Here is a 60,948-nt window from a genome sequence, read left to right as displayed (position 1 = left end):
ATATATGCATATACCTTTTTACTTTAATAGTTTTATAGATGCTTTACAATTAACGTAATTCATTTAACTTTTTTTCTCGGCGATATATGACCTCCTTTTTTGTGTCGATTCGCCGTAAAACCCAACTCATTCATTCATTTTTTTCCATATCTACTAGTTCCTTCCCAGACAAATTAAAACAGGCCCAGCTAGGTCAAAAAGCTAGGTTAAGAAAATGATGCTCTATTAAAAACAAACTATAGACCAGTAAGTATTTTACCTATTCCATCAAAGATTTTTGAAAAAGTATTATTTGAACAGCTCACTCTCCATTTTGAACATATTTTTGATTATTTTTTGTGTGCTTTCAGAAAAGGTTAGAAAAAAATGGTAAATACTATGTTATATGGAGGATCGGAGGCAGGCTCTAGATAATAATGAATACGTTGCAGCAATTTTAATGAATCTTTCAAAAGCTTTCGATGGTCTGCCAAACGAAATTTTATTATCAAAATTGACTGAATATGAATTATCGTAGCCCGCCTCGAACCTTCTTCAGTCTTACTTTTCAAATCGTAAACAGCAAATTAAAGTTGGAAATATTGTTAGTTCATGGGCAAGTATAAGTAAAGGGTGCCACAAGGCTCCATCCTTGTTCCCCTTCTATTTAATGTTTTTATAAATGATATTTTTTATTTTATTTATAACAACACTCTCTATAATTAGCTGACGACAATACTCTGTCATTCCATTCCTCAAATTTCAGTTAAGTTATTCAAGTCCTACAAAATGAAAGTAATGTCCTCATTGATTGGTTTAGAGTGAACAAAACTCAGGCTAATCCAGACAAATTTCATATTCACGACAAACATACAAATTTTCTTTTTATTTTATGCTCAATTACGTTGAGATGTGCATTTTCAACAATTGTAATTTCAGCGCAGGAATCAGACGCGCGTAAACAGACATGACGTCAGGCGTAATGTAACGTTAGAAAGACGCACACAACATAAAGTTCCATTTTATTTCATTTTTGCTGCATAACGTTATGAAATTCTCATTAAGTAAAATAATTTGAATCGAGAGATAAACTATTAAGAACAAAGTGCGACTACAATTTTCATCCTGTTTGAAGCAAATTATTTAAAATTAATACACAATGTAGGCCTATGAGGTGGCGGAGCTATATCTCTCACAGTGTGAAAATATAGATTTCACATTTTCACAGTGTGGGTGGTGCGATATAAAAATATTTAACTGATAGAGTACAGTATTTCATTAGTTAGCATAAAATAAAATGTGGTTATTATAATAGTAGCTCGATCTGTGGTGGTGTATTCGGCTCGAGTGAATTTTGCCTGATAGAATCTCACGAGACGCGCAAGCACCGAGGGTGATCCGTCCTTGCAAAATCCACGAGTCTCATTGTCATGATCCTTTTAATATATACCTCCACCTTTATGTCTGTTGTTTTGTTATCGCACAAAATCTAATAATTTTGTCGATGTTAAAATGAAAACGTGTAAAGATTTTTATGTGCGCTATTTATAGAAGTGTGTCATGTTATGCAAATTGAATGAACATAGAAAGTGGTACGACACGGAACTTTTGTTTGGCTGTCCATATTTACTTGAGAAATATACGCTGCATTTTTGACATTAATTACATAAGCATAATAACAAAATTGCATATCCCATGTATTCGAGTTCTGGATGTAGTTATAGATTATAGATTAGAGTCCCATGTATTCTAGTTCTCGCTGTAGTTGGCACATGACACAAGGTTGACAGCATTCTGTAGCCATATAATCTTTACAGACTGATCCCTGAAAATAAATAATCGTCTTATTGTCACTTACAAGCAACTTGTATTTAAAAATAACAGCCCTTCATCAACAGACTTGTTCAAATTTTGCAAGGAGACGCACAGTGAACAGTATATTACTTATAAATAAAAATTTCTTCATTTTTACGAACATAGTTTCAGTACATTTTTCACAGTGCTTTGAAGAAAACTTGTACATAAGCTATGTTCTGTGACTAATGGTATTGAATATGTTTGGAATAATCGAAATTAAACCGACTGCATTTCGTTAGCTATTGTGTGAATGCAACTTTTCTCAATAACCTAGAGTGGCGATTAAATAACGTTCTACAAACCCTGATACCACCAAGAGTTCGAACACGTGTACGGATAGTAGCGATACCTCCGGGAACACAACATGTCACGAAAGCACATTCTCCAAGCCTAGCGGAAATATCAGCTAGTACGCAGTTCGGGCAAAACAATGTCCACATACCTGAAAATGTGTCAAAGTGAATATAAACTAGGATGTATCTCGGAAAGTACAAAAGGTATGTTGAACGGTATGTTTCTGAAATATCCCGCATTCCAGAAAGTATGTCAAAGTAAATATAAGCTTCAACACAACTCGGAAATTGCACTGACCATATATACGACAGTATATTCATCTAGCATATCTGCCAGCATATTACCCACATCCCAGTAGGTATATTAAGCATTGTCACACCTCGGACAGAACATTGGTCACATACATCAAAGCATGCCAACGCCTATTATAAGCTAGTACTCAGCTCTAATTGCACATTGTTAACATATATGAAAGTATGCAAAAAAAAAAATGGTAACTACTTTTGACGACCGTGCTACGCACCTGGATCGGATGACGTCATTGCACGCGAGTGGTTAATTGCAGAGTAACCAGAGACAGATTTTTCTCTGCAAGTATGTTAGTTATTAGCTGGTCGTGTAAGAATAAATTATACGTTAAATCATTTCCTTTTTCACACTTGTACCTACATTTTTCAACATCATCGCAACAAGAGAAAAGACCACTGCTCCAATCTCTATGTCCGTCTTTAGGTCCAAGGATACGGTCATTTTGAACGGTTGTCGGTTGCTGGACAATCACTGTGGTATTTGTTTGATGTTGGGAATGCGTCATCATTGGTTGTGGATGTTGGCCGTATTGTTGCTGGGGATTCATTTGAACTGGATCATATGGTTGACTGAGAGCCATATGTTCATATGGTTGTGGCCCTCCTTGTCCATACTGCTGTGGCTGCGGACCTCTTTGTCCATACGGTTGAGGTCTACCTTTTTCATCGTAGTCCGGCGGCGGATCGCTCATATTGAAATATATTCAAGGGCGGTCACTCCTGAAAACTAATATACCGTTATTTATATATATGATGTAATATCCCAATAGCTACGCGTCAATGTATATAAAACAGAGAAAAGTGGAAATTTCACAGGTCGCCCAACACGACAAAAACGAAAATGTTGCAGCCTCGGTTTGATTGAGTCTGTTCATGGACGGTAGTGGAAATGCATGCTACCGTCCACGCCCTCCAGCCCCGGGTTGAGCAGAACTCAACATTTACACATGCTAAAAGTACAAAAAGCAATTTAGAGACATTCGCAGATGTATTCAAACGGCGGTGAACATGGAACCTTCAATGATGCACGTGTTGAGGCGTGTAATTCCATGAAGAGCGGGTTTGGTCCCCAGATAAAATAATGGGTTTGCCCCAAACGAGAAAACAATGGGCAGAACTAAACAAACTGGAATTTAGGAAGGGGATCTGAGGTTATGGAGCCTGCGTATCACAAGAACTGTCAAAAGACAAAATTAAAAAGCAGGCACCATATCCAAGGGGTGATTATACAATACCCAAGGCTATGAAAGCGGGAGTATAGGAACATAAAGTCTCACTAATTACGGGTCGAGCGATATGATGTACTACCAAATACGAGTCCAACGAAATAATATCTCATGACTTACGAGTCGAGCGATGTAAAATCTCACGAGTCAAGTATCGAGCGACGTAAGAATTCACGAGTTATGTGTCGATCAATGTAAGATCTCACAAGTTACCAGTCGGGCATTTTAAGATCTTACGAGTTACGAGTCGATCAATATTAGATCTCACAACTTACATGTCGATCTATGTAAGATCTCACAAGTAACCCATCGAACAATGTAAGTTTTTACGAGTTACGAATCGATCGATGTTGGATCTAACGCACTTAAACAAATTGCTTGCAGGGTTATATTTGACGCACCAAGTACTACAAATAAAACGCCATGGTTTGTTTGCTCAATCAGGCGCTATAGATTAGATTTACTTTGCAGTCACATTCATTAAATGCCATCTTGCGGGTGTACAATGTCCCTCCATAACTGCGAAGGATGAGGTTGGGTGCGCGTGTCATCTGAAAAAAGAAAACGAGCCTGCTATTATTTTGCTACTTCTGCAATGTCTTCTTGTAGATTTCATTTTATTGATACGAAATACGAGTGTTACATCTATACTACGAAAGACCGATGGTGACTTCCGACTTCTGACTTCTAACTTCCGACTTCTGACTTCCGACTTCCGACTTACGACTTCTAACTTCCGACTTCTGACTTCCGAGTTCCGACTTCTGACTTCTGACTTCGGACTTCGGACATCCGACATCCAACTTTCGACTTCTAACTTCTGATTTCCGAGTTCCGACTTCTGACTTCCGAATTAGCACTTCAGACTTTTCATACTATACGCATACAGAAGTACAAATCCTTTGGAAAATGCATTCAAGTTATATGAAGAGATGTCCGTAAGACAGCCAATGCTCGACTAATCGAATTGTTGTTCCAGAAGCAGGAATATTACGACTAGTTTGTTTTATAAAATGGGCAAAAATACATGCCAGAGCTATTTGCACTGTCCCGTGTCTTTGAAACATGGTGGGGTAAGAGTGAGGTTGGATGCGCACCATAAATCGGTGTTTTTGCCACTGACCGTTCCAAGGCGGGGACCCACTGTGTTCCTTTGTTTGTTCGTTTTGTCCTCGAGTTGGCTTTGTGTGTACGTGCGTGTGTGTTTGTGGTGTGCACATCTGCGTGCTGTGGGTTTCGTTTTGGGGAGGCTGCGTTTTTGGCACGTGGCATTCCCTGTTTGATATTTGTCTTTGTTTTTTTTTATAGAACTTGAACCAGTGAGGTAGGTATTCGATCTAAAAAAATATGCAACCGATAACTGAATGGGAGATGAAATAATTTGACCAAAGGGGCATAATTTGACCAAAATAAAAGTTATGGGACTTGACCCAGTGAGGTTTGTAATTGACTTTAAAAAAAAGTAAGTTTCAAAGCTATATGCCTTAAATGATAGCCATATGTACTTGCATGCACAACTTTAACCACGCCGACATCGACGCCAAGGGGAGTAGAATAGCTAGATTATTCTTTGAATAGTCGAGCTAAAAAGTAATTTTCAAAACAATTAACGATGATATATCTATTAACATGCAAAACATTAAAAAATATTTTCTTAGTCCAAAAGGGGGCATAATTTGGCAAAAATGCAAGTCAGAGTTATGGGACTTCATGATATCATCTAGTTTTATAACCCCGAAAACACATGTGAAGTTTCAATTCAATGTCTGCCTTAGTTTTTGGAGATAGTATTCCTACTGTACACAATCATGGAAAGCATACTTCCGACTTCTGACTTCTGACTTCCAAGTTCCGACTTCCGAATTTCGACTTCCGATTTCCAACTTCTGACTTCTGACTTCTGACTTCCGAGTTTTGACTTCTGACTTCTGACTTCCGAGTTTTGACTTCTGACTTCCGAGTTCCTACTTCCGACTTACGAGTTCCAAATTCCGACTTCTGACTTCCGACTTTCAAGTTCCGTCTTCTGACTTCCGACTTCCGAGTTCTGACTTCTGACTTCTGACTTCCGTATGCTATGAAAATTCTGAAGTGCGAAGTCGGAAGCCAGAAGTCGGAACTCGGAAGTCACCACCGGGCTTTCGTACTATACAAATTAAGTTTGGAGTCTCGGAAGGATATTGATTCCAGACATGCTTGTGTAAAATGCATTCAATCTGTTCGAGTGAAGAGAAAATGCTTATCATGCACAACAGCATGATTTGAATAGACCTGTTATGTACCGGTATTTTAAATATTTTCTTTACAATTTACTTTACGTTTTCAAAAGAAGAGATCAATTTTACATTTTTTTCATTTATAATACATTGTATTCTATCTTTTGTTGTAACTGCTTTTCAAATAGACACAGATCATAAACAGTTTTAACATGTCTTAACCGTGATGGTTTAAACCGGTACACGCTAGGTTTTGTATAGTGAAGAAATTTTGAATATTGGCAATAGAGTAATTATGTTCAATAACACTTACTGATATGTCAAATGTTTGGATACATTACATCACACATTCCAAATGCTGGTATAACATACTTGAAAATACCTGATATCACCGATTAATTTTGAATGTTTGATATTATACAAATTCGACAGTCGGTGTGATGTGGGATATTATTAAATCTATATTAATAGCTATTTGCTATACAGTTATTGACTTATGTTGAGGGCTGCATCCTCGGTCAATATCATTTTTACAGGTCCGTAAAACACATATTGAACGAAACATAAGTCTATAATTGTTATATTACATGTACTACTCGAATGCATTCATTTAACTGGCCCATGTTTCATACATATAAAAAAGTGATATCACAAGAGTCATTATCACTTTTTCAGGTCAATATCGCTTTTTGCGGACCCGCGCGTGCACTTATTTCGACCAATCAGATGAGCGCATTTGAGAAGGGTATATAATATATTGTTTTAAACACAGCCACATGATTATTGACTCGTAGGTGGGAACATATTAACCTTGTCCGAAAAATATTTTTCATCGATGTACATGTACGTAACATACTGTATATTATGTTTATCAGCTGTGTGCAGTGTATCCGTTTTGAATAAAATGATAAAGCGCTGAAATTTTTACAATTTTGTTAATCTGTTGGTAAAGCTTTTTAAATGTAAGTCCCAATTAATCATCAATCGAAAATAAAGTAGGTTGTATTTAGTAATAAAACGGTTGTTACCTGTAGATCAGTATCGACCTCGGAAATGGCATAGTCCTCGATCGATATCACTTGTCGAAGGTCAATCAATCCGTTTTAGCCCTCAAAAAGGGAATATGTGTAATTGTATATACTAATTTGCACGTATTTTAGTGCGCAGCTATATATTCTTTACGTATAATTTTACAAGTGTACGTGTATTTACAAGCGAACGTATATATACGTGCATGCCCATATATATGCGTGCTACAGCATATTTACGCGTGTTCGTATAAAAAAAGGCTATATGCATGAACGTATACTATCACGAGTGCATGCATAATTTCATACATGCACGCATATTTTGAATTGAAAGTATGCGCGAAGCACACTTTTGATGTTACATGTTCCGTGCATCTACACATTTATAAGTGCACCGGTCAAAAATATACATTAACGCAAAGTTTTACTAAGTACACTTGCAATTACAAGTGTTATAGCTCTTTATATGCGTACACAGTCATATATCCGTGCACTTTCATACTTGCAAGTATATCTACAAAATGTATATCTATCTATCTATGCATGCATATTTTTACATTTGCACGTTGTTTTTTGTTGTTGCTTGCACGCAAAGTCAGCGTTCGATCAAAATTGTACACCATAATACATAATAGTAGGTATAAAATTCAAGATGTAAAAATCGCACATTGTCAAAATGACTGAGTTCCATCACAGCAGCAGGAATGTAACAATATTAGTAATAGTTCGGCATGTGCCAGAGTCAGCAGCAACTCATCATTATGGTATCAACAATGACTCAAACTGACACTGTGTAAGCGGTAGCTTGACAGGTAACTGTGTTAGTGGTAACTCTGCAAATAACTGTGTTAGCGACAACTCTGCAGGTAACTTCGTTAAACATTACTCGGCATGTATATTTTGGCGTGTAACTATGTCAGTATGTAGCTATGTTAACGTTAGTTCGACAAGAAACAGCAAATGATCTCGGTATGCAACTGCAGTAGCGATGGTTGACACGCATAAACGTTAATGAAAACTCCGGATATACCTGTGCAATGCAACTGTGGTAGCGGTAGAATTTCATGGAACTGTTAATTAAACATGTAAGTAAGTTAGATATATACAGGCACGCAGTTAAGCTAGTGATACTTAAGTATGTATCTATTTTAGAGATAACTAGGCACGTAGGCTGTGTAGGCGAGAGTTAAGAATGTAACTGTGTTACAGAAAACTAAGGACATAGGCACGCAGCAGTTTAAGCGATAGTTAAGTATGTAACTGTGTTATAGATAACTAGGCACGTAGGCACGTGGCAGTTTAAGTGATAGTTAAGCATGTTAGAGATAACTAGGCACGTAGGTATGTAGCTGTTTAAGTGATAGCTAAGCATGCAACTGTATTATAGATAACTAGGCACGTAGGCACGTAGCAGCTTAAGCGATAGTTAAGCATGTTAGAGATAACTAGGCACATAGGCATGTAGCTGTTTAAGTGATAGTTAAGCATGTAACTGTATTATAGATAACTAGGCACGTAGCTGTTTAAGCAATACGTATCTTTGTTAGCGATAATTAAGCATGCAACTGTGTTAGAGAAAACTTGACACGTAGGCATGTAGCTGTGTTAGTGATAATTAAGTATGTAACTATATTAAAGATAACTAGATATGTAGGCGTGTAGCTGTGTTAGCGATAGTTAAGCTGTAACCATCTTAGAGATAACTAGACACGTAGACATGTATCGGTGTTAGCGATAGTTAAGCATGTAACTATGTTAGACATAACTAGGCACGTACCTGTGTTAATGATAGTTAAGTATGTTGCTTTGTTAGAGATAGCTAGGCACGTAGGCACGAAGCTGTGTTAGCAAAAGTTAAGCATGTAACTATGTTAGAAATAACTAGGCACGTAGGCAGATAGCTGTGTGAGCGATAGTTAAGCATGTAACTATGTTTGGCATAACTAGGCACGTTCCTGTGTTAGCGATAGTTAAGCATGTAACTAAGTTTGGCATAACTAGGCACGTACCTGTGTTAGTGAAATTTAAGCATGAAACTATGTTAGAGATAGCTAGACACGTAGCTGTGTGAGCGATAATTAGTCATGTTAGTCATGTACCTATGTTAGAGATAACTAGGCACGTAGGCACTTAGCTGTGTGAGCAATAGTTAAGCATGTAACTTTGTTAGAGGTACCTAGGCACTTGGTCATTTAGCTGTGTTGTTCTTCTGTTTGTTTGTTAAGGTTTAATGTCTTTCGACAGTATTACAGTCATGTAAAGGCGGACAGTCAACTTAACATGTGTTCCTGGATTCTGTACCAGTACAAACCAGTTCTCCGCAAGTAACTGCCAGCTTCCCCACATAAATATCAGAAGTGGAGGACAAATGATTTCAGACTCTGTGTTAGCGATAGTTAAACATATAACTATGTTAGAGATAAATAGGCATGTAGACATGTATCTATGTTAGCGATATTAAAGCATATAAGTATGCAACAAGGCACGTAGGCACATAGCTCTGTTAGCGATAGTTAAGCATGTAACTATGTTTGAGATACATAGACACGTAAGCATTTAGCTGTGTTAGGAAAAGTTAAGCATGTTACTATGTTAGAGATAACTAGGCACGTAGGACGTAGCTGTGCTAGCGATATTTAAAGATATAGCCTTGTTAGAAATAACATGGCACGTAGGCACATAGCTCTGTTAGCGATAACTATGTTAGAGATACAGAGGCAAATAGGCACGTAGCATTGTTAGCGATAGTTACGCATGTTACTATGTTAAAGATAAGTAGGCACTTAAGCACGTAGCTGTCTTAGCGATAGTTATGCATATAAGTATGTTAGAGATAATTAGGCACGTAGGCACGTAGCTGTGTAAGCGATAGTTAAGCATGTAACCATGTTAGAGATAAGTACGCACGTAGCTGTGTTAGCAACAGGTAATTATGTACCTATGTTAGAATTAACTAGACTAGTAGGCACTTAACTGTGATAGCGATGTTTAAGCATGCAGCTATGTTAGAGATAACTAGAATTTGGCAATAGTCCTATTAGCGATAGTGGAGCGTGTTACTATGTTAAAGATAAGTAGGCACGTAGGCATGTAACTGTGTTAGGGATAGTTAAGCATGTAACTATGTAACTAGGTACGTGCGCACACGTAGCTGCGATAATTAAGCATGTAATTATTTTAGAGATAACTAGGCACGTAGGCATTTAGCTGTGTTAGCGATAGTTAAATTGTAACTATGTTAGAGATATCTACGCTCGTAGGCATGCAGTTCTGTTGATGATAGTTAAGCATGTAACTATGTTAGAGATAACAAGGCACGTAGGCATGCATGTTAGAGATAACAGACACATAGACATAAAGCTCTGTTAGCGTTAAGCATGTAACAAAATGAGGGAATATTTGGCACGTACCTTTGTTAGCGATTAGTCTACATGTAACTGTGAAAGCAGTAGGTCAGCACGTAGGTTGACATGTATCTATGTAGCTCAGCTAATGTTGTTAATTTTAATTAACTTTATATTGGAAACGATAAATGAAACAATTTGTTTTAACTTGTGGAAATATATGTATAATTTAGTTACAAACATTAAATAAAAAACTTACCTGCTCTTACAACGACAAGTTCAGCTCAAATGATCTCAAAGACTGCAATCGTTTTATGTAAATTACAAATGATTTACAATTCATCTGAAATATTTTGTTTGCTTAGTGCAAACTGCATGTTTGAACTCATTCAGTAACTATTTGGGTAAAGACCCGCCACAATTTATTCATAAACTTGATTAAAATCATTATAAAACAGGTATTATACAGCGATATTTCAAAAGGACAGACGGAAAATTTAGGTCCTTCCTGAATTAGCACAACTTTATTTGCAAACTTATTCAGTAAGTTTTCTTTTTAGTATAGTTTTAAAGCATAGATAAATAACCATTCTACACTCTAGACATAAAATTAAATATACAAATACAAATATACAAATATCTTTATTTCACTCAGGTCAAGATATTGACAACATGAGGCAAACAATTATTAACAAATTTCAAGGCTCAGAATGTGAAAAGTTTTTCTCTAAGCAAAATTACATACCCATAAAAGAAAGAAAAGAGTAGACACGGGAGAGTACCGAAAAACAAATTCCATTCCAAAAATATAAATAAATAAGATGAAATAGTAGTAATAAGAAGAAACTTCGCACATATACATTCACAGACATACACATATACATACATGCAAATGAATACATGTGCACATGCACACACCAATATTAAGGCATATTATTATTACATAAATGTCTCAATAATGTCTTTAATAAACAAACATAGTTTGTTATACTCTGGGATGGTATGGCAGTTTATGTTCATAACCATATCAATACAATGAATTTTTGGTCGTTTATAATATTTAGCTTTAAGATATTTTTTCCTTTGATTGTCAAAAAACCTACATTCAAAAAGATAGTGAAATTCATCACCTATTGAGGAGTTACATAGTGTACATTTTCTCAGTCTATGGTCTATGCCATGCCAAGATCCAGTTTCTACGGGTAATTTATGGTTTCGTGTTCTAAACTTTATCACATATCTAAATAACTTAGGCTGTGTGTTTATGATATACTTCTCAAACTCGGATTTATGTTTAAATAATTTATAATTTTTACATTTACTAGAAGTTTCTAAACTTGAATACCATTGGTTTAAAAACAGATCTGATAGTTTTGACTGCTGCAATCAGCCATTTTGAATTTGGAAACATATGTGTATTCCAAACATTGTTCATTCCACATTTGAAAAGTATATCCTTAATACATTTTATCCATTGGAATCAACTATTTGGCTGTAACACTGAAAAGTTGCGAAGTACAAAAGTATACATAACATGTGCCAATTTAAACCTCTTAGGTAAAACTAAATTTGACCAAAATGAAATTAACCTTGTTTCAATGTCTAAAGAGAGTGTTTTTACTCCAGTTTCACCATACACCATAGTGTTAGGAGTGGATGATTTTAAACCCAAAATGTATTTCAAAAATTTAAGCTGAACTCTTTCAATTATATCTATGTTTCCATATCCCCAAATTTCACACCCATATAAAAGAATGGGCTTTACAGTTTCATTAAAGAGATCAATTTGCATATCAATGGGTAAATATAAAGACTTCGCCATTTTTATTAAGGTATACATTGCAATAGTTCCTTGTTTGGCTATGTGCTTTTTTGCATTTAAAAAAGAACCACTTCTACTAAAAGTAATACCAAGGTATTTGTATTCATTTACAACTTCCAAATTTTCGTTTTTGAAACTAAAATTATACTCTACATGTATACCTTTTGCAAACACCATTATTTTTTTTTTGTAGAGTTTAATACTAATTTCCATTTATCACAATATGTTCCATATACATTTAAAGCTTCTTGTCAATCTTTGGCAGATTCAGCTAAAATAACAGTATCATCTGCATACAATAAGACAAAAAGTTTTAAAAAGTTCATACAATTTTCGTTCAGATCATCTATGTTATAACTGACGCCTTCTACTAGTCCACTTTTGGAAAAGAAATCATGCAGGTCGTTTAAAAACAATGAAAATAAGATAGGTGATAAATTTTCACCTTGTCTTACCCCGGTTGAACATTGGAAATAAATAGATTTACTACCATTTGTGCTTACACAAGACTTCGCATTTTCATAAATATTTCTTACCACATTCAGGAATTTACCATTTATGTTAAAAGCATATAATTTGCACCAAAGCCCTGAGCGCCAAACGATGTAGAAAGCACTTTTAAGATCAATAAATGCACAAAATAACTTCTTTTTACTTTTTCCTAATAGATCGATCAGTGTATTTAACACAAACATGTTATCAAGAGTAGAATACCCTTTACGGAATCCTGCCTGGTATTCATTGATTAAACTATATTTTTCACTATATGTTTGCAAGCGGTTGTTCAAAATTGCAGTGAATAGTTTCTCCATACAGCTTAATAATGTAATAGGTCTATAATTGGAGGGATCATATACATCACCTTTATTTTTGTAAATTGGATTAAGGATAACATGGTGTAATAGGCCTCAATTTCACCAAAAGCGTACATACAACTTGATAATGTAAGCTTTATAAATGTCAAACGATAGAAATAAGGTGCATATTGACAAGTTATATAGTGACAGAAGTTCTCAAAAATTTCCTTTACATAACCTCCCCTGATAATTTTGGTTTTTCATGAGTTATCTCCCCTGAAAACTAGAAAAAAAGATTTTCTCCTTTTCCATACGGGGAATTTTAGATTTATTTATGATATTTGTATCAGAATCATAAAATGCAGCTTTCTACCGCAAATTTTTCTCGAAACTCAAGTGCAGATTCTCATAATCAAAGAAATTATATATTTCACATAGGCATTAATGTTAACTTCAATACCGATTATCTGCCCCAAAATGATAAAATTTGAAAAATCTCTCGGTGAAAAGTTTTTAATTTTGAATGTCTTTAAAGTGACCAAATTTCATTTAAATATCACCATCCAGTTACAAGATATGAAATATGGCTATTACACCATGTTATCCTTAATTAATCCAATTGTCCAATCCTTTGGTACAATACCAGAAGTAAAAACAATATTAAATAGCTTGACATACACAGTTTTCATATATGGAAATGAGTATTTAATATGTTCATTAATTACTCCATCTATACCACATGACTTGTTATTTTTCAGTGTCTTGACAGCATTTTCAATTTCTGCAATAGTGATAGGCATATTAAGTTCTATATTTTCATCAAAAAGATCTGTATCAACATTAATATCATGCACAATATCATCATTTTTACACATATCCAAATTTTTAAAGTAGTTGTATAAATCGCCCAATTCTGCACGGACTTTGGAATTTTTCTTTCCTTTTAACATCGACCAGTATTGTTTTGGTCTTGTTTTATCTAGTTTCCTCAGTCTAGATATATTATTGCTTTTTAAAATTGTAAAATTATTTTTCATTGTTTTCTTATACACCTTACTTTTGGCATTCATATCATTCTTGTTATCATCATTTTTTCTTAATTTATACATGTATTTCGCTCTGTGAAAGTCACGTCGAGCTTTTTTGCATTCGGAATTAAACCAGCTAGTCACCTTTGGCTTTCTATTGTCAACCTTCATGACTTTAGATACAACGAAACTCTTTAATGAGCTTTCCTTAAATATTTTGTTTACATTTTTAACAATATCATCCAGATTTTCAGGTGAGATTATCATGTTATTTTCTAAAACTGTCAAATCTTCTATAACTTGATTTATTTTTAAGATATCTATATTGTTAACAAATTCTTCAGACTTATCTGTATCCCACAATTTGACAAATTCGTAACTTTCTATGTTTTGTTCCTTCGTATACTCCATAGAATTAAAGGAAAAAATCAACGTAACTGGGTTATGCACATCTGACAATAATGGGCAATAATCTATGACATTAATACTTTGTACATATCTAAATAAATTTGACGTACAAACAAAATAATCAACAGTGCTTGTATTTTTACAAGTTGTACAGCCTTTCATATCACAAAAAGTTCTTCCATTTAAGATAAATACACTATTTCGTTGTAAAAAGTCTATGAATTTATAACCATAACTATTCACATGTTTATCTTGGTTGTCTCTTTGAAAATTAACATTTTGGCATTGAAAATCTTCAAATTGTTGCTGCATTTCGTAAAATAAATCACCTAAACAAAACCTTAAATAATTACATATAGCACCGTGAAATAAAATATTATGACATTAAATCTTTGTCTTTGCTTAATATATGTCACTGTCAAATAGCAAAAAGATACGTGTATATTCCTCAATTTATTTTGAAGAGAATCTCGTTGCTGTCATGTGGGACATCTCATTACTTATATTTCTGATAACTTGTAATCGACTGGAGACCGCAGATTACATGCACATGTTGAATGCAGAACCTGATAAAAATCTTTACTAATACATGAACATGTCACTGAAGCATATGGAAATTAATATAAGATGTATTGTAGGCTCCTTTGATTGTATGTAGTGAAAAATAAGTAGTTGAATTACGATTGTTTTGTTCTGTTCTGCATGGGCTTCTGATAGATATGTGTGCCATACATTAATTTTCTGCATGATAGTTCCGTGAGATGTTTCTGTACCCATTTGAAATATGTGTTATACCAGAGACGTGAAAAATGGTACCAGTGGCTCCCTTGCTTGGCGCTCAGCATTAAAAGGGCAGAAACCGGCCTCTTCTCTCATACCCTCGTGGCGATGGATTCCATCAGGAATGAGGTGTCGAGAGTGATTAATATAAGTTGTAGAACTTCCTTCACAATCGACCTAAAATAAATTATGTATAAACTAAATATGTGTTATGTGGAAAATCCAGTTAATTACTATTCAGTGTAATTGTGTAGAGCCAGTTTAGAGAAAATACAAAAATATCAGAAGTTACAATAATTAAAATTGTTCTCTATGATTCGTTTGTGTTGTTCGGTTGGCCACCCGACCGGGGTTCCCGAGGCGACGGCCTTGCGGGACGGACGACGGGATAGGCGATTCTGGTTTAAAGTGACAGCAACATTTCTCCGAGGAAGAACAACACAATTTTTTTTCAGACGGCCTACCTTTTTAGTATCTCATTGTCAGAGAAGCAAGCACTGTTCAAAATGACTTTTTGACATTTTGTTTTTCTCAGAAAACATTATCATTGTAATAAATATATGGCTTACAGACCTAAACTTTATACTAGGTACGTTACTTCCACATGCGGTTTCGCTCATATCTACGTTCCACAGTTAAGGCTCAAACTTTTAGATGTTAAGGTCAAACCAATCATTCTGTATCATAGTGTATTGTGGGTCAGTTCGCCGAGATTATATAGAAAAATCTAACACTGGTGTTCTAAGCAACTTTGGAAAGTTTCCAGGTCTAAACGCTGTTTAAGATATTGCCTTAAAGTAAACCTTTTTAAAGCTACCAGAAAGCCGTTACAAGTGTGTGCAGTCTTTTTAACTGTTTTTAGTGTTAATCGTTTTTTTTCATGATAAGTAGTATATCAAGTGAATTTCGCTGGTTATTTTTCTGAAAGCATGAAATCATTACAAATTCTATAAGTCTCTAAGAAATCGTATTAAAATCTCTTTAGATGTGCAAATATATACCCTTTTGAAAGATATCAGCTTATCAGAATTATGAGGTTGTATTGTTACTTTAGATCATCTGCTTCGTAAATACTCCTTCGGCTATTTGACATCATTCATTGATATGAAATGATGACACGACTCATACTATTAGAGTCGAGCACCCTCAAACATTTGTTCACTTATACATGAGAGAATAAAGTGTACCGTGTTATCGTTTAATTTGAATGTTATCTTCAACGCAGCGATAATTCAAGTTCCCCCTGTCATCCTCTCACCCATACTATCAAACACATTAAAATAATATTTCATTTTTTTAAATTATTTTTTTATCATTATCTATATTCATAGTTTTGGCGCAGTTCTCATCCAAATGTATTTGCAATATTCACAGAATAATACACAACACTGCAAACTCGAAATGCCTACGTCTCTACCTCTGTTATCATATTTTTTCAAAAATGGTATTTTAAAACCGCTCCCAACTGTGTGTTACATATGTTCTTCGAGTAGTTTTTTAATTTCCTTCTTCCGACGTACATGACGTTTGAGTTATTCTTCTGAACGTAATTGATATTGTGAAATTGACCCCATTCGTTCTTCGTTGGGTTTCTCTCCACCTCTCTTCTTCTCTCCTAAGCGTATTGAGAATGCTGTTTTGAAGAACAGCAGCTCTAGCTTCGAGTTGTTGCAACTCCTCAATCTGCTCGGCATTGAACTCCATTGTAAAGGAATGATGGGATGTAGGTCAATGTACTTGCTTATATGGGGATCGCGCGGACCGGATAGAAAATCAATATATCAGCAAATGAGATTTGATATTATATGGAGGACCAACATCTATATGGCTAAGTTGAAGAAAGACCAAGGCCTCTGGTCCATTTTTGAGGGAGAAGTTTATGGCACCTTTATTACTACCTCTAGATATGGAAAAAACAAGAATATTTTGTGTACACATTTTTTATTGAACAAGTACTGTAAATCTGGTATTATTCGCGTTGTTATAATTTTCGCTATTTTTCGCGAATCGGGTGCATCGCGAAATCATGAATCCGCGTAAATATCCTTCCATAACATACAGACATATTCGAAAAAATGTCCAAAATACGGTCAAGTTCAGCAATCAATACTAGCCGCCTGTACATCGATGTTTGTTGAATGAATTTCAATTCATTTCACATTTCAATATATTATGAATACTTCATGCTAAAGGTTAGATTTACATGCAGCAGGCAGTTTTTAACGGAGTGCATCTCCTTGTGTCAAACAAGCAGAGCGCGTGTTGCCCGAGGGGAAGATCCATATCATCACATATCCTCTAAACAAACCTGGTATTTTTACACGTTTTGTTTACAACAATAGGGATTAGCGGACAATTTATCACACCATTGTATTATATACTTGTGCGTTAATTATTTATGAAATGGCTGTAACAAACTTTGAACATTTTATCAGCTATTACGTGTAATAAGAATATACACCATTAATTTGAATAAAAGATTTTAAAAGCTCAGTTATTTCAATCTTTGTGAATAAAGTAACCGATTGCTAAATCTACAAATTGCTACAAAACAACCGTTACGGACCATGTGTTTAACGAGTCTTTGACATGCATAAATTCGGTACGGTACTGAAAAAAGGGCATTGATATAATCACGACTTCTTAAAATAATTGAAATTTCGCTAGTATAATATAAGAACCTTCGCGAATCTTAATTCCTGACCCTTCCGTCGCGAATTCATAAAACCGCGAAATAATTTAGGGTGCCGGAATTCGCGAAATAAAGATCACGCTGATATAAAGTGATTTACAGTAACTATATTAAAAAGATCATTAAGGATACAAACAATCATGGTCTAACACATACAATATAAACAAAGCTAACGCAAGTTTATCAGTCTGATCTGCTGTACAGTACTGACAATATTCAGGTTTAGCTTGTGATTTAGCTTTTGCATACAAATGTCCACAGAATTGTTCAAACCAAGCTCCTACATCTTTGCCATTGAGATGCCAATATCTTGGCTCTAAACGAAATTCGATAGTCAGCAAAGTCTCTAAATCATATCCTCTGGCTAAAGTGACAGAACGATAGTGTGCGGTTTTCGTATTGTTTCGCCTCTGCTATATGAACAGAACGATAGTGTGCGGTTTTCGTATTTTTTCAACCCTGCCACATGAACGGAATGATAGTGTGTGGATTTCGTATCGTTTTGCCCCTACCACACGGACAGAACGATAGTATGCGGTTTTCGTTTTGTTTCGCCCCTGTCACAAGGACAGAACGATAGTATGCGTTTGTTCCGTATGGTTTCGCCCCTGCCTCATGAACAGATCGGTAGTGTGCGGTTTTCTTATTGTTTCGCTACTGCAACAAGGACAGAACGATATTATGTTGCTATCTCGTTGTTCGCAGTCTCGTAAGCTGTCTCTCCGCCAAACGATAGAACGATCGGCTGTAAACCAGGGAGTGCTAGGTCGAAGTACATACTTTGTATGTGTGCAAAAGTGAAAGATATTTTTCATCTAGCATGATAAACAGTCAATTTGTTATCATGATTTAATCTTACATTAGATTTTACGAATCATAACTTCGTACCGTAAAAATATTTGTTGGAAAAGTTAAATAATTAAGAATTTTAGATCTTCTATATCTAATAGAAGGGACGCTATGTCTGAAAAATATAATCTATGCGTACGGTTAAGTGTTGCTTCGTACATTTAATTTTGTTATCAGATATACCATATCATTCTTAGAAATAGAACAGTTAGAAATTTTTTAAACCAAACTAAATGGATTATAACATGTGTTTACAGACCACCAAACTTTAAAGACAAGCTGTTCTTTGATATCCTAGTGCCTAAAGTAGACAGTATTTTATCCAGATTTGATCATTTTATGCTGATTGGAGATTTAAACTATGATCTTTTACATAGTGTTAAAGCAAAACATTTAGTAGATTGTATTGAACTCTTTGATCTTTGCAACCTGATTACATCAGCTACATGCTTTTTGAAAAATTGTATTCCATCGTTACTTGGTGTTATCATCACTAACAAGAAAAAACTTTGTATGAATACTTAGTGATTGTCACAATATTGTTTATACAGTCATTAATAATTCTACTGAAAAAAAAAACAGAAACAGAAAATTCAGTATAGAAGTTTTAGAAATTTTGATATTGAATCTTTCAACAATGACCTTTCAACTATTATTGTACTAGAACCATCGTATTTACTGGAATCTAATGATAATATGAATACTGTATATAATGATTTTGAATCTAGAGTTACTGAAGTTATTGATAAGCATGCCCCTACCAAACAGATGTACCGTAAATCAAATCAATTACCATATATGAATAGAGAACTTAGGAAAGCTATTTATGATAAAAATGTATTATAATAAGTATTTAAAATGTAGAACTTCCAGAAATTGGGAAAAGTAGAGGAAATGTAGGAACCTTGTAAACAAACTTAAAAAGATAATCTGTTAATAAATATTTTCAAGATAGATGTACAAGTGGTAGCAAGTCTGCTGATTTCTGGAGCACAATCAAACCATGTATGTCCAAAAAATGCTTGTCTGAAAAGCCGAAAATGAAAAAATTGTTTCAGATAATTTGGAAGTTTCAGAAATTTTTAATGATTTTTTTCACAAATGTTTCTGAAGTGATATTGGTAAGAATTATGTATTTGACCCGAAAAAACATCCAAGTTTAAACAAAATCAAAGAAAGAAAATCTAAACCAGATAGCTTTTATTTTGAGCATACCAGTCAAACCAAAGTTGCCAAAATTATAGACAAATTGAACAATATAAAAGCTACTGGAGCTGAAAAAATTTCAGTAATTTTGTTTAAATTTAGCAAAGAAGCTCTTGTTGAACCTATCACAAATTTGGTAAATTTTTCCATATCTACTAGTTCCTTCCCAGACAAATTAAAACAGGCTCAGGTCACTCCTTTATTTAAGAAAATGATCTCTACCGAAAACCAACAATAGACCAGTAAGTATTTTACTTATTTGAAAAAATATTATCTGAACAACTCACTCTCCATTTTGAACATATTTTTGACAATTTCTTGTGTGCTTTCAGAAAAGGTTATGGTTGTCAAACAACTCTTCTAAGACTGCTGGAGGATTGGAGGCAGACTCTAGATAATAATGAATACGTTGCAGTAATTTTAATGGATCTTTCAAAAGCTTTCGATTGTCTGCCCAACGAAATTTTATTATCAAAATTGACTGAATATGAATTATCGGAGTCCGCCTCGAACCTTCTTCAGTCTTACTTTTCAAATCGTATATAGCAAATTAAAGTTGGAAATATTGTTAGTTCATGGGCAAGTATAAGTAAAGGGTACCACAAGGCTCCATCCTTGGTCCCCTTCTATTTAATGTTTTTATAAATGATATTTTTTATTTTATTCATAACAACACTCTCTATAATTATGCTGACAACAGCACTGTGTCATTCCAATCCCCAAATTACAGTGAAGTTATTCAAGTCTTACAAAATGAAAGTAGTGTCCTCATTGACTGGTTTAGAGTGAACAAAATGCAGACTAATCCATACAAATTTCAAGTTATAGCAGTTGGCAAGAAATCCTTTCTTAAAAATCCTGTTTTCCAGACTGGCACTAGCAATATAACCTGTTAAGAAACTGCTAAGCTCCTAGGTATAGATATTGACTATAAACTAAATTTTAAGAGTCACATTGTGTTATGGAACTCTTTCCCATGTGATTATAGATCCTGTACTAACTTTAGGCAGTTTAAAAATCTTATACAGTCATGGAATGTCTCAGTTTGTAAATGTTCCTCCTGTTCCTGGGGGATTTCATAACACAAGCACAGCATATAGTTATGTGTATGCTTTTTGCATATTGTATTCTCAAGCTTAAGTTTGCTTTTGTTTCATTGTCATTCTTTTTTGTTCAGATGCTTTATATATAAGCATTTATATTGATTTGCTTTTGTAAATCTGCTTACTGCTTTTGCTTTTGTTTTATGTAGTCTTTTGTCTTTCAGAATTTGCTTTAGCTTAATTTTTGAGTCAAATTAACTCCTGCTCTCATTTGCATTAGATGTTATACCTTGCTTTAATTCATGTTAAATCTAACTAAATGATTATTTTGATTATATATACCTTTGATAAAACCAGTCTAACATGTTACAGTGTACTACTAGCCGCAATGTGAAGTACCCTTATTCTACAGAACAGAACAGAACATACCTTTATTAACTCAAAACCATTACAGTTATATGAGTATACAATGCGATACATTTATACAGATTCACATGACATGGTGATTGTTGTGTGTACATTGGAAAAAATGGTTTACATATAGCATGGTACAATTTCGGGAAAGAAGATAAGACACATTAAGTAACAATCAATTGCTTAAAGTAACTGAGTGACCATACCTTTTCTGTAGTTAAGTCTTATCAATTTATATGAGTGTGTTTGTATGTCTAAAATTTTTTTAACGTAAATATTTCTAATCGTAATATATAAATCTGTAATCTCTTATTTGCCTTTCATTTGAATGATTATTACAGTACTCTTTAAAAAAGATGCTAATCAGGTCATTTCAAATCTGATTTGAGTATTATTCTGATTTTTAAAGATAGTTTAATATGGCACCTTTGCCTTATATTCCTGGTCAGCTTGTAGCATTTTTTTCATTTAAGCGGTTTTAAACCAAGTTGGTAGGATTAGCATGTTTCTCATATATTTTATGTCTGTAACTTATCCTTTCTTATTTGTAGCCTATTTATTTTTGTTAGCATACGTATGTTATATAGTCGGCTAAAAAGCTCATAAGAGCTTATGTTAAATGTAATTGTCTTCCCGACTCAAAATCAATCTTATCTTATTTTATCTTATCTTATCTTATTTTTTTTATTCCAATATGGAAACTAAAACATACGGAAAAGCAATATTGATGTCAACATATTCTTTGGTGCTATAAAAAGGCTAGAAAAAGTGCTACAGATTTGATCTATCATTTATATAAGAGACGTTTCAGAATAGAAATGTTTTATTGAACTGACTCTGTTACGCTTATGAATGATTATTAACGTGCAGGATAATTCACTAGACTACCTCTAACTTTAACACTTTTAAACATGGTTTTGCGTTTCACGTCGGCCAATTATATTTTGCACCATAAATGAGCCATGAAATATGTTTCACTAATTCAGCAATTGGTTACATTAAAGACATATTAGAATCATAAAAAACATATAACAGCTAGGTCCGTGTTTCAACTTATCTGAACACTCCGAATCAGTATATGCCGCGCGTAATAATTCTGCAGGCGACTAACCACTTCGTAATTTTTCGATATATTAAAACACGGTTCTGCTGTATATTTTTTCTGGAGACACTTAATACTGGAAACAGTGGGTTGATTATGATATAATGTATCACCACTAAAAGGCAACAAGTAACCGACTATATATTTATCTGTCAAGTACAGGTTAAAGTTTTATACATTTATTTTTATTTCTTAAATACAAATTAAAGTCCGTTCTCGCTGTATTAGTAAAATACGATACAGTTATTATAATAGTAGCTCGATCTGGTGTGCCGTATTCGGCTCGAGTCGATTTCGCAATGTCGGATCTCACTAGGCGCCAAAGCACCGAATGTGATCAGTTCTTGCAAAATCCACGGGAGCCGAATATAAATCCCAGATCTACAGATCTAGCTAATGTTGTAATGACCCTTTTGATATATACCTCCACCTTTATGTTTGTTGTTTTGTTTCCGATCAAAATATTAAATCTTTATCGATGTTAGAATAAAAATGACAGAAGTTTTTATGAGCGGCTATTTAGAAGTGTGTCATGTATATTAAATGAAAGTAGTCCGCAACATACAATACAATAGATATAATTCGAAATGTTTTGTCTGCCTGTTCACATTAACTTGTGAAATACAAGCTGCATTTTTGACAAAATTTAATATACGTATATAATGAATATGCATGCCCCATGTATTCAAGTTCTCGATGTAGGTATTATATACAGGTTAGAGTCCCATATATTCTAGTTCTCGCTGTAGCTGGCAAATGGCACAAAAGTAACAGCATTCTGTAGCCAAATAATCTTTGCAGATTGATCCCTGAAAAAAAAATCGTCTAAGCATCACTTTCAAGCAACTCGTATTTCAAAATTAACAGTCCTTTATCATTAGACTGGTTTAAGTTTTTCAAGGAGATGCACAATGAATGGTATATTACTTATAAACAAAGATTTTTTCTTCAATTATACGTACATAGTTTCGGTAAATTTCACAGAGTGCTTTTGGAAAAATGGTAAATTAGATATGATCTATGACAATTGAATATGGTCAGAATAATCGAGATGAACCCGACTGCATTTCGTTAGCTACTGCGTTTCTCAATAACCTAGAGTTGCGACTTCATAAAGATAAAGTTCTACAAACCCTGATACCACCAAGAGTTCGAACACGTGTACGGATAGTAGCAAGTCCCCCGGGAACACAGCATGTCACACAAGAACATTCTCCAAGTCTAGCAGAGATATCAGCCAGTACACAACTCGTGCAGTACCATGCCCAAATACCTGAAAATGTGTCAAAGTGAATATAAAGTAGAACGTATCTCTGACAGTAAATTGAATAGTATGTTTATGAAATAGCCCGCATTCCTGAAAGTATGTCAAAGTGAATATAAGAGAAAGTGCATTAACCATATACCCGAAAGATTATTCATCTAGAATACCTGACAGGATATTACCCACATCCCTGTAGGTATGTCAAACTAAAATACCAGCAACTCGACCAGCACCTTCTCCACATACATGAAAGTATGCCAACGTACATTATAAGCTAGGACTCAGTTCTAATAGCACATTGTCCACACACGTGAAAGTATGCAAACGTACATTATCAACTAGGACTCAGCTCTAATAGCAAATTAACACATACATGAAAGTATGCCAACGTACATTATAAGCTAGGACTCAGCGTCCAAATACATGGATGTACACCAACGTACATTATAAGCTATGACACAGCACAGTGTCCAAAAACATAAAAATATGACAATTCAGCTCTAATAGCACATTGTCCACATACATGAAAAAGTGCCAACGTACATAATAAGCCAAGACACAACTCTAATTGCACATTGTACACTTACCTGATAGCATACCAACGTACATTATAAACTAGGACTCAGCTCTAATAGCAAACTAACACATACATGAAAGTATGCCAACGTACATTATTAGCTAGGTCTCAGCATCCATATACATGAAAGTATGCCAAGTACATTATTAGCTAGGACTCAGCATCCACATACATGAAAGTACGCCAACGTACAGTATAAGCGTCCACATACATAAATGTATGTCAACGTACAAGCTGTTTACAGTTCTAATAGCTCGTTGTCCACATATCTGAAAGTATCCCAACGTACATTATAAGCTAGGTCACAGCTCTAATAGCACATTGTCCACTTATCTGAAAGCATGCCAATGTACATAATAACGTAGGACTCATCTGTAATAGCAGAGCGTCCATATACCTGAAAGTGTGCCAACGTATATTATAATCCAGAATCAGCGTCCACATACATGAATGTATGCCAACGTACATTATAAGCTATGACTCAGCTCTAATAACACTTTGTCCTAATACCTGAAATTATGCAAAACGTACATTATCAGGAAGGAGTCAGATCTAGTAACACCTTGTCCACATATCTGAAAGCACGCCAACGTACATTATAAGCTGGGACTTAGCACTAATAGCACATTGTCCACAGACCTGAAAGTATGCCAACGTATATTATAAGCTAAGTAACAGCTCGAATAGCACGTTGTCCACATACCTGAAAGTATGCAAACGTACTTTATAAGCTCTAAAAGCACTTTATGTATATACCTGAAAGTATGCCAAATTACATTGTAAGCTAGGACTCAGCGTCCACATATATAAATGTATGCCAACGTACATTATAAGCTGTTCACAGCTCTAATAGCTCGTTGTCCACATACCTGAAAGTATTCCAACGTACATTATTAAACTAGAATCAGCGTCCACATACATGAATACATGCCAACGTGCATTATAAGCTAGAACTGAACTTTAATAACACATTGTCCATATACCTGAAAGTATGGCAAACGTATATTATTAGCTAGGATGCAGTTCTAATGGCACATTGTCCACATGCATGAAAGTATGCCAACGTACATTATAAGCCTAGAGTCATCCTCTACATAAATGAATGTATGCGAACGTGCATTATTAGCTAGGACTCACTCAGGTCTAAAAGCACATTGTCAACATATCTGAATGTTTGCCAATGTTCATTATGAGCTAGGACTCAGCATTAATTGCAAAATGTCCACATACCTGAAAGTATGCCAACGTACATACTAGGCTTGGACTCAGCCCTAGTATCAGATTGTTCGCATACCTGCAGTATGCCAACATACATTATAAGCTATGACTCTAATAGCACATTGTCCACATACTTGAATGTATGCCAACATACATTATAAGCTAGCACTCAACTCTAATTGCATATTGTCCTAAGTCCTGAAAGTATGTCAACGGCCAACGTACATTATAAGCTAGGATTATTCTCTAATAGCACATTGTTCACATTCCTGAAAGTATGCCAACGGCCAACGTACATTATAAGCTAGGACTCAGCTCTAATAGCACATTGTCCACATTCCTGAAAGTATGCGAAACGAACATTATAAGCTAGGACTCAGGTGTCATGGCACATTGTCCACATACATGAAAGTGTGCCAAAAGTACATTATAACCTGGGGACTCAGGCTTCTTATTGCACATTTTTCACATACCTTAAAGTATGACAAGCGTACATTGTAAGCTAGGACTCAGGGCTCTCATGGCACGTTTTCCACATACCTGAAAGTATGCCAAACGTAATTTTTAAGCTAGGACTCAGCTCTAATAGCACATTGTCCACTTCCTGAAAGTATGCGAAACGAACATTATAAGCTAGGACTCAGGTGTCATGGCACATTGTCCACATACATGAAAGTGTGCCAAAAGTACATTATAACCTGGGGACTCAGGGTTCTTATTGCACATCATTTCCACTCATCTTAACAGAATATGACAAACGTACATTGTAAGCTAGGACTCAGGCTCTCATGGCACGTTTTCCACATACCTGAAAGTATGCCAAACGTACATTTTAAGCTAGGACGCAGTTCTAATGGCACATTGTCCGCATACATAAAAGTATGCCAACGTACATTATAAGCCTAGAATCAGCGTCTGCATACATGAATCTATACGAACGTGCATTTTAAGCTAGGACTCAGCTCTAATAGCACACTGTCTATATACCTGAAAGTAAGCCAAACGTACATATATTAGCTAAGACTCAGGTCGAATGGCACATTGTCAACATACCTGAATGTATGCCAACGTTCATTATAAGCTAGGACTCAGCTTCAATAGCAAATTGTCCACATACCTTAAATTATGCCAACGTAATACTAGGCTAGGGCTCCGCTATTATAGCAGATTATTCGCATACGTGCAGTATGCCAACATACTTTATAAGCTAGGACTAAGCTCTAATAGCACATTGTCCACATACCTGAATGTATGCCAACATACATTATCAGCTAGCACTCAGCTCTAAATGCATATTGTCCACATTCCTGAAAGTATGCCAACGGCCAACGTACATTATAAGCTAGGACTCAGCTCTAATAGCACATTGTCCACTTCCTGAAAGTATGCGAAACGAACATTATAAGCTAGGACTCAGGTGTCATGGCACATTGTCCACATACATGAAAGTGTGCCAAAAGTACATTATAACCTGGGGACTCAGGGTTCTTATTGCACATTTTCCACATACCTTAAAGTATGACAAACGTACATTGTAAGCTAGGACTCAGGGCTCTCATGGCACGTTTTCCACATACCTAAAAGTATGCCAAAAATACATTTTAAGCTAGGACGCAGTTCTAATGGCACATTGTCCACATACATAAAAGTATGCCAACGTACATTATAAGCCTAGAATCAGCGTCTACATACATGAATCTAAACGAACGTGCATTTTAAGCTAGGACTCAGCTCTAATAGCACATTGTCCATATGCCTGAAAGTAAGCCAAACGTACATTTATTAGCTAGGACTCAGGTCAAATGGCACATTGTCAACATACCTGAATGTATGCCAACGTTCATTATAAGCTAAGACTCAGCTTTAATAGCAAATTGTCCACATACCTGAAATTATGCCAACGTAATACTAGGCTAGGACTCCGCTCTAATAGCTGATTATTCGCATACGTGCAGTATGCCAACATACTTTATAAGCTAGGACTAAGCTCTAATAGCACATTGTCCAAATACCTGAATGTATGCCAACATACATTATCAGCTAGCACTCAGCTCTAATTGCACATTGTCCACCTTCCCGAAAGTATGCCAACGGCCAACGTACATAATAAGCTAGGAAAAAGCTGGTCCACATACATGAAAGTGTGCCAAACAAACATTAAAAGCTAGGACGCAGTTCTAATGGCACATTGTCCACATACCTGAAAGTATGCCAAACGTACATTATAAGCAGTCAGCGCTCTAATTGCACATTACTCCAAGATCCAAGACAGTCAAAATCAAATTTTATTCGCAAGTTGTTATATTAAAAGAGCAGTATGAAGTTATCTTTTAGCGTCTGATAAAAATTGGCGTTCAGTTTAGGAGTTCCTTGGAGATACTATAGTTTACGTACGAGAACATATATCTAATGATGTAAAACGTGACGATGTTCTATATGGAATTTCAATAAAATGGTGGAACCTTCCACGATTGAACAAAAATTTATTATGTCCAGCAGTAGGTTCTTCATTTTATGTGGATAAAATGGAAACAACTTTTCAGTATTTAAAGACAATACTCCTAAATTTTGATATTATTAATAACCGTAACTTATTGAAGTGCGTTGATTTTAATGCCTGGGCTGTACTGTAGAAGTTGAAAATTATGTTGTTTTTGAAAATCTGATGAATATGACCCGAAATAACTGATTTTTCATTCGAATTTAGATTGTTGTGGGTCTTTCATGAACGAGTAGTTTATGTCGCAGATTTTGAATCAATTGCCCCTTACCGATTTGGGTTCGAATAAAATCTGGAAAGTAGATCCATCGGAAGCAACGAAAACAATGCAAACAGTGAAAATTGCAGATTCGGTTTGATTGAGTCTGTTCATGAGCAGTAATAGAAAATGCAACACTGTCAACGCCCCCTAGCACCGGCTTAAGCAGTATTCAATCTTCAAATCTAAATGAGTTGAAATCAATGATCCCGAAGGACCAGAAAATATAACAACACTGAGATGAAGTCGGGGCGACTTTTTACGGCCGCCACACAGCACTTAACACCCGCTGTTGTGAAGTAAATAAAATCTGGAAAGAAGAAGTCTTGTTTTTTTCTGCGAGTAATCTAGCTGACGTCCGGCGGTCGGTGGTTCTGCCAAGATAAGATCACTTTTCTTGATTGCCGTTAATATTATTGCATTACTTACATGGATATTGTAAATTGAAACCATTCACGTTATACGTCCTAATATGACGTCAAATTATGATGATAATAATATGCACGTGCAGCTGAAGGTGATTTTTTACCAGAATAATCTTTTATCCTACCGTAATGCATATATCAGACCGATATCTGCTTGCGCAAAAACTTTAGGTTTATATGCAGTCAGTAAAACAGACGGACTTTTTTTCAAGTTACTGTGGGTCAAGAGTTCGAAGTTCAAACATTTTATTATTGCCACCATAAAATTAGAAATTATTCTACTGAATTTCATTCTACTTGAATACGGAAGAGCACAGTTACGGCTTTGAAAAGGCTGAGTTGGATCTTGTTTCTGAATCAAGCAAAGGCGTAGGTATTTACAAATCTGTAAAAATCTGAATTGATTATTGTTGTATCAGAAAGCATTTTTTTAAAAGTAAAAATATGTTTTTGACAGATGTTATTGGCTGCAGAACAAAAGAATATTAGGTTACTGTTTTTCTGACCATCAGTTTATCCGTCTTTTTCCCGAAAAGTTTATTCCCCGAAGTTCATACACTTTTTTTTCGACTTCACAAAGACAGTAACCTACTATTCTTTACGTACTTCCCAGATAGATAGACAATAATACAAATTTTAGGCATGCAATCATAAACAGTGTCAGCCAGAGCACATTAGACTAAACATGGTACACACTGGAGGATAGTAGCAGCAAGTGCACAACTAACACAAGATATGGACAGTAAACACGCACTTATGTCTCTATATATTTATCCTTTTTGAAGCTTGTACCTACATTTTCCAACATCATCACAACAAGAGAAAAGTCCGCTGCTCCATTCTCTATGTCCGTCTTTAGGGCCAAGGATACGATTGTTCTGAACGGCAGTCGGTTGCTGGACGATCACGGTAGTGGATGTGTGATGTTGTGGATGCATCATCATTGGTTGCGGATGTTGGCCGTATTGTTGCTGGGGATTCATTTGACCTGGATCATATGGTTGGCTGAGAGCCATATGTTCATATGGTTGTGGACCTCCTTGTCCGTGCGGTTGTGGCTGCGGACCTCTTTGTCCATACGACTGTGGCTGTGGACCTCTTTGTCCATACGGATGTGGCTGCGAACCTCTTTGTCTATGAGGATGAGGTCTGCCTTTTTCATAATAGTCTGGCAGCGGATCACTCATTTTGAAATATATTCAAGGGCGGTTACTCCTGAAAACCAATATATATATATTTGATGTAATATCTCACTAGATATGGGTCAAGCGATATAATATACTACCAACTAAAGTCCAACGATGTAAGATCTCACGGCGCACGAGTTGAGCAATGCAAGATCTCACGAAATACGAGTTGAGCTATGTTAAATATCACAAATTACATATTGAGCGACGTAAGATCTCACGAGTTATGTGTCGATCAATATTAGATCGCACATGTTATGTGTCGAGCAATTTTAGATCTCACGAGTCGATCGATGTAAGATCTCACAAGTTACCAGTCGAGCATTAAGTTTGGAGTCTCAGAAGGATATTGATTCCAGACAATGCTCATGTAAATAATGCATTCAACCTGTTCAAGTGAAGAGAAAATGCTTATTTCAACGGCAGAATTTGAATAGAACGGTACACGTTAGGTTCTGTATAATGAAGAAATTTTGAATATTGACAAGTAATTATGGGGTACAACTTTACTGTTCAATAACACTTACTGATATGTCAAGTATTTGAATACTTGATATCACACATTCCAAATATTGGTATCACATATTTGAATATCTAATCTCACCGATTAATTTTGAATGTGTGATATTATACAAATAACAAAGTCCAGTCGCCAGTCGGTATGATAGCGATAGTTAAGGATGTAACTATGCTAGAGATAACTTGGGACGTAGGCACGTAGCTATGGTGGCTGATTTCTGCCAGTATCGTTCTGTCGTTCTGGCGCCCCCGCCATAATGAAAGAACGACGTTTTCCTCTTTTGGCGTTGTCTCGTTCTGTCGTTCTGCCGCCCCCGCCATAACTGCAGAACGACGTTTCCCTCTTTTGGCGATGTTTCGTTCCTCGTTCTGGCGCCCCCGCCTAAACGATATAACAAAGAATGCAACGCGACAGAACGACACTTATAAACGGCGCCCTAAAAAACGTCGTCTTGGCGTTCTGTCGTTCTGGCGCCCCCGCCACAAGGACGAAAGGAAACAACGCCAAATGTGAAAATATCGTTCTGGCGCGTTCCGGTAGAGCATGTGCAGTGTTGTCTTAATTTAATGTCATTTTGAATATTGTATCTGAAAGTTTATTATGTTTGCTGTTAATTGATGACCCAGTTTTTCGTCATATTCTAACATGTAGTTCACAAAGGGAGCGGATATAACCACATGTTTTCTGATAGTTATCACGTGGTTGTCTTAGCGATAGTTAAGCATGTAACTATGTTTGAGATAAGGAGGCACGTTGGCACGTAGTTGTCTTAGCGATATTTAAGCATGTAACTATGGAAGAGATAAGTAGGCACTTTTGAACGTAGCTGTCTTAGCGATAGTTCAGCATGTAACTATGTAAGAGATAAGTAGGAACGTTGGCACGTAGTGGTCTTAGCGATATTTAAGCATGTAACTATGTTAGAGATAACTAGGCACGTTGGCACGTAGTTGTCTTAGCGATAGTTAAGCATGTAACTATGTAAGAGATAACTAGGCACGTTGGCATGTAGTTGTCTTAGCGATAGTTAAGCTTGTAACTATGTTAGAGATACGTAGGCACGTTGGCACGTAGTTGTCTTAGCGACAGTTAAGCATGTAACTATGTTAGAGATAAGTAGGCCCGTTGGCACGTAGCTGTCTTCGCGGTAGTTAAGCATGTAACTATGTTAGAGATAAGTAGGCACGTTGGCACGTAGTTGTCTTAGCGATATTTAAGCATGTAACTATGTTAGAGATAACTAGGCACGTTGGCACGTAGTTGTCTTAGCGATATTTCAGCATGTAACTATGTAAGAGATAACTAGGCACGTTGGTAGGTAGTTGTCTTAGCGATATTTAAGCATGTAACTATGTTAGAGATAAGTAGGCACGTTGGCACGTAGTTGTCTTAGCGATAGTTAAGCATGTAACTATGTTAGAGATAAGTAGGCACGTTGGCGCGTAGCTGTCTTAGCGATAGTTAAGCATGTAACTATGTTAGAGATAAGAAGGCACGTTGGCATGTAGTTGTCTTAGCGATATTTAAGCATGTAACTATGTTAGAGATACCTAGACACGTTGGCACGTAGTTGTCTTAGTGATAGTTAAGCATGTAACAATGTTAGAGATAAGTAGGCACGTTGGCACGTAGCTGTCTTCGCGATAGTTAAGCATGTAACTATGTTAGAGATAAGTAGGCACGTTGGCACGTAGTTGTCTTAGCGATATTTAAGCATGTAACTATGTTAGAGATAACTAGGCACGTTGGTAGGTAGTTGTCTTAGCGATATTTAAGCATGTAACTATGTTAGAGATAAGTAGGCACGTTGGCACGTAGTTGTCTTAGCGATAGTTAAGCATGTAACTATGTTAGAGATAAGTAGGCACGTTGGCGCGTAACTGTCTTAGCGATAGTTAAGCATGTAACTATGTTAGAGATAAGAAGGCACGTTGGCACGTAGTTGTCTTAGCGATATTTAAGCATGTAACTATGTTAGAGATACCTAGACACGTTGGCACGCAGTTGTCTTAGTGATAGTTAAGCATGTAACTATGTTAGAGATAAGTAGGCACGTTGGCACGTAGTTGTCTTAGCTTAACATGTAACTATGTTAGAGATAACTAGACACGTTGGCACGTAGTTGTCTTAGCGATAGTTAAGCATGTAATTATGTTAGAGATAAGTAGGCACGTTGGTGCGTAGCTGTCTTAGCAATAGTTAAGCATGTAACTATGTTAGAGATAACTAGACACGTAGGCATGTATGTTAGAGATAACTAGACATATAAGCATGTGGCTCTGTTTGCGATAGTGAAACATGTTACAAAATTCTGGATAACTAGGCACGTATCTGTGTTAGCAATTAGTCGACATGTAACTGTGAAAGCAATAAGTCAGAATGTAGGTTGACATGTTTCTCTGTAGCTCGGCTAATGTTGTTTGTAATAGTTAATTATATCTTGGACACGATAAAAAGAACACTTTGTTTAAAGTTTTGGAAATATATGTGTATCTAATTTTATTACAAACATTGAATAAGAAAAAAAATCTTACCTGCTCTTACAACGACCAAGTTCAGATCAAATGTTCACAAAGACTGCTAACGTTTTGTGTTGATTACAAATATTACAATTCATCTGAAATATTTTGTTTGCATAGTGCAAACTGCATGTTCGGACTCATTTAGTATCTATTTGGTTAAAGACCCGCCACTATCTAGTCATAAACGTAATTAAAATCATTCGTATAAAACAGGTATAATACAAAGGGGTCCGACACGTGTGGGTGACCTTAATATGGCATAATAGATAGTCCCAAGCCACTGGGGAAAAAAAACATGGGTCACTACATATAATATGTGACCAGGGAAATTGCTCTCTATAGGCCCTTTAACTACCTCACTCTACAAAACGCCCAAAATTTTTAACACACTTCATAACATCCACCGTTTCTCTCTATGAATTACAGGGCTATACATTGCCGTCCATGAAAACACACCACTTTAATCCGTGCCTTAAACGATGTTTATTTTGTTAAGCTATGTTTGTCACAATTACGAGTCAATTTCGATCCATTTACACGCGTTCGTACACACGGAATGTATCAGTAAAATTACGATTTAACGCAAATTGCCGGTAAAAAATTGCTACAGTCCGATAAATTAACATTTTTACTAACACTCACCGCTAATGTTATATTTCTGTTTCACTTAACACAGACCTAAATCAGTTCTTATTATATTTCAAAACATTTTCGCTAACATTTGACAGAACGGGTGATGTAACAAATGATTTGATTGGCTAAGCGCTTCACGGTAAGTTGTTTCCTATTCCTAAACGCATGCCATGTAATGAACTATAAAGCCGGGTTGCAGCACTGCGCCAAATTTGAAGCAAGAGATTTTTTAGAAATATCTTTGCGAATAATTAAAAATTACAATGAGTGTGAACTGATAAGCACAGTGAATGATTTATTATTTAATTCAGCCATATTTCATGGTCCTGTCGATGCATTTCTTGAGAATTATATGCAGTTATTTGCCTTGAAATTCAGTTGTAAATGCCAAACATTTGCGTACCGATGGAGTGTGTAGACATATTCTATTTAAAGAAACTGTGTTGTACAACTTTTTCTAAAATACTGGTTTACAATGCAATACCCACCAAATTTATACAGAAAACCTCTTTCAGTTCAGTTTGTAAAACACATTAGAAGTCCAAGAAAGCAGACTTCTGTCATCACTGTACATGATATATAATGTTTGTTTGAAAAAAGATGAAATGAGCCACACCACAAGAAAACCAACATCGTGGCTTTTTGCAACAAACATGCACACAGTCTGGTCAGGATCCATGTTGTTCGCTTTCAAAGCCTGTTGCAATTAGAGAAACAATTTGCGAACAGTATGGATCTTGACTGTGAGGATGTACAGGCTGGTCTGGATCCATGCTGTTCACAAACGCACTATGTTGGTTTTCTCATGGCGTGGCTCTAATATATATCTATATCACAAAAAAAGAAAAAAAAATGTGAAAATGCTTGAACATGATAGTTGGATGATATTTAATGTTCAGTTGTTAATTGGGGATTACAGTAGGGGTATTTGGAGGGTTGTAGAGTAGGGGAGGGGGCATAATGTTTTCAGACCAGATCATGTGCCGGGCACCTGCAGGACTGGATCCAGAAATTTTGACTGTTTTGCACCTGTCTAGAAAGAAAGTAGATGTAACCGCCGAGGTGCATAGAGTGCTGAAAGGTGATGTGTATCTTTGATGAGTATAGATCCTTTTTGACCAACTAGTGGGGAAGACTAGTGGGTACAACTTTTTCTAAAATACTGGTTTACAATGCAATACCCACCAAATTTAAACAGAAAACCTCTTTCAGTTCAGTTTGTAAAACACATTAGAAGTCCAAGAAAGCAGACTTCTGTCATCACTGTACATATATAAAGTTTGTTTGAAAAAAGATGAAATGAGCCGCACCACAAGAAAACCAACATCGTGGCTTTTTGCAACAAACATGCACACAGTCTGGTCAGGATCCATGTTGTTCGCTTTCAAAGCCTATTGCAATTAGAGAAACAATTTGCGAACAGCATGGATCTTGACTGTGAGGATGTACAGGCTGGTCTGGATCCATGCTGTTCACAAACGCACTATGTTGGTTTTCTCATGGCGTGGCTCTAATATATATCTATATCACAAAAAAAAATTGTGAAAATGCTTAACATGATAGTTGGATGATATTTAATGTTCAGTTGTTAATTGGGGATTGCAGTAGGGGTATTTGGAGGGTTGTAGAGTAGGGGAGGGGGCATAATGTTTCCAGACCAGATCATGTGCCGGGCACCTGCAGGACTGGATCCAGAAATTTTTGACTGTTTTGCACCTGTCTAGAAAGAAAGTAGATGTAACCGCCGAGGTGCATAGAGTGCTGAAAGGTGGTGTGTATCTTTGACGAGTATAGATCCTTTCTGACCAACTAGTGGGGAAGACGGGGCACAAGCTCCCCTTGGCCCAGCCCTGGACCCAGGCCTGAACATGTGAGCATAATGTGTAGTTTTCGATACAAATGTAGAATTTGCTGCCACCTTAGATCAATGAGCCTTTTAGACATTTCGGCCACACAAAATTATCTGTAGTTCTCTGGAACAACTTCATGAAAAAATAATATAATTTTGCTGCTGGCAAGTAGATCTACTTGGATTTTTTGTTTATAGTACAGCTGACAAATAACAGGAAAGTAATTGGATTTTAAACTTAAAATATTCAAAACCGTAAAAGATAGTGCTCTCTTCTCTACTGGAGTTAGGTATTTTTCTGTTTTCTCAAATGTAGTGTAAATGTAATTTTTTTAGCAGTGCTTTACAGGATTAAAGTTGACTTCCTGTAGATTTGACATACATTTCAATCAGTAAGAGCAGAATTATTCCTCTAACATTATACAAGGTACAAAATCAGTGAGACTTGTGAGTTGGGTATTCCTCTTGTCTTTGACAAAACCTGTAAATTTATTAAATAAAATACTAAATGAAAAAGAATAAAAGTAAACAAAAATTTGCTGAAACTTACTAAGTTTTATTTATGTAGATCTATACCAAAAGAAACTCAATTTCATCTACAAATTTAAGGACAAACATGATTTTAACAGGATCCATACACACAGCCTCTTAATTTATACATTTATGAAAGTGACACTTATGACAACAAAGGTAATAAATCAATGAGACTATTATGGATCCAATGAACATTTTTATGAGCTTTTTTAGAAATCATGTACATTCATGACACAACCATTCTACTCCTTCTTTGTTGTATTTTTTCCATTGTCTAACATTTTTCAAACCAGCACATTTACAGTGGAACCAGCCATTGCACGAATCACACTGAATCCATTCATCATCTTTGTCTAAAAAGCATTTTTGCACATTTCATCATCAAGCACAGGTTGAGGAGAGCTAGAGGCCTGTAGCTCAGGTTGAAAAGAGGTGGAGGCCTCTGTCTCGGGTTGAGAAGTAGAGGCCTGTGGTTCTGACTGAGATGAGGTAGAGGCCTGTTGTTCAGGCTGAGAAGAGGTAGAAGCCTGTGGTTCTGTGGATCCAGACTGTATTACAGAGGCAGTGTCTGTCCTTGATTCTGATTTGCATTTTTTAGGCATACTAACATGACTGGCCTCCTCAGACTTTAGATCACCTGAAATTTTTTTTGCTTTCTTTTCAATTTTACATGCAGATTTTACGTCTTTTCGAAACTGCGCCAACAGTACACTGACATATTTTTCAGTTAATTCTCTAAAGATACTGTTAATTTGTTTTTCTTGAAAGCCTATGTCTGTATTTTCTTCAATTTCATCAAATTCTTCAATTTGCTCTGATGAAAGTTTGCTCTTAATAATATTTGAAAAGTTTTCTGTTAGCTTCTTATCTTTTTAGATATTTTCTATACATTTGGTGAACATCTCTTTTCCATAGACTAATAGGTTTTCATGTATTAAGAAATTTTATGCAATTTCAGTCAGGCTTAAAAAAAAGAGAATACATGCTGTCTGTAACATTTGTCAGTCCACGTGTGATACCCTGTCTGTTTTCAATGTCAAGTAATGATTCAGGTTCACATGTTGTTTCTTTCAGGAAGTGTTCCTCCTCCCTCAATAAATTCAGAATACTAACTTTACATTTGGCTTCAGCATAAGAATTTTGGCTCTCTTTTGATTTTGAAAAAAGATTTGACTTCTGCTTTTTGACATATTTCTGTCTTAGTTTTGACACACAATAACCAGCCACATAGCGAATTTTTGCTTTTGATGAACTTGTAACAAATCTTCTTTGAATTCTGGAGGTCTCGTTTTGAATCAGTTCTACTTTTTCTCTATGCAGAATAACCTGATTGACTCAAGAACTTTGTAACATGTAATCAGGTGCTTGTCTGACAAATCATCTTCTGTTTCAAATAATATAATACAGTTGAGTTTGTACTCTGGTCTAGTGTTATACTCATGCACAAGTTGGTAAAATTTATTCAATTTACTTTCTGGGATTCCTTTGGTAATTGGATCATCTGTATCACAAATAGACTTTGTAAATTCATTCCTTTTTAATAGGATCTTTTTCGCAAACAACTGTAACCTTGTGTCATCAAGCTTGGAGGCAATTTCTTTCATTTTAGTGTGAGAAGAAGTTAGTTCTTTTTCAATGATGAGATTTTTTTTGATGGTTTCCATTAATCCCTCCGGAATTGTAAAGTCACAAGTTCTGCCTTCACCAGTTACTATGGATTCTAAAACTTTATCAAATTCATCGTCCATTTCCAGGTTTTCACTTCCTTCATCATCTTCCTCTTGATATGTCTCTTCAATAAGGACACTGTAAAGATTTAACAATAAGGTACTGTAACAACAAGTTATCACTGAAATGTCTTTATTGGCTACACTAATTATAAATTGGTCTTTGACAGGTGGTATCTCAATACAGGTGAAAATATACTACAAAACTGGAAAGCAAAAAAAATGATGTTTGTATTTATATATAACATAATTCAAATGGTTTCAGCACAGGATTCACTGGTTTACACATGAACAGCTCATGGATGCAATTTTTTCATAACTGTGTTTTAATGAATTTGTATTTTAGGCCAAACTGAAAGTTAGTTTATCTAGTTTCCATCTGCAAAATTTTTCCATAAAACTCAAATGGAAGTAATTGAATTTTTCAAATGTCCCAATGTAAAACAAAAAAAAAAAAAATTAAAGGAATTTTTACTTTTTGACATTGTTCTTTATCAGAAATTTACAGTAATTGTTGTATATTTAGCTGAAAATCATTAGCAGTACAACTTCATAAAATTGTTATTACCTCCCTTTTGTCTATCTGAAATATATAAATTCCTGAAAACTTTTTTAAAACTTACTTTTTGGTTCAAATATAAAATTTAAATAAAAAAACAATGATGACAATGTAAGAAATAAACACTTTTAAGAGCTTTCAAATATAGAAGGGAGGTAATCACAAAACTTCAGAAAGAATAAATGTCTAACTAGGATGTAACACTATATCTTAATTCCATTTTGATTTTAGGATTCTTTCCAGACTGGCAGTTGAAGAGAATGGTGAAGTTGAATTTAACCATTTGTATGATTTCTACACATTTTACTGCTTGCAGTCTGGATCATGTGGAACTGTTTTAAGTAAAAAATCCTTCGTTGATCATGTAAAGTGTTTGTTTCCCCAGATGAAAAAGGGTCGCAAAAGATTTGGAGGCTCTCATCAAACTATCTACAGGGGTATAGTAATGAAAGAACTGTGTTCTATGAGAGGAAATGAAATCTCTTTCAGTGAGATAATTGTCTGTGTTAAGTGAAACAGAAATATAACATTAGTGTAGGGTGTTAGTAAAAATATTAATTTATCGGACTGTAGCAATTTTTTACCGGCAATTTGCGTTAAATCGTAATTTTACTGATTCATTCCGTGTGTTCGAAGGCGTGTAAATGGATCGAAATTGACTCGTAATTGTGACAAACAAAGCTTGACAAAATAAACATCGTTTAAGGCACGGATTAAAGTGGTGTGTTTTCATGGGTGGCAATGTATAGCCCTGTAATTCACAGAGAGAAACAGTGGATGTTATGAAGTGTGTTAAAAAATTTGGGCGTTTTGTAGAGTAAGGTAGTTAAAGGGCATATAGAGAGCTATTTCCCTGGTCACATATTATATGTAGTGACCCATGTTTCCCCCCCCACCCGTCAGTGGCTTGGGACTATCTATTATGCCATATTAAGGTCACCAACACGTGTCGGACCCCTTTGTATAATACAGCCATATTTCAAAAGGACAGGCAGACAATTTAGGCCCTTCCTGAATTTATGTCTTTTCACAACTTCATCTACAAACTTATTCAGTTAATTTCTTTTTAGTATAGTTTTAAAACATAGAGGAATAGATGAATTAAGAAATAATAAGTTCCCAATTGTGGTTTATCGTAGAATAACCCGTGTTTTGAGTTCTTATGCGTAAGAATATATCACGAAGGCCGCAGGCCTGAGTGATATACTGTTTCGCATAAGAACGAAAAACTCGGGTTATTCTACGATAAATCACCATTGGGAACTTGTTATTTCGATTCTAACACAACATACTATTATCAACAGTGTTAGAAAAATGGTAACTACTTTTTACGACGCTGCTACGCACCTGGATCGAATGACGTCATTGCACGCGAGTGGTTTATTGCAGAATAACCCGAGATAGATTTTGCTCTACATGTATGTAGGTTATTTGCTGGTCATGTTAGAATAACCATTTTACTCTCTAGAAATAAAAATAAACAAAACCTTAAATTTAAAATAGATACATCAAGTATTGTGCATTCAATAAAATGTTAGGACATTAAATTCGTTGTCTTGGCCTAATATGTGTCACTGTCAAATAGCAAATAGATACTTGTATTCCTCAATCTATTGATGCATTTTTGTTATATTACATCATGGAAACATAAAACAATACAATTAATTTGTGGTGGGTCTTTAACCATTTTCAAGAGGGTCTCGTTGCTGTCATGTGGGGCATCTCATTACTTGTATATCTTATAACTTGTAATCGACTGGAGACCGTAGATAACTTGCACATGTTGAATGCAACACCTGATAAAAATCGTTCAGGATTATTACATGTATACATGACAGTGTCAAAGTATATGAAAATTAATTTAAGATGTATTGTTAGGCTCCTTTGATTGCATGTACTGAAAAACAGATTAGTTGGAATAGGACCGTTTTGCTGTGTTCTACATGGGCTTCAGACAGATATGCATGCCATACATTAATTTTCTGCATGGTAGTCCAAGTAAGATCATGCTGAATATGTAATTGTACACCTCTGAAATGGAGACATGGGATACACGTACGTGGTAAATCCTGTGGATATGATACAGGGGTTTCTTAAACAACATAAATCATTACTATACGGTGTAATTGTGTAGAGCCAGTTTATAGAAAATACAAAAGCAATAGAATTACAATAACTGAAATTATTTCCTATGAGTCTTTTGTATTGTTCGGTTGCGACCGACAGCAACATTTCTCCGAGAATAAACAACAGAAAAGAATTTATAGACCTCATACATTTTTAGTGTCTCGTTGTCACAGGAGCAAGACTTGTTGGCATTTTTTTCAGATAATATTATTATTGTAACAATTTTAAAAGCTTATGGCTTACAGACCTGTACTGTATTCGAGGTACGTTATTTCTACTTGTGCTTCCGCTCATATAATATTTACGTTCTACAGTTAAGGCTCAAACCTTTAGATGTTAAGGTCAAACTAATCATACTGTATCGGAGTGTATTGTGGGGGTCTTACATAACGTCAGTGCACCGATATTGTAAAGACTAATTTAAAAACGTGTAGCACTGGTGTTCTAAGCAACTTTGGAAAGTTTCCAGGTGTATGAAGAGAGTTTTAAACGCTGTTTAAGATATTACCTTAAACTTTTAAAGCTACCTTAAAGCCGTTACACGTGTGTGCTGTCTTTTTATATAACTGTATTAAAGTGTTAATCGTTTTTGCACACGATAAGTAATACATCTGGTGAAGTTCACTGGTAATATTTATGAAAACATGATAACTTCTATAAGTTTTAGAGGCCATATCAAAATTTCTTTAGATGTGCAAATATATATACAGTTTTGAGAGATATCTGCTTATTAGAATTATGAGGATGTACTGCTACTTTGGATCATCTGCTTCGTGTATACTTCTTCGGCTTTTGGCATCATTCATTGATATGAAATGACAAGACCCTTTACCATTAAAGTCGAGCATCCTTAAACATTTGTTCAGTTACATGACAGGATAAAGTGTACCGTGTTATCTTATAATTTGAATGTAATCTTCAGCGCAAAGATAACTCAAGTTCCCCCCTGTCATCTTCTCACCCATACTATCAAACACATTAAAATAATGTTTCATTTTCTTTTAGACTATGAGCCAGAAGTGGTTTGCCACCCCCCCACCCCAGGAGGAATTTTGTGGACCATAATGTTTTGAAACTCAAATGTGTGGTGAACATTTTGGCATAAAGTTTGCAACTGGCGAGTGGGGCTTTTCTCCGTAACAACGCCTTAAAATACGTTACCCTCAAAACCAATAAATTTTTTATCAATTTTTATAGACAAATGGTACCATTATGTTAGTAAATCATTTCAAGTTTTCATATCTTATTTCAAGGTGTATACTAGGTGCTGCAATTTGATTAAATTTCAATGTCTAAAATGTGATGTTAAAGAAGAAAAATATCGGAAAAAGATACGTTACCCTAAAAAGAACCAACATTTTTGGCATAAAGTTTTTGCTGCAAATTTAGATGACCAGGTAATTAAAAACTGAAGTTACTATTAAAAAGTTCAAAGTTCAGCAAAAAATAAATGATATATAGATTGCTAGTATAAGTTAGGGGAAAGCATACTTTTAGCGATTCTTAAAATGTAACGTCATTCTTCCAAAATATGCTATTTTTAATTATACCTAACTCAAACATGTTTTTCATAAAAATGTTCTATTAATTTTATATTGACATTCTTTAGTTACATGTAAAACAACTATATACTTATTTATCAACAAACCTCTAACTTTTAAGATGTGTTACATTGTATTCTACATTACAGTTTACGTTACCAAACATACAAATTATATTGTATGTCTTCAGTTTCTTTAAAACCGATACTTAATCATTTGAAAAAGAAATACATTATAACTCTGTTCTCAGCAGTATAGTTTTGCATTTAAAACTGAAGGTTAACTTAAAACACATGTATTAATATACCAAATTAAGTTACAATTTACGTTACCAAACACACTAACTATATCTCTTGTGTTCTGTTACCTTAAATATACTATAGCACTTAGAAAAAGCATGCTTACAATTCAGTTAAAATATGTTTTAACATAGCTTTGCATTTTAACTTTAAACTCATGTATTTAAAAAATAATCTACGTTACAATTTACTTTATTTAACATATAAGCTAACATTTTCATGTATTCTGTATTGTGAACATATACTTTATCTTTGATAAATAGCAAACTTACAATGTTTTTATTTTGTTTTAAATATTTTGCTTTTAGTTCTAAACACATACATTTAACAATCAAACTATGAAACTAGAACCTAATTTACATGGTTCATGATTACACCTTCACGAGAACAGTATGCACCTAAACATTTTTAAACAATTAATATATATATATTTAGCTATTTAAGTACATTATAGTGACATACTTATAATATATACAGACAGACATTGCCCGAAACAGTGCTCTATAATGATGCTAAATTTGAAATAGGCATATAAAGATATTTAGAAATCTTGTGCATGTTTATGCACACGAATGTTGCATTTTATTAACTGCTGTATGTTGTAATTGTGATCATTTTGAATGTACAGCAGATCCATTCATCAACATAGACTTCATTCAACATGTTGTCAATCTGAAACTGTATCTTTAAGTAGATATACCATGTATATATAACTTCTATGGAGCCGGTATCTAGTAACGGTCATGACTGGAATACTGTGACTTTCTTGAATACAGTAACTGTCTGTATATATTGACGGTAGTTCAATAAGACAATTATAGGAACTTCCTCAAAATAGGATATTCTGTAAATGAAATTAATGTTACTCTAGTAGGTAAAGTAAAGTGCAAAATGGTACATTAGATTGCCCAGTCTGAAGGCAAGTTCTTACAAAATTAACTTTTTTTGATGGCAAATATGGGACTTCAAACTTTTATGGGTGAAGGCCGTTACCTCTTGACAAGTTTATGCCAGACAGAGGTCCTATTTGATTTCCAGTCATTTGAACCTCAGCTGGTTTCTAGAGAATCTAAGGTCTGAGACAAATAACAATATTGGGGAATATAGTACTAAAAGTCAAGCCACTTGTGTGAAGTTCGGAGGCCACTTCCTTCCAAAGGTCTGTGGACCTCATACTAGCAACCCCATTCAACATCAAAAGCTCGCTAGAGTATTGCTATTCATTCACACTGGGCAGTTGCCTTTTGATAAAGTTAGGTACCAACAGTTAATCTATCATTGTTTTGTTTAGGTCATGAGTGCATACAAGCCTGGTGGTTGCCGCCACTAGAAACCATGTTGCCATAGTCTCACTGGTGTTGGCTTGCTAACCCTTACTCAGTAAGTGGACGTGTTGATTTGGTTAAGTGGCGGCAAGATCAACTTATCTCCAGTGTGAGACTGCAATCTCTAAAACTGATGGTAGATATGGCTGTGCAGCCTTTATTTATCCTCAACATCCTTTGTACTTGGAACCACTGCCTTACCCTTGCATGATCGTAAGAGGCGACTAATAGGGTCTTAACAATTGGTTTTGCAGTAAATCCGTGATTCCAGCAGGTATACAAATTTTGATTCCATACCTCATGTTTTTATTTCGATGTAAATGAGATGTAGAACAAAATTTTGTAGTCCTGTTTGGCACCATATAACCTATACTGTGTTGGTGTGCCGTAAAACCCAAATAAATTACTTTGTACTTGGGTTTAAACATGAGTCCCTTCCAGATGGGAATTGGTATTTCGGGACCTGTCGCGGGACCTGTCTGATTTAAGCAATAGAGATCCTTGGGCTAGAAACCTTAGGAAAGGGACTCCGGGTCTTGGATCATTTACTTTGGATCCTCTTTTAGATATGTGTCAGCAGAGGCAAAGCCCAGTCCGGCAATAGACGCAGAAACTGTGTCCATCTGTTAGAAGTCTTCCTAGCTTCCTGGGCATCCCAGGTTTATCCTTGTGAAAGATGCAGAAACTATGTCTATCCATCCGCCAAACTTTCAAGAAAACCCAAGTTTCTCAGATTTGTATGTTTTGCTAGGTATCTTGACTGTGTTTTAGAAATCTAGGTCAGAATGGGTATCCCTTAGTACACATTAGTAATTAACCGTCCATTGGGGAATCTCGTCTGTTTTTAAGAAGGAAGTACTTGTGGTCTGCTTCACATTACATGTATAATCGTTATTGGCAAAACCTCCATGTTAATTATCCTGCAGGGTATCCTTGTTATGTCTGATTCTGCAAGGAATCCATTTGTGGCCTTCCAAGCTCATGTAACCCACTTTATAGAACAGGGCTTGGGGAGTGTAGTGGGAATGCTGTTAATGGTTACCAAGGTCACTATCAGAGGTCACAGGAGAAACAGCAAATCAGCGAGGCGGATCGACATCACATGGCTAGGAGGACCAATTGTTAACGAGGAGTATCTCCTCTCGACCAGACTCTATTGAATGCAGCTGTAGTTATCATCAACAACCGAAATGATAGGCTATCTGCCTTTTAGCGTTAGAAACCTCTTCCGCCCCTAATAAGAGTGTCGACCCTGGTATAGTGAATACCATTTTCACTTCAAGCTCAAGGTCACACTTATTCGTCAGAGGTCATACCTTAGGACTAGTATTGCTTCGCACTGCGGAATTCATGTTATTTATTTATACTAATGATAATTATGATATGCAGTCATACTGAGAGCTATATATTCTTAATATACATTTAAATAATATTGTCTAATGAATTATAAAATCTATATACATTTATTTGATAATGTTGTTAATGTCTGTTGATGTTTATTTATAGTCAACTGTATAATTTTTTAACATCATAACCATATAGGTAATACCAAATTTTTTTTCTTTAACACATATACTCATATTTTGGAAAGGTAACGTATTATACGTGACGTATTGAATAAGTTAACTCTGGGGGCAGTTTTGTTGTATATAATTTAATTATTTGAACTGTGTATTGGTCATTATCATTATTTTTCAACTTCAAAATCATCATGTTTGTCGATATATTTTTATGTTCTAGTAATTTCAAGAAAAGTAACGTAAATTACGGATAATACATAATATCTGTTCACCTAAAATGATATGAACATATGATAATCTCAATTTTAAATACATAAACATATGTAAATGTCTTGTTTATTACGATTAATTGTACAATTGGCATGTTTATAATATTAAATTAACATAAATGGTAAATTAAATGTAAATTTGCATGGTAACGTATTTTAAATCTCCGTAACTCGTTAAAGCCCCAACGGAAACTTGCAAATTTTTGTCTGTGAATGCCAACTACCATAAGATTTAAGAAAATCATAGTGTTGAAAATTCCCCCTGGGTGGGGGGAAAGCAGGGTCAATTGTCAGCTCAAGGTCTATTTCATATTATTTCTGATTATTATCTATATTCATAAACAGTTTTGACGCAGTTTCTTATCTATGTATATTTGCAATATTCGCAAAATAAACACTGCAAACTCGAAATGCCTATGGCTCTACCTCTGTTATCAGTTTATTTTCAAATGTGTTATTTTGAACCCGCTCCCGAAATGGTTTTATAACATTATATTCTTCGAGTATTTTTTCAATTTCCTTCTTCCGACGTACAGGACGTTTGAGTTATTCTGCTGAACGTAATTGATACTTTTAAAGCTGTTTGTTTGTTTGTTTTGGGTTTAACCCCGTTTTTCAACAGTATTTCAGTCATGTAACGGCGGGCAGTTAACCTAACCAGTGTTCCTGGATTCTGTTCCAGTACAAACCTGTTATCCGCAAGTAACTGCCAACTTCCCCACATGAATCAGAGGTGGAGGACTAATGATTTCAGACACAATGTGGTTTATCAAATAGTCACGGAGAACATACGCCCCGCCCGAGGAACGAACTCACGACCCCGCGATCCGTAGACCAAGGCTCTACCTACTGAGCTAAGCGGGCGGGTACTTTGCTGATCTTGGAGATAATTTTGAGTATGCTGTTAAAAACCACTTCCTAATTCTGAAGTGATTTCCTTATATCCTAGAGTATACAAGTAATATAATCAATTATATTATACTTATAATATAATCAATTTGGAAGATTTGAAATTTACAGATTCCAGTTATGAATAGACAAGAACTGTCATAAGAAACAACGCGCTCAACTATTTCGATGCCGGATAATGAAATTGGCCATATCTGAGGGATCTGGCGCTGTCACTTGACTCTGGAGTGTTTAATAACTCCGCTGTGGTTGTAGCTTAAGACTTTGTCAGATGTATTTAGTAATAACAAGTTTCAAGTTTCAAGTATATGAAGATCAGTGTAAAAATGCTAATGGTACATGTTGGTCAAAGCGACTACATTCTATAATTGACCATCTAGGGTTTTCAAATTTATTGTATAATTTTGACACAAGTGTAAATTGCTTTCCTATGTTAAAAGTACTATACGTAATCAGTTTTTTTTTCAAGACTGGAATGCATCGTTAAATAATGTATCAAAGTTGGACTATTATAGAAAATTCAAAACAACGTTTAGCTATGACTTATATCTAGATAAGATTGCCAGTGATATTTATAGAAAACAACTTACATTTTTAAGACTGTCTGCACACAATTTAGAAATAGAACTAGGTAGATATAATGGATTAGACAGAGAAAACCGTTTATGTAAAATGTGTAATCAAAATGTAATAGAAACTGAATATCATTTCCTTTTATGCTGTACAAAATATTCAGACATCCGTAAAAGATATCTTGTTCCTTACCATGGCCTTCATTAAATAAGTTTAATGCTATAATGTCTTGTAAAAGTCAGAAGAATGTATGTGCATTATCAAAATTTGTTAAAGAAGCTTTTGAAATTAGTAAAAATACCCTTGAAAATTTAACTATTTCATGAAATGTAAATTCATATTTATTTGTAATGCTATTATATATTTGTATTGTATGTCTTTGCCATACTTCATGTGTATTTATGTAAATGGCCAAAGGCAAATTGTTTTGCTGATTATGCCAATAAAGATGAAACTTGAAACTTGTAATAACAAAGATGGAGATGATGTGTATCAAAACTTCAAATAAGTATAAAAGTGACAAATGCATGGAACCTTTCCGCATGTGTTATATTCTGAACAGCTGTTTTAAATTTGAATTAAACGTATTTAGTAATAATTGAGATAGAGCAAAAGTGTAATCATAACTTGAACCTGAAATTCTGAGTTAAAGTGGACATAACTCATTTTAGATTAGTGCTAGCGTTATCGACCTTGTGTCCTATAATGTAGTGCTGATGTGTTTAAAAAGCATTTTAAGTTTAAATCAAGTCCATTCAGTAACAACAGAGAAATGGTGAAAACATTAAAATTAAACCGAATTTTATGTAATAATGAAACATAAATAATGAAATATGTCCGAATTGTGTTATAAGATGAGGACGATAATTTGGAAAAACTATTTTAAGTTTGAATCAAATTCATCTAGGTTTAACAAAGATATAGTAAAAGTGCACCAGAATTAACACGGAATTCTAAGTAAAAAGGAGAATACTTCATGCCATATTTGTGAAGAGTTATGGCCATCGAATCATATGATTTGGATGACAATGTGGAACGACTGTTTTACGTTTGAGTTAAAGCCAGTAACTAATAACTGAAAAAGAGCAAAAGTGTATCATTACTGTAACCTGAAATTCTAAGTTTAAAAGGTAGTAGGGTGGACGAGGAATGACGCCGACGTTATACTTCGTACAGCAAAAATTTAGAAGCATATTTCAGTTTCACAGTCGGATATTCTGTGATTAATATTTATCCGAAAATCCTGTTGATCAGTTGTCATTCTCTCTGCATTCCAATTTTTTGTTGTTAAACTTTTGTAAATGGTAGGCATGCACATCTTTATGAAATACTGTTCGTCAAGAATTTATACAGGCTTATTATTCTTGCATATTAACTTTGCAGTATAGGGATTGTATGTATATCAAGATAAATTAGCGGATCAGATAGAAACATTGATTTGCATGTTACATTGAATTTTATCTTACTTCATATGATTTGTAACAAAGGAAGAAATTGGAAGTTTCAAGACTTGTGTGCGTTCTAGGGTTTTGTGTCATTATAAAGTTAAATGTTAAAGATTATTTAAAAGCTAAACTTTTACCCACTGCGGTTAAAAATAATATTTGGTTGTTATTGTAGATGATACCATTTATTGCAACACTGGTCCGAAGATATTATTTTTATTTAATTATTGTAAACTCTACGTGCTAAAATAAAACATAATTCAAAACCACATAAAGCTGTCACTTTTGATTTAATGTTACAAATATATCATAAAAATGAAACACTTGAAAAAGTTGAGAGTGACTGTCACATGCAAAGCCGATAATGAAGTAGTACATAAGTGTTAGCAACCTTCGTTGCAATAACAAATATGAGTACTCATTTATGAAAGGCCTTTGCTGTCAGTATAAAGGTTGATTTTAATTTTGCTTACGAATTGTTTAGTTACAGAAAAATAATATTAAATTTTGGTAGATTTGATCGTTAATGCACGTAAGGAATATCTGACTGACTGTCTCTTGTGTCAGATGAACCTGTGAAAGTGTGGTCTTTTTGTGTGGAGAATTAACTGATCTTAAGGTATGACCCGTGTAATAGTGTACCCCTTTTTAAAGAGTATTCAATTCCTACAATAGATCTATTTTGTCTGGATTTTTTTCAAGGGGCGTAGGTTCCTACTGGGACCAACATTTTCCCCCTTAATTTTCTTTCTTTCTTGTACGTTTTTACTTTTTTTCACGATAAAATATTGATTTATTGTACAAAAGTGAAAAATTTTCATTTTATAAGTTCTTGCTATTCAAAGTGAATTTACCTCTGAAACAGAAGGGGGCAGAGTTTGACATCTTTAAAAATACTGAGTTACATGCAGTAAAAGTTCTTTATTTTGCCTTTACTCTTTAGATTCCATATTGTGGAAGAAATGTACGTAGGTTTTAATTCTGCTCCAAGATTATTTTTGAATGAAGTGAGCAAAATTTAAAACAGTCCCACAGGACTCGACCTTGATTTTTCAATGTTGCATTACGAATTCTGTTTCATTAAATGCTTTAACTTGAGGCACCCTAGTAAAAATGATATTCACAGTATCATTTTGTGTTTTGTAATTGTTTACCAATAGTTTAAAGATTCTTTTACCAAAATTAATGGTTTAATATATTCTCTGCAAATGTTTTGGATAGTGGCCATCACTTTGAAATTTGTCTCTACTTGAGTTTGCGGGAATATTATACATTATATAAAATTTATTAAAAACGGCACAGTCTCTCACTGCGGGATACACTATATTGCTGTAACATTGTCTTAAACATTTGAAATAGTCACCATTAGGTGGGTCATACCTTAAAATATAACACTCTGTTCGGAAAACTAAAGCCTTTGCCTACTTTTGCTTCATCAGAAGAGAAAACTATACAAGAAAACACAATGTTTATCTTTCACCATGTAAGCGAGATTACACCATCTGGTGGAAAGGTAATAATATTTGGCTATATACGGTAAGTGTTGTTGGATGTTAGTATTGTTTGGAGGTACACAGTTACACTCCTTTACTTACAGGGAAGCAGTGATTCAAGGAACTGATTAAAGTCTTACGAAAGTAAGTCATACATTTTAAATGCATGTACATGATGATGTTGAAATAAATGAATGCATGCAAGTACATGGAAATGTTCATATAAAGGAATTCATTAAGTATATGATGCTTTTGAAATAAATGAATGCATGGAACTTTGAATGAATGCGTCCAAGTTTAATTACATTAGAGCTTTTTCACAAACGTTTCAGAAACAGTTCATGTTACTCATATTTGGGATGAACTTTTGAAAGTAAACACCTGTCATTTTAGAGAGATATCCGCTCTACATGATATTCTTTTTTAAGATAGTTTAGAAACGAAAACTCATTTTCTAACGTTCATAATAAGACCAAGCCGAAACTCGTAGATCAATATCTTTACTTTGCAAAACTTGGATTCAAAGGTATTGTGAAAACTTTGATTTAAATGAAGAATAATTTTCTTTGTGTTGGAGTGAAAGGATATGTGTGTGACTTGCAAAATAGGCATCAATTTATCGGATTTTTAATGGAAATTTTTAACTCTGCGTGTATGACAATTTATAGAGATGTAAAGCCCTAATATACCAATGAAGATAATCTCCTGAATGACCACCCTAAAGCTTTTGGTCGAAATTAGCAGAATTTGGTATTAATGATTCAAAACCTTAAATCGAGAAGATTTCACATTCCAAGACGTCTGCTAACTGAATAAAAAAACTCTTTTACATAACAGTTATAGTAATTACTGTTTCTTTTCAGTGATGCAGTGTTATAAATTTCTATTTTGGTACATGATGTTTTTTGTAGCTAGTAGCTACTGTGCCGGTGTGCACATGGGTTCAAAACATAACTCGGGTAAACATATTTTTAAGACAGAAAGAGTTACATGGAACTAAATTTCTTTACAGAGACCCATACCTCAAAGTCATACTTAGTAGTCAAAGGTCAAACTTGGTGCTGTTAGTCCTTTTGACACCTGTCGAGCTTGACATGTTGTCCAAGTTCATCTAGTTTCAGTGTTAAACAATTCCTAAGATGTTGTACGGCATGCTGAAGGATAAATGTCTGATATTTTACCTGTCCTAAATAAATGACGTGTAAATCTGAAGTATTGATGATACGGAATCTTAACATCACAGTGCACCAATCATAGTTTTACGTGGTGCAATTTTGTAATCATTTATTCTACTAAACATTTTACTTCATAGACAAGTTCCATACTTCTTTGCCTAAGACATTTAAGGAACAAAGAAAGTGCGGCTTCTCTGATGCCATGCATGAAAAATTCGTCTTGTTATTTGTTAGCATGTATTAGCATTGCGACACACATAACGGCTGAAGGCACATGTTTATTGATAATTTTGAGGAATTTCTCTTTGAATTATAGTTTAGTCTGGTCTATAACGTAGTCCAAATCAAGTGTGATATCCATTCATATGTTCTTCGTGACGATTTGATAAAAATACATTGTGTATGAAATCATTCGTCCTGGCCCAACTAAATTAAAGGTATTTGAACACTAATTTTTCATTTAGCATGGCAACGGAGGTCTAAATTAAAGCTAGTTTCTGTTTAAATTTCATTGTGGATGTATTTTTGACATTATGATAGGAAAAATGGGAGAGCAGGTTGTATTTGGTGAAGTGAAGTTCAATTTTAGTATTAATTAGTAGTACCTCTAGGTCACAGCAGTGTGGTTTTGATGTGATTTTACAGTAAGCAATTTTGACCAGAGAAATCTCTCTTAGAAGATACATGACCCCTACTTTTCTCTTCATTTTATATCAGTTTTCTCATAACTCTTTAAATGAGGCAAGGATTTGTTCTCTGAAATGGGTCCAGCTATGTTTAGTAGCTCTTTAAAAATGACATTTTATATGGAATATATAGGGAAAACTATTTATCTGTTTGTGACCTCCTCCACCTCTTATAATTAATGTTGAGAAGTTTGCCGTTACTTGCGGAGAACAGGTTTGTACTGGTACAGTATCTTGGAACACTGGCTAGTTTAACTGCCCGCCATTACATGACTGAAATACTGTTGAAAAACGGTGTTAAACCCAAAAACAAACAAACAAAATCCATTCAAATCTAGAATGAGAAGACCAGCTACGATTAACCGGGTAGTACGAGTAAAATCCAGATGACTCAGTAATTCCCGTTCATTAATTTTTAAATATACAGTATTAGATACAATATGAAATGTATTTTTGTATATTTGAACAGATTAAGCCAAAACTAAACTCAGCTGAGCCAATATGAAAACATTTGGCCAGTATAAAACAACAACGGTGCCAATAAATGAAAACGGAGCCAATACGGGCTAAAACATTTTGACTGGTTAAATTAAGAGTTATGGGTGCAATACGGGGATGAATAATAAAAGTGGATTGATATTGGCCTTATGAATAAATGGTTTTGAAACAAACATGAGCAACAACCCGAATTTAATTATTCAATTCAATTTTTGATACAGTTATATCTACAGTCATTTTAAGATTATTCGTCTGCATTTCTTTTTTCCTGCAGAACGCATATCAACTATCTTAAAGGTACTTCAAATTACCTTCGGTAGAAGTTACTACAAGCTAAAATATTGGCTTCTATACATGCTGCATTATATCCTTAACTGGTGACTCGCCCTTTTCTCTCTTGCTTGTTTACGATTATTTTTGATATACAATACTTTTAATATAAAATAATCATTCAGTATTCAGTGTATTGACATTTCGCATATTGAACTAAACAACTCGTGACCCGACCGCTTAGCTCAGTAGGTAAGAGCGTTGGTCTACGGATCGCGGGGTCGTGAGTTCGATCCTCGGGCGGGCGTATGTTCTCCGTGACTATTTGATAAACGACATTGTGTCTGAAATCACACCTCTGATCATGTGGGGAAGTTGGCAGTTACTTGCGGATAACAGGTTTGTACTGGTACAGAATCCAGGAACACTGGTTAGGTTACATAACTGCACTTATGGGCTTCTGTTAAATTTGATGTTAACATACTATAAATAACATGTTGTGTTTGCGCACAGATAAAGGAACCTATCTCGAGACTTGTCTTACATCACGACAAGTGTAAGTCACAATGTTCAACTGTAAAAATGAAGAATTGGAGCTGCTCTTGGTGGTTGATGACTTGGACATAATAAAGATTTATATGCACCAGATTAAAGAGTCTTTACAAAGTTTAAAACCAAAACCTAGAATTCTGACACGAAGTGTGTATGACGCAAGAAATGAAAAATCATCTCTCAGATGCAAAAAGGTTTTGTTCTTGATAAGCAACACTACACAATCTTTAGAAACGAAAGTAAAATGCTGGTGTAAGCAGCTGCCACTGATAAAAGGGAATCCAAAGAAGTTCATGATCATCTGCTCAGGAAAAGAAGTGACACAAGTGACATCTCCGAAGGAAAGATTAATCTGCGTAGAAAATCTCGCAGACATAGCAGTCTGGTGGCCTTCTGTCTGGTGGCCTTCTGTAAATTCTTATATAAAGGTAACATATTTCGGAATTATTTTTCAAAATCTGACTATTTCATTCTGAATTTGTCATGCCACGACGAAGAAGCTTGTGAAAGTCTTAAATTTGTAACCGACGTTCTTGATGAGGCTGTATTTACCAAAGGGACTGATGAAGAAAGTGCTAAATGCGTAATTGTTGTACTTGGCAAACAGGTGGATTTAGAAGTTGAAAACACTCTTTCAGCCTTAATTAAACAGCGTAAGAGGAAGAATCAAATCGTCCATGTTGTGTGTACACAGCAGAACAAATCTGAAATATTAAGATACACAGACGCAGTGTTCAGCAAAACCGAAATCCTTAAATTTGTTTTTTGGCTTTATAATGATTTGGGTCTAATAAACGCTACCAGGAAAGATCTTGAATACTCTTCAAAAAGGAGGTTCTCTATTAGTGATCTAATACCTTAAATAGTTAAAATTAACAGAAATGGCAAAACATGGAAATAAACATTACATTACATAGAACTTATCATGTGTGTGTAATAATATCAATCAATTTTTAACTATTTATATTTTAAAGATGTAAGAAATCAAAGGGGTTTGTATTTTATTTCTTATCAACACAGTCACGTGTCAGCAGAAAATTTGATGAAGTGTAGTAAGTTCGTGAAAACTGGGGTCGCAGGGATATATTGGCTTTTAGCGTACATGTAAATACTAACGCATTACGAACGTACTAATTCTAACATGTAGTGTAATGGCTAGATTTTTTTTTTTAATTTGGATATTTCTTTCATAGATTTAAGATTTCAAAACTTGTACAAAAACTGTGCCTTGAGGGTTTGAACAATTACACATCCGTGAATTATTTTACTTTAATTACTAAGTTGACAGGAAGTGGAATAATGTCTACAAAGTTTTCCTGTTTTTTTTTCCTCCAATATTAACTATATAAAAAAGTGGAACAGCCCAGGTGACGGGCTAGGGAAATGGTCCCAGTTTTGACGGACAGCCCTCGGGAGCTGAAACTCGATAATAATTGTTTAAAGCGGCATGACTCCAGATCGTTCGACAACAAAAAACTTTTTTTAGATATCTTGAAATAAATACTATATTTCTTAAGAAGGCGTTAAAACTTAATTACTGACAAACTTTATGTTACGGAAACACATGAGAATTTGCTGTTTTTACTACTTTTTACAATGAAATATTCACTATCTGCAATGAATGTTCAAATATACTGTATATCTGTCAGACAACAAAAGTGACATATGATATGTTTACTGAGTACTTAACAAAGATTTAACGCTTAATTTCAGCAGCACTCCCATATACCAGTATTTATATACAGAATTATTTGACTTTTTATTGTGGCTACAAAAAAATAACGAAAGAAAACTTGAACATTCACATAGAAACTATGAAAATACACTTAAACACATTCTGATAATTTTTTCTCCAGTGATTTAATGATGCGATTAAGATAATTCGGTACTTTCATTGCGGCAAAAATTTTCATTATTATTACATGCTCGTGCGTGACGTAATTCAGTGTGTGTTGTTGCACTATTTTTTTTCTATTCAGTTCAGTATTGTCAATCCTATTCAGGCTGTTGAACATATTTATGATATTTACACAATATTTATACATGTAGATGCGTATGTAATGAAGAGGTTATTATCTTTGCATCGGGAAATATGCACTCGTTCTTCAGCGGAAGAATATTGCGCTCCTAAAGTCGCGCAATATTTCCGCTGAAGAACTCGTGCATATTTCCCGATACAAAGCTAATAACCTAAAATTATGGAGCTACAATTAGGTTCAATTTAGTTAAAACTATTAAAAAGGTTTAGGTTAAAATGCCATTTGTATGTTTTAGATGTAAGATCTACCTTACAACCGTTATTACGATCTTACAATGAAACAAACAAATATCCTCTATTTAAGTGGAGTGGGGGGGGGGGGGCGCACCGTAGACGGCTGACTTCAAATCACTTACTCCTCGCCGATGTGGGATAGAGACTCACACGGTAGTACGGTAGTACAGTAGTTCTACCCAGGTGCCCATCCTTGATAAAATAATGCACTGAGGAGCACCTGAGGTCTTCCTCCACCATCAAAGCTTGAAAGTAGCCATCTGACCTATAATTGTGATGGTGTGACGTTAAACACAACCAAAACTCTGTTTGAGTATTTTGCGTTTATTATACGCGGACTTTCTGTCACAGAATTGTTAAATAAAGAACTGATATATAGCAGAACCATGTTTTGATATATCTTTGAAAACGACGTGTATATACGCCTGGGAAAAAATAACAGTGTGCGGCGCATAAGCGAAACATAGTGCTGCTATATATCATTGTAATTTACGTAAAAATGAACTGTTTCTTGACAAATATATGGCACAAAATAACAGGCCTACATGACGTCAAGTTACCACATCTAATTATCATTAAAGCACGGAGAGAAATAACACGAACAATTTGAATAATTAAGAAGTATGTAGACTTCTAATGATTCATTTTGTGTGCGTAACAATAAATCAGAAAGAGCAGACACTTACAGTTTAGGTAATATTGATGTATGTGTACATATACATGTGAAATATTTTGACGTAAAGTGCTCCTCATAAAACCACTTGTGATAATCCGTAATAAAATAACAACTCTCTTTTTCTACTTTTATCCACCTACGCATGATAGGCTTTCTATCTAGTGTTTAATCTTATATGCACTATATTTTGTTGAAAATACATTCATTCGTGCAAGTTTTGATATAAAAAATGACAGAACTAAGACTTGCTGTTGTGTTGCTATATTTCTGTTATTGTGTAGGACAGGAGCAGCAATGTTCCCTCTACCACTATGAAAAAACAGATGCTGGCAAAGGTTGTAAGGCCTGAACACAGATGTTTTCCTAATGATTTCAGATTTCACAATTTAGAACTTGATTTTTTTTCTGATGTACGAAATAATGAATTCTTTGATTTCACACTTGGCGGCTTCGCGATTTCGGTAAATAAAACGAGCCATTGTGAATTATGAAAATATGGTCATCGTGATCTTCACAACGTACATTTTAAAGAAAAGTTAATAAAATTTTACACTTCACAATCTTAACGTGTAATTGTGAAGTATGGAATCAAGAACTTTATTATTTTTACTTTTTTCTGAATTTCTAATGTAAATGTGAATATGAAATCACGAAATTTTCATACTTTACTATTTCACGTTTTATGAAATCTTAAGAGATCTCCAAATGGTGAAATTGATGATTCCATGTTTTTCATATGGCATACATTTTACATGAAAATGTTCTGTCCATGAAGTTTCAAGTTGTTGATCACATTTGATAATTGAGATAAATTCCAACGTATTCATTAAAATGCAGCTTGTCATTTCAAAATATGAGATGGAAAGTATATGTTTAAAATATGATGATATAGTTACTGCAGCCTATTTTTTTCATCTGGTCAAGTTTTTGTATGATGTACTGTCTTATTGAAAATATAAAAATCTCATTTAAATATAATCATTCATCTTTTCAGTACTTTTGTGTCCAGCATGGTTCTCATCTAGTGCATGTTGAGAGTAAATCAGAAAACAACATTCTGAAACACCATATGAGAGATCTTAAGGGTTATTTCCTTTGTCTTAGGTCAAAAATACGAATAGGTCCGTGAGCATGTTCTTAATGGGGGGTAGAGAAAAAGTGGTGTATATCTGATTTAGAAGGGTAAGCTCGAAGGCACCTGGAAGTATCATACCTATCTAGCGGACCGCAGAGTCACAGTTACTTAAATCTTCGAGGGACAATAAGACAATAAAGCCAGTGGTAGGTTAGGTAGGTGGGCAGTTTACTTACAGGGTTATCAATATGAGGTTGTTTATAAGGCAAGTAAGCTTCACTCAAAAGCGGACGCTTTTGACGCGCAGGAATTATGAAGATAAACCTGTTTTTGAAAGCATTGATAGACATGCAGAAATTATACTCATTAAACCCCCGGTTTGCTCTCCAGATACTGAATGTCCAGTTATGTCCAGTTGTGTCGGAATATACACAGAAATACACATCACCAAAAGCAGTTGACATTAACTCATTAACAACCACGCATGATAAGAAAACATTGTCTGAAATGATAAAATGCTGTAGACATAAATCCCATTGAGTTGATGACTATAGAATAACTTCGGCTAGATAAGATAGCAGATAAGGATTTTGTACTATTATTTGAATACAAAGGAAGTGGGAAGGTACCGGATGGTAGGGAAGCCGCTCGTAGGCTTGTGGCTGAGGCGCAGTTTTACGAGATTGATGACGGCATTCTCTATCATTTGTATCAGCCCAGATCGAAACGACAAAGGTGGATAGACGTCAAAAAGGAGTTGGCTATACCATACAAATAAAGGAATACAATTTTAAAACAGTAGCATGACGCATTGACATGGGCGGGGAGGGGGCATTATGGAATTGAGAAGTCATACGAGGCCCAAAAGGACCAAATTCTTCTTGCCATCCATGTACAAAGACATCAATCTGTATTGTTAGCCCTGCGAACGATGTCAAATGTCCAAGCGCTACATCTGTCAGCGAAGAGCACGTTACAGCCATTTCCAGTAGGGACGTCTTGTCCAGACTTCATACGGATATTTTAGGACCACTGCCAGAAACAGATGAAGGCTACAAATATGTACTCCTTATTCTTGATTCTATTTCCAAGTCGTGTGAAGCCTTTCCCTCACTAGACATGAAAACCAAAACAGTTGCCTGCAAGTGTTTGATTATATCATATGTCGATACGGCTGTCCAACTTCAAGTTTGACAGACAGGGGAGCCCAATTAATATCCAAGCTGATGAAAGAACTGTGTAGTATTTTTAGAATCAGCAAAATCAACACCAGTAGTTACCATCCTGCAACATCTACTTTCATCAATTGAAAGGATGAACACAGTGGTTCTGTAAGAGCTCGGGGTGCATTGCAAAAAGAGATAGACAAATTGGACCCAGCTTCTACACGGCATCATGATGAGTTTTTCCAGCAGTTGATTCTACAGGCTACTCACCATACTACATAATGTTTTGGTTAGAATGCAGACTACCTCTGGAAACAGCCATCATACCCACCACAAAAGCAGGTACAACGCATGAGCAATACCTCAGACGCATCGTTGAGAATCAGACAGTGCGCAGAGAAAATAATCAGGAGAAGTATGAAAAACACTACGACAAGAAGGCGAGGACTCAAGACTTTAACGTCCTTGACAATATGTGGCTGTATAGTCCATAGACAGAGCCAGAATTATCCCAAAAATTGACGCAGCGTTGGACTGGATCTTTCTACGTAACTGATAAACTCAATGAAGTTAATTATCGACTGAGAAATCGACTGAGAAAAACACAAAACTATCAAGAGTGTCGTCCGTGCAAACAGACTGTAACCCTACTTTAACCCTGCACTAAGACCTACAAACATCCCAAAGGCATTAAAGGGTCAGAATGTAGTGGATCTACACATTGAAGAAGATGAAGACAGACAGGAAACTATTTCCCCGGATACAATGGCAGCGGATTCACATAACCCAGGAAATGAAGCTACTATGGATCACCGGGAAATTTACAAAATATTGCTGGCAAGCAATTAAAAAAACAGATTGGTGTAGAATGCAAGTTGAAGAATGAAAAACAAGAACACTATAGCGTTATGACAAGGACTTGCCAGAGGATGTCATGAAAAAATTCCACATCTTCCACATTTTCTTAGTATCACTTTCAAGCAACTTGTTTTTCAAATTCAACAGCCTTTGATCATCAGACTAGTGCAAACTTTTCAAGGAGATGCACAGTGAACAGTATATTACTTATAAACAAAGATACTTTCTTTAATTACACGCACATAGTTTCAGTAAATTTCTCACAGTGCTTTGAAGAAAAATGGTAAATTAGCTATGATCCATGACTATTGAATATGTTTAGAATAATCGAGATGAACCCGACTGCATTTCGTGGATGCAACTTTTCATAAAGTTCTACAAACCCTGATACCACCAAGAGTTCGAACACGTGTACGGATAGTAGCGATTCCCCCGGGAACACAACATGCCACGAATGCACATTCTCCAAGCCTAGCGGGGATATCAGCTAGTACGCAATTCGGGCAGCACAATGTCCACATGCCTGAAAATGGGTTAAAGTGAATATAAACTAGGACGTATCTCTTGACAGTACGTTGAACGGTTTGTTCATGAAATAGCCCGCATTCCTGAAAATATGTCAAAGTGAATACTAGTATAATCTTCAACGCAACTCGGAAAGTGCATTGACCACATACCCGACAATATATTCATCTAGAATATCTGCCAGCATATTGTTAATTAAGAATCGCTCACACGCTATGTAAACGTCATAATATGATGTTAATAGCATGCACGTGTAGCGTAAGGTGATTTCCTACCAGGATAATCTTTTATCCTACCGCAATGATATCATTATTATTATATTATTATCATACCAGATTTATATAGCGCCCTTTCCATGATAAACACGTTCAAAGGCGCTTTACATATATCAAATGCAGCCATTCATCCTCCACTAGTACCGATACAGAGCGATCTCACAAGACGGACAGAGTGAGATAAACCCCCAGAACAGATAGAGAGAAATCATTTTAGATACAGACCTGTCCGATTAACTTAGCCTAGAACTTTGCGAATAGACAGTCTTGTTCTTTAACGTGCCCGGTTTATAACACCGATACATGCGAAGCCTTTTTCCTGGGAAGAACCAGTACAGGCCTCTTAGTTAGGTGGGAGACACTCAAGAGCATCTCAGAAATTTCCAGTGCCTCGACCGGGATTCAAACCCTGGACCTCATGATTGACAGTCAAGCGTGTTACCACTAGACCACCGGCCCACCTATATGATATCTGCCTTCCGTATAAATTTCAGGTTTACATGCAGTCAAAACATCCGACGGGCTATTGTAGAACCTGGTAAACAAGCGCATATCAAAAGTAAGCGCATACGGCCTTACCGTTATTCCGTATGGGATAATAAGCGCATGTCATGCTCTCACCATAATTTTGTCTCGAAAGTAAGAGCATATCCGATTACTGGTAAACAAACAACAGATGCAGCCAAAAGACGTAATTAACGGTTGATAATAGATTACGTCAGTGGTCTGATATGAGCGATACAGTTACAGATAACCAATTTGGGTTTAGAAAAGGTGAAAGCACCGTTGACCTTATTTTTGTACTTAACTCTATTACAGATAAGGTTGTTAAGATAGAAAAAAGAAGTTGTACACTGCATTCGTAGATTTTCGTAAGGCATTTGATTTAACATATAGAAATGGTATTTGGTTTAAGTTAGTAGATATGGGCATGTCTTGTAAAATTCTTAGAAGTATGTATGAAAGTGTTAAGTTATGTGTAAATGTCAATGGTTCATCAACGGATTTTTTGATAACTATATGGGCTTAAAGCAGGGGTGCCATTATCTCCCTTTCTGTTCATAATGTTTGTCAATGATATGCAAGAATACTTAGCTGATGATAACATTGATGCATTTAGACGAAATACAAATATATATTGTTATTATTTGCTGATGATACTGCTTTATTTTCGTATTCTGAGGAAGGATTACAAATATTGTTAGATAGTTTATATCATTACTGCAGTAAATGGGGTATAGAAGTAAATGCA

At 35.2% G+C, this 60,948-nt stretch overlaps 2 protein-coding genes across 3 annotated transcripts; both read right to left on the bottom strand.

Annotated features, from left to right (window-relative positions):
* Positions 1-995: 995 nt before the first annotated feature.
* Positions 996-3,160, bottom strand: LOC123523614 (placenta-specific gene 8 protein-like). Its single transcript, XM_045301275.2, has 3 exons — positions 2,800-3,160; positions 2,139-2,278; positions 996-1,804 (listed from the first exon to the last, which is right to left on the bottom strand). Exons 1-3 carry the CDS (start codon positions 3,128-3,130, stop codon positions 1,712-1,714), a joined length of 564 nt encoding a protein of 187 aa, XP_045157210.1. The 5' UTR covers positions 3,131-3,160; the 3' UTR covers positions 996-1,711.
* A 19,396-nt stretch (positions 3,161-22,556) lies between these two features.
* Positions 22,557-33,611, bottom strand: LOC123525251 (placenta-specific gene 8 protein-like). Of its 2 annotated transcripts, none has more exons than XM_045304143.2 (4): positions 33,508-33,611; positions 29,433-29,851; positions 23,527-23,666; positions 22,557-23,202 (listed from the first exon to the last, which is right to left on the bottom strand). In XM_045304143.2, exons 2-4 carry the CDS (start codon positions 29,821-29,823, stop codon positions 23,110-23,112), a joined length of 624 nt encoding a protein of 207 aa, XP_045160078.1. In that variant the 5' UTR covers positions 29,824-29,851; positions 33,508-33,611; the 3' UTR covers positions 22,557-23,109. The 2 variants fall into 2 exon arrangements, with proteins under 2 accessions (XP_045160078.1, XP_045160077.1); XM_045304142.2 differs by lacking the exon at positions 33,508-33,611 and adding an exon at positions 32,878-33,019.
* Positions 33,612-60,948: the final 27,337 nt, after the last annotated feature.

The sequence above is a fragment of the Mercenaria mercenaria genome, chromosome 3 (genome assembly GCF_021730395.1).
Source record: "Mercenaria mercenaria strain notata chromosome 3, MADL_Memer_1, whole genome shotgun sequence".
In the NCBI taxonomy this organism is placed as follows: Eukaryota; Metazoa; Mollusca; class Bivalvia; order Venerida; family Veneridae; genus Mercenaria; species Mercenaria mercenaria.
Note: the sequence above shows the minus strand (reverse complement) of the source record. Positions and strands in the feature narration are given on the sequence as shown.

Coding starts and splice junctions, on each gene's coding strand:
- LOC123523614 (XM_045301275.2), bottom strand. CDS start 3,130: ATGAGCGATCCGCCGCCGGACTACGATGAAAAAGGTAGACCTCAACCG. Junction 2,279..2,799: donor TTGCGATGATGTTGAAAAAT/GTAGGTACAAGT, acceptor ACACATTTTCAG/GTATGTGGACATTGTTTTGC. Junction 1,805..2,138: donor GAACTCTTGGTGGTATCAGG/GTTTGTAGAACG, acceptor ATTTATTTTCAG/GGATCAGTCTGTAAAGATTA.
- LOC123525251 (XM_045304143.2), bottom strand. CDS start 29,823: ATGAGTGATCCGCTGCCAGACTATTATGAAAAAGGCAGACCTCATCCT. Junction 23,667..29,432: donor TTGTGATGATGTTGGAAAAT/GTAGGTACAAGC, acceptor ACACATTTTCAG/GTATTTGGGCATGGTACTGC. Junction 23,203..23,526: donor GAACTCTTGGTGGTATCAGG/GTTTGTAGAACT, acceptor TTTTTTTTTCAG/GGATCAATCTGCAAAGATTA.